The sequence below is a fragment of the Crotalus tigris genome, unplaced genomic scaffold (genome assembly GCF_016545835.1).
Source record: "Crotalus tigris isolate CLP2741 ecotype Arizona unplaced genomic scaffold, ASM1654583v1 scf7180000019189.1338056, whole genome shotgun sequence".
Classification (NCBI taxonomy): domain Eukaryota; kingdom Metazoa; phylum Chordata; class Lepidosauria; order Squamata; family Viperidae; genus Crotalus; species Crotalus tigris.
In genome coordinates this window covers 280,217-346,812 of record NW_024097425.1, presented here as the reverse complement: position 1 = coordinate 346,812, position 66,596 = coordinate 280,217, and the positions used below count along the sequence as shown (strand labels likewise).

General features: G+C 41.6%; 3 protein-coding genes and 1 long non-coding RNA gene across 4 annotated transcripts; 1 reads left to right on the top strand and 3 right to left on the bottom strand.

Annotated features, from left to right (window-relative positions):
- Nucleotides 1–6,293: 6,293 nt before the first annotated feature.
- Nucleotides 6,294–25,661, bottom strand: LOC120315923 (zinc finger protein 665-like). The gene is made up of 3 exons (XM_039360965.1): nt 23,651–25,661; nt 19,736–22,082; nt 6,294–8,103 (listed from the first exon to the last, which is right to left on the bottom strand). The coding sequence occupies exons 2-3, from the start codon at nt 20,688–20,690 to the stop codon at nt 7,064–7,066; spliced, it is 1,995 nt and encodes a 664-aa protein (XP_039216899.1). The 5' UTR covers nt 20,691–22,082; nt 23,651–25,661; the 3' UTR covers nt 6,294–7,063.
- A 492-nt stretch (nt 25,662–26,153) lies between these two features.
- LOC120315922 (zinc finger protein 135-like) lies at nt 26,154–66,157 on the bottom strand. Its single transcript, XM_039360964.1, has 12 exons — nt 65,938–66,157; nt 62,477–62,548; nt 60,237–60,357; nt 60,023–60,108; nt 56,982–57,102; nt 55,224–55,337; nt 54,289–54,915; nt 50,897–51,781; nt 42,598–42,688; nt 42,442–42,501; nt 27,148–28,026; nt 26,154–26,312 (listed from the first exon to the last, which is right to left on the bottom strand). Exons 2-12 carry the CDS (start codon nt 62,489–62,491, stop codon nt 26,282–26,284), a joined length of 3,030 nt encoding a protein of 1,009 aa, XP_039216898.1. The 5' UTR covers nt 62,492–62,548; nt 65,938–66,157; the 3' UTR covers nt 26,154–26,281.
- On the bottom strand, nt 32,658–36,545 carry LOC120315978. Its single transcript, XR_005558834.1, has 3 exons — nt 36,444–36,545; nt 34,148–34,272; nt 32,658–32,712 (listed from the first exon to the last, which is right to left on the bottom strand). It is a non-coding gene; the product is annotated as an uncharacterized LOC120315978 (long non-coding RNA).
- LOC120315958 (zinc finger protein 501-like) lies at nt 38,361–43,289 on the top strand. The gene is made up of 2 exons (XM_039361038.1): nt 38,361–38,766; nt 42,068–43,289. The coding sequence occupies exon 2, from the start codon at nt 42,076–42,078 to the stop codon at nt 43,228–43,230; it is 1,155 nt and encodes a 384-aa protein (XP_039216972.1). The 5' UTR covers nt 38,361–38,766; nt 42,068–42,075; the 3' UTR covers nt 43,231–43,289.
- Nucleotides 66,158–66,596: the final 439 nt, after the last annotated feature.

The following is a 66,596-nucleotide window of genomic DNA, read 5'->3' as shown; positions in this document are numbered from 1 at the left end:
TCCAAAGCTAGGTTAAAAAAAGAAGAAGCCACAATTGCTGTATTCACACAACTGGCTGTGCTCCAGTGAACCATATGCTGTTTTTAATGTGATGGCCCATTTCACAGAATATGGTCCACTTCCTCTGTGGTCGCTCTCAATTGGTGTTGATAGGAAGTGAGAAGTTTTGCCCTTGTCCCCTGCTTTGTGGGATCTTGTAAGGCTCAGAACTTTCTCTACTTCTGTTTAACACAGGGATCTTTAAATATGGCCCTTTTATGACTTACGGACTTCAACTCCCAGAATTCCTCAGCCAGGTATGCTGGCTGAGGAATTTTGGGAGTTGAAGTCCACAAGTCATAAAAGGGCCAAGTTTGAAGACTCCTGGTAACATCTATATGAAACCACTGGGTGAGATCATCTGCGCCCTGGGATGAGATAGCAATATGTTGATGACACCCAGCTATATGTCTCAGCCTATGGTGAATTAAGCAATTCTGTGACCTTCTTGCATTGCTTGGAGACTGTTAAGGGCTGGATGGGGAGCAACAAGTTAACCTGGAATGGTTCTTGGTTCATAGAGAATTGCCATTTTTGGTCTTGGATGAGGTACCACTGCCCCAGACAGACCTGGTGCATAATTTGGAGGTTCTCCTGAACTCATGATCCCTGCTCAAGGAGCAGGTGGTAGTTGTGGCCAGGAAGCCCTCTGTGCCACTATGGGTTGTGTGCCAGTTATGCCCTTACCTGAACCAACAATCCCTGCTCATATTCATCCATGTCCTGGTCGCCGTCTGTCTTGACTATTGCGATGTGTTCTTTGTAGGCTGCCCTTGAAAAGTATTTGGAAGCTTCAATTCGTTCAAAATGGGCTGGCCCACATGGTTCTGTACAGGCTTAGATGTGCATATGTGTCATTTCTCCTGCAGGAACTGCATTGGCTGTCAGTGCTTCAAGGTCCAAGTCAAGTTGTTACCTTTAAAGTCCTACATGGCTTGGGATCAGCTTATTTGAAGGACAGTCACATCTACACAACCAATCAGAGCGGGGGCCAAGGGAATGTTATAGGTCTCCTCTCCTAAGGAGATCCATCTCTAGTGAGACCAAAAAGCAGGGCCTTCTCTGTGGGGGCTCCTTCCCTGTGGAACATCATCCCACAGATGATAAGATCGCCCCCTCGCCCCCACTTTTAACACTCTTTCACAAGGCCCTGGTTTGCGAATGTGTTTATGCACCCCTGAGTGCAATGGAGCCCATCAAATGGCTCACGTGATTGTTGCTGATTGGGGGTGGGGGGGGGTGAGGATTATTGCTTTTTATTGTTTCTGTATTGGGCTTTAATCCTTGTGAGCTCTCCAGAGTCACTGAGAGTGAGCTGGGCAGCCATATAAATTTTCTTAAATAAACAAATATGGCTCAGTTTCCACACCATATTGGATCACACATATTTAACTTCATTTTAGCCTACTCTGGTGTGTCAGCTAGAGTCAGTTAATCTATTGGGGAGCATGTGTGTGCAGAAAAAAAATAGGTTATGATTTCTGAAGCCCCATCTAGCTGTTCTGAAAACTAGAGTACACCTAGTATTAAGCTGCCTCACCCAACCAGCATCACTCAGATTACATCTGCAGGGAAAAGCCTTTCTGCTTTTGATACAGTACAGTGCAGTACATTGAGCTTCATTAGCTTCTTCCAAGAAGACCATTCTTTTTTCAAAACCAAGTTCTTAGAGCGCTATTGGGTATGAGCTAATGGAGACAAAAGCCACAGAAATCCAACACTGTAAAAAGAAATTATATTTTTATTGAGCAAGATATCCAAGACATTGCATTTGACAAGACACAGTGAAAAGACCATTTAAATTAGTATTAATTTTCCAAGGATTTACATTTTTATAGTCAGAATAATATAGTCGCTAATATTTTAGTATCTTTCTAAGGTGAATGGTTGTACTTACAATCCATTCATTTAGGGATGGTTTCAATTTAAGACAACCTTGAAGAAAAAAGTGATTTTGCACTTATGACCATTGCATTACCCCCACAATTATGACAAGTTGCAGGAATCTGCAGTCATGGGATCCCAATTTGCGACCTTCCCAGCTGATTCCTGAGAAAAACATCAACTGGGAAAGCTGGATTCGCTTAACAACCGTGATAAAGGTCATAAAATTAGGTCCACTCGTGTCATGACTTGATTTACCACCACCCAATTTATGACAAAAATTCCAGTTCCAACAGTGGTGGTAAATTGAGAATATCTATCTATAAATGTCAAAGCATTTTGGACTCTTGCCTCATTGCTACACATGGTTGACTCCTAAAATTGATAAGCATGCACTGAAGAATTAAAAACAAACGCTAAAAAGAAACCACATTCTCTTCCCAGATGTTTATTTCTATTGGCATTCCTTTAATTCTTTTATAAGACAATTAGTATGGCCCGTAAAATGCTAGGTCATGAAATATTTACTAGGCTGCTGTCTCCTACCTGGTATTCTCCAGATGTGCTCAATTATAACGCCCATATTCCACCAGCCATTTAAATGACAGAGTAAAGCAGTGGTGGTGAACCTATGGCACATGTGCCAGAGGCGGCACTCGGAACCCTCTCTATGGGCACACGTGCCATTGCCTCAGCCTTGCCTCCCCCCATGACCCCCTCCTCACCAGTAGCCCCCCTGGAGGAGAGTCGCCCCTGAGCGTGGCCCACACAAAGCAGCGCAGCCAAGGACATGGCAGCCAGGCAGCGTAGACAAGACTCTGCCCTCACACCCCATCGCGCACAGTTGATGCTGTGGGGCGCAGGCAGAGGGCGTGGCCATCATGGCGCTGCTGGGCTGCCTGGGCGACCTGCGGCGGGCCCTGGAGGTGGTGAGTGGCCCTGTGGGCAGGCGAGGTGAGGGCGGAACAGGGGGTGGAGCAGGGGCGGGGCCAGTTTTTGGGCACTCGGTCTTTAAAAGGTTCGCCATCACTGGAGTAAAGAAAGACTGAGATAGATTATTAGCACTCAGTGGGCAACAATACACTTCTTGTTCTCAGCTTCATGCGCGCGCACACACAAATAGATTGAAAATAGATTTCAACACCAAACAATGACCTGTCACTAAGATCTTTACACAAAATTATTGGGGGAATTCATCCAGAGTCTTCAAATTAGGTGCCACCCATATGTTGAGGAAATCCTGCTCTACTGTACCCAGTTTTCAAGGAAAGAATTGGTAACCCCAAATGTTGCTTAACCCTGATCACAGGCTGGATGAGAGAAAACAAGTTGAAGTTAAATCCAGACAAAATCAAAGCTGCTGTTGGTATGGAAAAAGAAGGACTCTGGGATCGGAGAGAAGCTTGCTCTGCAGAGGGTTGCAGCCCCCTGAAGGAGCAGGTTGGGATTTGGAAGTGCCGCTCGATCTCCCATCTGTCATGGGACTTGCCAGATGGTGACTTTGCCAAGAAGAACATTTGCACAGTGACAAGCCACTGTATCAATTATAACTCTTCCTGAGCCAGCTGGACTGTGACAAAGTTGACCATCTGTCTTAACTGTGATGCGTGTGAGGCTATGCTTAAAAAGGGTCTAGAAATTGCAAATTCTACCAAGCAGGGCAGCTAGGCTGCTGGCCGCTATAGTGTCATAGAAATCATATGATTCTTGTAATAAAGATCATCAATTGCTGGTATTTTCTGGGAATAATTTAAGGTATTCTAATTTTTTTTATGCTGGAGAAGACTCCTGCAAGTCCCTTGGACTGCAAGGCGTTCAAACCGGTCAGTCCTAGAAGAGATCAACCCCGACTGCTCTTTAGAAGGCCAGATCCTGAAGTTGAAACTCAAGTACTTTGGCCACCTAATGAGAAGGAAGGATTCACTGGAGAAGAGCCTAATGCTGGGAAAGATTGAGGGCAATAGAAGAAGGGGACGACAGAGAATGAGATGGCTGGATGGAGTCACTGAAGCAGTAGGTGTGAATTTAAATGGACTCCAGAAGATGGTAGAGGACAGGAAGACCTGGAGGAATGTTGTCCATGGGGTCGCGATGGGTCGGACACGACTTCGCAATTAACAACAACAACAATTTTTTTAAAATAAAAATTATGTTTATAACAAAGGAATAATTCAAGGGGGGTACTTTCTCACAGCTTAGGGCTTGATAGTCTATGGCAGAGGTCCCAACCTTTTGGGCACCAGGGACCAGTTACATGGGGAGAGGTTTTTCTGCAGACTGGAGGGGGCGTGGTTTTGTGTGATGACTGCATCCCGCGGATGGGGCTTTGCTTGTTTGTGCGGCCCGGTTGCTGGCATGCCAAAGCCCAGTACTGGTCCACGGACTGGGGGTTGGAGACCCCTTGTCTATGGGATCACCTCTCTTGCTACAAACTTGACTATTCAGATTAGCAGGAAAAGCTGTTCTGAAGATGCACTGCTGTCAAAGTTTCAACCATCTGGTACATGAAAAGTATCTTCTCCTGCATGGTTCCAGATTTTTTTTTTAATTATAATTGTTTCTCTTGTGTAGTTAAAAAGTTAATTCAAACAGGTCAATTCTTTGTAAATTAGCGTTGTAAATGGCTACATTTGGTTTTGAGGAGAGAGTAAGGATAGCCACTCCGTAGGATCTCTGAGGGTACATCTGTTAAGGTGAGAGTAGTAACGGTTTAGTCTGGCAAGCTTCTGTCTGTTGCAGGGGTCCTCAAACTTGGCCACTTTAAGATTTGTGGACTTCAACTCCCAGAATTCTGGGAATTGAAGTCCACAAGTCTTAAAGTCGTCAAGTTTGAGGACTCCTGTCTATTGGGCGTAAGCAAATAAAGAACTGAACTCTGACTGAATTGTTCTATGTCAATCTTGGGCTTAGCCTAACAGGTGGGAGAGAAAATGGTAAAAATTAAAAATCCAAGCAAATGACCAGTATCAGAATATCTTTTAAAAATGCATTTTAGCATCGTACACTCTCCAACTTATTGCAAGGAAACATTTTCAGTACTTTAAAAACTACTATATACACCATTCTAATCAGCAATGTTACCGTTATGTATAGAAGAGTTGCTTCAATGAGTAATGCTTAAAAATGTAATACTGATGACTTCGGTTCTTTTATGACTTGTGGACTTCAACTCCCAGAATTCCTCAGTCCGGCACGCTGGCTGAGGACTTCTGGGAGTTGAAGTCCACAAGTCATGAAAGGGCCAAGTTTGAAGACCCCTGACTTAATATTTACAATTGGCTTAATATTTACATTTAATATTTTCAGTCCCTTGGTCTTAGGGCAGCAGACAGCATCCAATACTACAGTAGTCCAAGACTGGATAACCAATGACCTTCCAGATGTTGTTAAGCTGCAATTTTCACCATCTCTCACTGGTGGCCATAATGCCAAATGCTGTTGAACATGAGCTCAACAACAGTAAAGAAAACCAAACACTGTCATGGTTACACATAAGCACATTCAAATCAATGGTACAGGTTAGTTACAGTTACCTTAGGTTTCTCGATTTCAGTGGGGTTTTTTTTTTTTAAAGTATGACTAAGTCTGGATCCATTATAGTAATAATAACAATCTTAAAAACAACCTGGAACCTAGATCAAATATTCAAAAATTAAAATCACAAAAGGCATGGAAAGAGAGGTAGAACAAATGCTTCTTTTAAAATACCGGTTTTGCGCACTACTAAAGGAAGGGTCAACAGGTCACTTGGAGCAGGGAATTCCACAAATTGGTGTCACACAAGGGCAAATAACAAGGTTCCTGAGGAGCACAGCGGGGGATAGTCTTTTGAATAATGTAGCCAATAAGCAGTATTTTGGATAGTGCTTAGAAGCAAGTCTAACCAATTAAGTTGAACAAAACTGCAGCTATATATTAATTTAAACAAAGCATACTTCAACTTGCATTTGTAATCTTGATGCATTCTCTATCTACTGAAGTTTGCACAGGCAACCTCATATAGAAAGCATTAGAGAAAATCTAGGGATTGTACATTAACAAGGGTGAATTCTTGATTTACTGAACTCTGAAATTCCAAAGTTGCCTCCATACATACTCTAGGACAGTGGTTCTCAACCTTTTTATACGGCGACCCCGGTCATAAGGACGCGGCGCGCATGCGCGGCGGTGCTCCCATGCGCGGCGCGCATGCGCGGCGGCAGCCCCTGAGGGAAAAAATGGCGGATCGCGTTGTTTGGCGACCCCCGTAAAATGGTCGTTCGACCCCAAATGGGGCCGCGACCCACAGGTTGAGAACCGCTGCTCTAGGACGAGTAGGCAACCTTGGCTCTTTTATGACTCGTGGACTTCCAACTCCCAGAATTCCTGAGCCAGCCATGCTAAGGGGAAAGGGAGAGGTTTCCAAGGTGAGCCATGCTGGCTCAGGAATTCTGAGAGTTGAAGTCCATGAATAATAAAAGAGCTAAGGTTGCCTACCCCTGGTCTAGGATTTGTAAAGGAACAAGGATTGCCCTATGGCCCTACCTCTATATCACATCTTTATTCTAGCATTCCATGTGATATAACTTTTTTTGTTTGTAGAAATATAAGATTTCCCTTACAAATCTAAGCATAGCAAACTGTCAAGCCAAAAGGGAACAAAGCGTCAAGGACGTATTCTGCGATGGAGGTTCAACTTCCCTCTTTCTCTCTATGCCTTGGTGGGACTTTGGAAAGAGGGCTATATATTTCATTCAGGCTAAGAATCTTTATCAACACATTAAGAATTTTTAAGCATTTTCCTATAGTTACTATACCTCTTTTACATTTCAAACTACAGTATTATTTTCTCATAAAATTGAAAAATGAATATTAAAGTACATTAAGTCTTAGCTCTCTGGCATTTTTATAGTTACTGTAGCCTTATTAACTCCTAATTTCAGTCCTCTTGTTCTATCCACAGCTCTTAGCTGTCACTTCTCTTTTTGCTACACATCATGAAATATTGGACATATAAGTACAACTGGAACTTCAAAATACTAAAATAAGTCCACTGCTTCTGGACACAGAGATGACGACACACATTGTTCTTCAAAAGCTACTATTTAGAGAGCAAAGATGATGCTAATATTAATAGCCTATTCAGAATTGTCTTTAGAAATTAAGTTTTCTGCCCAATATGGATTCTCTGGTGAGAAATAAGGTGCGATTTCTGATTGAAATTCTTCCCACAGTTGGGACACTTATACGGTTTCTCTCCAGTATGAAGCCGTTGATGAATAACAAGCCCAGAATTGAAGCTAAAACTCTTTCCACAATCCTGGCATGTATATGGTTTCTGCCCTGTGTGAATGCCTTGATGCGAAATAAGATGTGATCTCTGATTGAAGCTCTTTCCACAGTCAGAACATTTATATGGTTTCTCCCCAGTGTGAATCCGTTGATGTATTACGAGGCCAGAGTTGTAACTGAAGCTCTTTCCACAGTCAGGGCATTTGAAGGATTTCTCTCCCATATGGGTCCTCTGATGCGAAAGGAGATGAGATTTTTGGCTGAAGCTTTTCTCACAGTTGGAACATTTATACGGTTTCTCCCCGGTGTGAATTCGCTGGTGTATTATGAGCCCAGAGTTGTAACTGAAGCTTTTCCCACAGTCAAAGCATTTAAATGGCTTCTCACCTGTGTGGGTCCCATGGTGAGAGGTGAGATGGGATCGCTGGTTGAAGCTCTTGTCACAATCAGGGCATTTATACGGCTTCTCTCCTGTGTGGATTCTCTGATGAACCATGAGTCCTGAGTGATTGCGGAAAGTTTTCTCACAAATGATGCAGAGATACGGCTTCTCTCCTAAATGGACAATTTGAGACCTATTGAGGCCTACATTCTGGCAGAAGCTGTTTTCCTGTTTGTTAGGGGCGATTTTACTTTCTCCAATGTGGATCAGTTGCTGGATTACTATTTGGTCAAGACGTTTTAAATTCCCCTCCTTGCACTGACCAGCTTTGCCTTGCGTTTTATCAGAAGTAGCTTTTTCTCTTCTCTCTGGCAGTAGATTGTAGTGAATTTCAGTCCCCCTTTCCTGTTTACATCTTTGAGAGCCAGTCTCTTTAGATCCTCCTCTAAACATCACCTGCATTTCTACATGCTCTGGTTCTTCTTTTATGGATGTCTGCTTCTCAGTCTTGGTTGCCATCCCATCACCTGTTGAAGTAAACCAGATTTTAAACAAAAAAGATGGTTTCCAATCTTTTCCACCCATAATGTTAAACAATAATAGCATAGGAATGAAAAAGAGAATCCATTAAAAGTTTCAAGTGACATTACTCCTTGAATGTAACCCAAGAATAACCTCCAAAATTATATTACAACAAAAACAATGTCAGTTAGTAGAAAGTCCAAATGCACAATTATAAGTTGAGGAAGCTGACGTATGGAAAGCCAACACCATCTTTCCGTTTTACTCCATTGATACATGCTGAAAGATGATTAGACAAAGAGTTGTATTTATCTATTAAAACAATAACCAAAATAAGCACTCTATTAGAGAATGTTTGCTTATCTAAGATTTCAGATTCAGAAACTGGCATTTCTGGTTAAGCAGGATCTTCTAAACAAATTACTGTACACATAAGTTCATACTCCAAATATCAGATTTAAAATAATCCATGGGGAATGGAAGTAAATTTTGCTAGGACTGCAATTCTGTGGTGTTGGAAAACATCGGTAATTTCCAGTTTATACCCAGAACATGCTCAATCAACCCCTGTATCCATATCAAAGCAAGAATATGTGCCATTCAGTTCAGCTAGAAAAAAATATAACTTGGAATTATTAAGCATCAGCAAATATCATATACAGTTAACTGGCAAAACCTGGATCAAAATTAGGCAAATGCAGGGAGGGACTCAAACAAGAATTTACATTACAGATATTTCTCAATTTATGACCACAATAGGGATTGGAAAATTTGTTACTCAGGAGCGTAGTCATTAAGCAAATCTTCATGTGACTGTATCCGGTTTTTTTGACACTTTTTGCCACAGTCATTAAGTGAATCATCAGCAGTCTTTAAGCAAGACATCACATGACCATGACTTGCGACTACCTACTGGTTCCCTCCCTCACTTTGCCTCGATGTTGCAAGTGTCATAGTTACATGACAGATGCCAAGTGCCTGAATCACAATCACATGACCATGGGAATACTGTGACAGTCTTCAGTGCCAGGATCAGTTGTAAGCTACTTTTTTCAGTACATTCGTCAACTTCAGTCACTAAAAGAATGGCCATTAAGCAAGGACTACCTGTATCTGTATGTTTTAGCTATATATCAAAAGGTCACAGTCACTGGAAATTATGCTGAGGGTAATTAGCATAAGTCCCCAAGGGACTGGCCTTTGCTTATTGCCGCTTTAATTCTTTTAAGTACTTAATAGGAACAGACTACACATGGAAAATAGGAACACAAGGTGATCCAGTTTCAATTCTGCACCACAAAGGAAACAACTTGATCAGGACAATGTATGTAGCATGTGGAAGGAGAGCTGAAATTCTCTCCCCATCTGCACTATTTTCCTTTGAAAATTCATTCTAGGAGGCAGTATGAAAAATGCCTCTGAAAAGCCCATAAGCAAATGCTTCAAAGCAGCAACTGTTTCTTGCCACAGTACTCTATAAATTAATATTCAATGGTACACTGTCACTGGACAAAACACATAGCCTTCTTGGCAAAATCAGGCATCACTAAAAGCTTGTGCCCCCATAGAACCATCAGACATGTGGACCATTCATATTTCCAGCAACATCACATATAAACTGGAGCTTTTCGCATTTATTTGTGATAAACATAACACAAGGAATCATATAAATCTCCAGCCATTTGGTGAAAGGTCAGCAGCAGTTTGCAAATGAGTGTCTCTAGCACAGTGATAGCGAACCTTTTAGAGACCGAATGCCCAAAAACCGCCTCTCCCCTGCCCCGTCCTCACATCTCCTGCCCGTAGGGCCATCCACCACCTCCATGGCCTGCCACAGCAGATTGCTCAGGCGGCTCAGCAGCGTCATGGTGGCCACGCCCTCTATCCGCGCCCCACAGTATCATCTGTACACAATGGGGCGTGAGAGCGGAGTCTTGTCCCTGCTGCCCAGCTGCCATGTCCTTGGCTGCACTGCTCTGCACAGGCTGCGCCCAGGGCGATTCTCCTCTGGGGAGGCTGCTGGTGAGGAGGGGGCCATGGGGAGTGGCGGGGCTGGGGCTACAGCATGCATGCTCACAGAGAGGACTCTGAGTGCCGCCTCTGGCACCTGTGCCATAGGTTCGCCACCACTGCTGTAGCACATATCTGCAATGCTGTTAGCGATAGACTGATACACATGCATATAGTAGCAGAGTAGTATTCCAAAAGAAAGATCATAATTAGTTAAGTTTATTGCCAAGGAACTAAGAAGTTAATAAGCCATTATAGAAACTCTAACACTCATTAATTAATGAATTCTTTAAGGTGAAGGAATCCAAAAAATTGTCTGAACCGCCTGTTTCTTGAATGGCAATCTGTCCAAGAAATTGACATTACTGTATACCTCAAATTTGAAAATAAAAGAGAAGATCTTATCAGGGATTGCTTGGATTACATAAAAAATTAATACTTTAAATCAGTTGATTATTAATGGTAGTTTTTACTATTTTGAGATTGACTTGTCTGCCTATGTGCAATATGACATATACGGCTGAAACATATATTAATCAATCAGCTTGGCTCAAATGCTTTAGCAATCTCTGAGGTACCTGTAATTTTAGCTTCATTATAGGGTTGAACCCAAAAAGTGAAATGAAAGTCAAAATTAATTAAATATTTGAAGCCTGGAATGAAAAATTGGAATTCCCAGTTTTAGAAAATCAATTGGTTCACGTATTAAAAATGTAAAATATACATCTTATGATTCATAAATAAAACATAATCATCCGAAAATGTTACTTGGGGTTTACTGGATTGCTCAATTAATGTTTTAAAAAGGATAGATGTTATGTTCCTTGATATTTGAAGGCTCTTTAACCCATATGATATGGTCTTGTTTTGTCACAGCCTTATTTGTGTTTAGAGTTACTAAAGTATGTTTATGAAATAGTGAGAAGAAGTATTAAGAATCTCAAAGTGATATTGAATTATATCCTTAAAATGGGATTTGTCATCTCACTAAGACTTTTGAGCTTGAGGTAAGGGAAAAAAAGATAACTTTAAGTAATTAATAATAGTAATAATAATAATAACGTTGGAAGGGACCTTGGAGGTCATCTAGTCCAACCTCCTGCTCAGGCAGGAAACCCTATACCATTTCAGACAAATGGCTGTCCAGTCTCTTCTTAAAAACTTCCAGTGTTGGAGCATTCACCACTTCTGGAGGCAGGTTGTTCCACTGATTAATTGTTCTAACTGTCAGGAAGTTTCTCCTTAGTTGTAGGTTGCTTCTCTCCTTGATTAGTTTCCATCCGTTGCCTCTTGTTCTGCCTTCAGGCGCTTTGGAAAATAGCTTGACTCCCTCTTCTTTGGGGCAGCCCTTGAGATAGTGGAACACTGCTATCATGTCCCCCCTCGTCCTTCTCTTCATTAAACTAGACATACCCAATTCCAGCAGCCATTCCTTATATGCTTTAGCCTCCAGTCCCCTGATCACCTTTGTTGCTCTTCTCTGTGCTCTTTCTAGAATCTCAATCTCTTTTTTACATATTGGATGCAGTGTGGCCTTCCTAAGGCATTATAAAGTGGTATTAATACTTCACATGATCTTGATTCTATCCCTCTGTTAATGCAGCCCAGCACTGTGTTGCCCTTTTTGGCAGCTGCAGCACACTGCTGGTTCATATTTAAGTGATTGTCCACTAGGACTCGAGGTCCCTCTTACAGTTACTACTATTGAGCAAGGTACCCCCTATACTATACTGTACATTTGGTTTTTCTTGCCTAAATGTGGAACCTTACTTTTTTCACCACTGAATTTCATTTTGTTAGACAGCGCCCAGTGTTCAAGTCTGTCCAGATCCTCCTGTATCCTAAGCCTGTCTTCTGGAGTGTTGGCTATTCCTGCCAGCTTGGTGTCGTCTGCAAATTTGTTGATTTCCCCATCTATCCCCTCGTTCAAATCGTTGATGAATATGTTGAAGAGCACTGGGCCCAGAACAGAGCCCCGGGGCACCCCACTACACACTTCCCTCCATGTAGATGCAGTTCCATTGAGGACCACTCGCTGAGTACAGCTGGTCAGCCAGCTACGGATCCATCCGGTGGTGATGCTGTCTAACCCACATTTTTCTATCTTATCAAATTGGGTAGAAGCATACTTTCCTAATTTTAAGGAAAGGATTCAGGATATGAATTACCTGTTTTTGAAAGCCTCTGTGTTCTAAAAGTAAGATGAGCATATGTTGTGATATGGTCTATATTTAATAGATTAATAGCTGGATTAATTTTTATGTTTATATTATATGGATTTTTCTGTTACTTTTTTCTTCTTTTTGTCACACTTAATTTATTTTAATCACTATAACAGATTTATCTTTTTTTCACTGAATAAACACTAAAGCTTCTGTTATGCAGTCTTTTTAAATATTTCACCATTTCAAATCAAATTAAAAAAGGCTGATCCTGGAATATCCATCAGCTCATTGTCAATAATGTTGAGATAATCCTATTTCTTTCCTCAACTCAGATCTCACCTCTGTTGCAGACTGATGATAGAGAATAAATTACAGTATTGTTTCATATTGTTTTGTCTCAAATTGTTTAAATATTGTATATCATAAATAAAGTTCAGCACCATCAATTAATTAAACAAATAAATAAAATGGTGATCCATGTGGAACTAGAGGCCACTATCCAAGCAATTCCATTTATCATTCTGAAGAGCTGAAAGCTTAATCAAAATAATTCTGGATTATTTATTCTAAGTTTATTTGCTCTATGAGTAAATTTACATAATCTACAGTTTCTTTTCTTTGGAAAAGGAAGTACGAGGAAATGCGATATATCTAAAACCATGCTTTGGTTTCATACAATATCAGAATTCATTATTATTCCATGAAACTAATTGATGGAAGAAATATTTTGCATGCTTAAAGTATTACTCTCTAGAATAGCACCCTCATGCCCATCAGCTGCAGTTGCTGATACTAACAAAGTAGAATATTTGTAGCTCAGGGTTGACATGAGGGGTTATTCGTGCTCTCTGAGCTTGCCTGTTTTCTTGCAGATAGCATAGAATATCTTTATTGTCATTATGTATCTCACAACGAAATTAAGTGCTGTCCACAGTGCACATTACACACGTTAAGAAATAAAAAACATACATATACACACATCCTTCACATTGTATTCACCATTGCGCTGCCTCTAATATTGCACTTCAGTGTTGCACTATACAGTAGTATTTAATATGGTTATAGCTCTGGAATAAAAACTAATTTTCAGCCTATTTGTCTTTGTTTTTATTATCTTGTACCGTCTGCCAGATGGTAATAGTTCAAAAAAAGAATGCCCGGGATGAAATGAGTCTTTAAGAATATTTTGAGCTTTCTTAAGACAGCAGGAACTGTACAGTTTGTCTAGGGCAGTGGTTCTCAAATAGTGGGGCGGGCCCCCCAGGGGGGGCACGAGGCTCCGTAAAGGGGGGCTCGTTTGACCTCGGCAAATACTGTCATATTGGACGCACGTGACACACGCAAAGGACCCGATTGGATAGACAGTCATGCGGGGGGGGCGCGAAATGTTTTCTTCTTCCTAGGGGGGGCATGACAGAAAATAATTGAGAACCACTGGTCTAGGGGAGGGGAGGAGAGGGCAGCCAATAATCCTCTGGCCGATGGCATTGACCCTCTGAAGCACTTTCCTATCTGCTACTGTACAGTTGGCAAACCACACAGAAGTGCAATAGATGTAGGTAACATCATCAGTGCCCTGATGGTGTTAGTTTGGGTAATGAAACATCTGCAAGAAAACAAGCAAGCTCAGAGAGCACCGAGGACCCTTCATGCAGTTGCTGAAAACACATTATACAAATTCAAGGAGATAAGCACACCAGCAAAACCAAAGCAAAAACCTCTTGACCTTAATTGCTTCAGTCTTGCAATTTGCTTATTTACACTAACCTAGAGAAAGTAAAATCTGTCAAATAAAGCTCTTGATTGAGTTTTCGTAGCAACAACATGGAGGTAATTTGACTGTGCCTTTCCAGGGATGCTTTTCAATTTTCCAGAGTATTTTCTGGAGTATTTCTCACACCTAACCCTGCTTAGCTTCCAAATCCAGACAAGGTCAGCCAAGATCTGCATGATGAAGTGTTAAGTGAACCACGACTGCCTATCCTTTGATAGCATCATCCATAGGGAAGCAGGAACAGTCAGCACCTGCTATTTCATTCTTCTGCTTGCAGGCTTCTCTCCAAGCCTACAATCAACTGGCTGCCCATTGTCTGGGCTGGAATGCCAGATGAAGCAGATTTTGCCCACAGGGCTCTTTCGAAACAATACTGTATTCCCAAGCAACCCCCAACCTGACAAATTAAAAGAAGGCTCATCCTTCAATTCATGCCATTAAATAGAACTCCGTGCTTCAGTTTAATTCATTAATGTCAATAAAAAATAATTTTATAGAGTGCAAGTTCCAATTGCAGATTGGCCTAAGCAGAACGGCAGGTTGAAAAATCCCGGATACAAGTCGACCCCGGTGGGGACCCTAGCATAAAAGGTTTTCTGCGATGAATATTTCTTCACTACATTCCACCTTAACAGTCTTTCTTTTACCTGACCCGCTGCCAGTTTATTCGGAGTTATCTCGGAATTGATGATAGTCTTCACTCTGGTCGAGTGATGCTGATTCGATGTCCGCCGGGCCACTTATCTTGGTCCTGTCTATCTCGCAGCCTTCGCGATGGCGGCAAATCTATTTACTACAGGAAGTTCATCCTCCTGGCTTAACGGAGCGAAATGGAAAAGCCCAGATACTTCCTAGGAAACAGTAAGCAGAGCCCTCTCCTGGCAAGATGGAAAAGAGGCTGTTTCTACGCCGAAAAACACTTATTTTAGGTGCCGCCCAGGAGGTTTTAAAGTTACCAACGCCTTTTTCTTCAAAGCTAGAAATATTAATAAAAAAAAACATCCTGGCAAGTACTGTAAAAAGCTAACACGACAAGAGAAATTATTTTGCCAGTTCCACGTTACAATGATTGCTTTTAATTTGCAGGGAGCTTTATTGCTATTTACTGGCAGGGTACTACTACATTCAAAACATAATTTCTGCCATGGCTTCTCTAAAATTATGCTGATTATTCAGAAATCCATATTATTTTTTCATTGGACTATAAGTTCTATGTACTTAGTACTATCCAGTCTGCTGAATATTACGTGTGTGTGAGCAACCAGGACAATCTGACAGTTCGGCTACTGGAATAAAACCATATATGGAGAAGACAAGAAAACCTGGAACTGATGGATGCTATTACAACAGTAGACCTAATGAGAGGGGAGAACAAAGTGGTCCCAGTGGTGGTAGGAGCACCTGTGGGAATGGCTCCTAAGTTGGGGGAGTGGATCCAACAGATTCCAGGAACAACCTCAGAACTCTCTGTCCAAAAGAGCGCAGTTAAAATTCTAAGCAGAACCTTCAAACTTCCATGCCTCTGGTAGACGATCCAAGTTTGAGGAAGACACAGACCACCCATAAGGGTGAGAAGGGATTATTTTATTATATTATATAATGATATTGTATTACTATATAGATATATTAATATTATAAACATAGTATATATAACATAAAATATATTTTATATATGTATTATCTAGGACAGGGGTAGGCAACCTCCACTCTTATATGAGTCGTGGATTTCAACTCCCAGAATTCCTGAGCCAGCCATGCTGAGGGAAAGGGAGAGGTTTCCAAGGTGAGCCATGCTGGCTCAGGAATTCTGGGAGTTGAAGTCCACGAGTCATAAAAGAGCCAAGGTTGCCTGCCCCTGATCTAGGATGTTAAAAAGTGACAGAATGATAAGGAAGTTTCCATCCACACTAGAAGGAGCTATTTTGGGAAGCATCCCTGTGGTAAAATAAAAATCTCAGCATATCAAAGATTGTTGGTGTCTGATGCCTTGCACTTATTATCCCTATATTATTATATTTTTATCCTGCCATTTTAATATATAACTCAAAACAGCAAGCATATATACTCCTACCTCCTATTTCCCTGCAGCAAAAACCCTGTGAGGCGGGCTGGACTGAGAGTGACTTTCCCAAAGTTACTGAGCCAATCTCCGATTTCTAGGTTAGCACCTTAACCACATAAAAAATATTAAAAAGGAGGGAAAGCAATTGTCAAATTACCATCCAGTCAGATAAATAAATGGAATTTGCAAATTTTATGCAGGTGGGTGAGCCAATTCATAGATGGCCAATGTTTCATTTTATATCATTTGGCTGAGTAATATGCTACATATCAGCATTTTTGCTGCTTTTGTTGATTTCCAAACACCTTTTGACCTTACAGTATTCCAAGGAAAAAATTATGATGGACATTGGAAGTTTCCATAATGAATCATATTTTTTCACTCATTTGTTCCTGTATGAAAATACCTGGCTAAGGATTTGTTGAACATCTTGAACTTTTGAAAAAAAAAAAAGAGGAGGGGAGAGACAGAGACATAACTCTCCAGTTTATTTTTTATATTGATTGTTTGTTTAGGCACTCTCTGATCCTATCTTTTATCTCCCAATAGTGGCTAGGAGACAGATTTCTACCTGTATTAAAATGCACTGGTATCCGAGTAATGTTTATTAATCTAAGGCTCCTGGATGGCTTGGACTTTGCATATTACACTATTTGCTGAGAGGTGTATAGCTGGGATTCTTAGGATTTTTTTTTTCCTGAAATCGGAGATTCTATATTCCCTCAGCAATCTGTGTTTTCCAGAGCAAGGCAGGTACAAAGGACTGTGTTTACAATGACTTCTCTATCTTGGAAGCAATGCAGTAAATTCTTGGAGGTTCCTTGGTGGGTTTCCCATCCCAATACTTCCTTATGTTTGGAGGCAAAGGCTAGTTCAGTAGCAGTCTGAGTCTGGTAAGTAAAATAACTTAAAAGTGAAAACTGATATTCTGTTCTGAGAACTTAGTCCCACTAATTCTGCTAAAAGAGTTGGCCTGTCTACATCAGCCTTGAAATATTTGAATTTTTCTGAAACTAAAATTCAAAATTGGAGGAAGGTGCATTAATAACCTGACTATGTTGATAACACTTCTCTGACAGCTGAAAGTGCAGATGATCTGCAAGTGTGTGGTCCTCAGTGGAACCGCATCTACATGGAGGGAAGTGTGCAGTGGGGTGCCCCAGGGCTCTGTTCTGGGCCCAGTGCTCTTCAACATCTTCATCAATGATTTGGACGAGGGATAGATGGGGAACTCATCAAATTTTCAGGCGACACCAAGCTGGCAGGAATAGCCAATACTCCAGAAGACAGGCTTAGGATACAGGAGGATCTAGACAGACTTGAACACTGGGTGCTATCTAACAAAATGAAATTCAATGGTGAAAAAAGTAAGGTTCTACATTTAGGCAAGCAAAACCAAATGTATAGTATAGTATAGTATAGTATAGTATAGTATAGTATAGTATAGTATAGTATAGTATAGTATAGTATAGTATAGTATAGTATAGTATAGGGGGTACCTTGCTCAATAGTAGTAACTGTGAGAGGGACCTTGGAGTCCTAGTGGACAATCACTTAAATATGAGCCAGCAGTGTGCTGCAGCTGCTAAAAAGGCCAACACAGTGCTGGGCTGCATTAACAGAGGGATAGATCAAGATCACATGAAATATTAATACCACTTTACAATGCCTTAGTAAGGCCACACTTGGAATACTGCATCCAGTTTTGGTCACCACAATGTAAAAAAGATGTTGAGATTCTAGAAAGAGTACAGAGAAGAGCAATAAAGATGATTAGGGGACTGGAGGCTAAAGCATATAAGGAAAGGCTGCTGGAATTGGGTATGTCTAGTTTAATGAAGAGAAGGACAAGGGGGGACATGATAGCAGTGTTCCAATATCTCAGGGGCTGCCCCAAAGAAGAGGGAGTCAAACTATTTTCCAAGGCGCCTGAAGGAAGGACAAGAAGCAACGGATGGAAACTAATCAAGGAGAGAAGCAAGCTAGAACTAAGGAGAAACTTCCTGACATTTAGAACAATTAACCAGTGGAACAAACTGCCTCCAGAAGTGGTGAATGCTCCAACACTGGAAATTTTTAAGAAGAGACTGGACAGGCATTTGTCTGAAATGGTATAGGGTTTCCTGCCTGAGCAGGGGGTTGGACTAGATGACCTCCAAGGTCCCTTCCAACTTTTTATTATTATTATTATTATTAAAAACTGGGACTGCAATCAAATTCAAAGACTAAATGAATGACAAGATACAGCAACCATTCTAGAATTAATTAAGATACTGAAGTGGTTGATAGCTTCTGCCTTTCAGGATTAACCATCAGCTTGCAAAGATAGGAAGCTATGAAGAAATATAATATACCTGATATAAATGAAGTTTAATTAGCTTTTCTTTTGTGTCCTTCTCATTTATTTTCCTTACTATTTCTTACACTTTATATTTTGCCCTCAAACAGAAAAGTGCAGATAAGGAAATTGCATAAATATGTATCAATATGTAACCAAATATTCAGTAAATTATCAAACACTCTAGGTAAATTGATAAATTGCCTAGTGCCTAGAGTTCATTAGATTTCAATCCAGTATGTCCATTTGAAATTATGAACACATTGTCAACACTGCAAATACTGTATATTCTTGCTTTGACAATATGCAGAACTGTCTGGTATTTTTAGAGTTAACGCAGAGCAGAAGAAGGTGGAGGGAAAAGCCCGGGAAAGAGAGAGGAAGGAAACCTTTGACCTTCACGCTAATTGGATAATGTGATATATGACAGCTAATTTAGAGAGGGAACATGCTGATAATTTAATTGCTCAGGGGAAGAGAATTTAGATCTTGGCATACCTTCTTTATGCCTGTGCCGACATTTTGTAACATAAATAAAGACTTTTAGGAAAATCAATGCCTGGAAGTTCTTTGAAATGTTTCATTAGCCAGAACCATAACACACATATTCATTCATGCACGATACCATAGTCTCTCAAAACTGAAGGATGACAATGATGATTCATTCATTCATTCAATTTCTGTAGCCACCTAACTCAATCAAATGACTCTGGGCGCTTACAATTCTAAATTCCCATGATAAATATGGACCTTCATGGAATACCCATTTCTAGAAAGATTACATTTTAACCCCCAAGATATTTTATGGGACATCACAATTTAGCATGTTTGACTCAGGGTGGAAGAGAAGCGATTGAGCCCATGTCCAGCCAAAACATTAGGTTACAACCTCTCACTATATTTATTTTCTAAGAATTCTCACAGTTTTTATAAGACCCACGGCATTCCATCAAATAAGAACATTACTAGCAGTTGGTGCTTTGAAAAATATCAGCTTCCCATTAGTTTCTTTTTAATTAAAATAAAAAATATCAGCTTCCCATTAGTTTCTTTGATCCCTATTAGTTTCTCTTTAATTAAAATAATCTTTAAAAAGTCGGGTTGAGCAGGGAAATGATATGCTTATTAACTTATTAACTTATAAAAGAATGTTCTTGTACATAGGTTGCTTATAATACATTAAAATAATGTATTTTATCTTGTTAGAGGAACAAAGAAGAATATAACATCCAAAAAGAGAGTGCATCTTAAATTGGAACTCATAGGTGAATTCCTAATGTTCACATTTATATAGACTTTTCTACAGTGTGGATCTTCTGATGCCTATTTAAATGTGATATCCACCTGAAGCTTTTCCCACACTCTGAGCATGAATAGTGTTTCTCTCCTGTATGTATTCTCTGGTGTGTAAGAAGGCTTGTGTTCACATGGAAACCTTCCCCACAGTCAGGGCATTTAAAAGGCTTCTCAGAGGTATGCACTCTTTGGTGCCTGATAAGGACTGAGCTGTAACTGAAGTTTCTCCCACATTCAAGGCACTTGTAGGGTTTCTCTTTTGTGTGTATCCGCTGATGGATAAGGAGGTTGGAGGTCCGATTGAAACATTTCCCACAGTCTGAACACCGGAAGGGTTTTTCGCCTGCATGTTCAATCTGGTGCCTGATGAGATCCGAACTGTATCGGAAGTTTTTCCCACATTCTAAACACTTGTAATGTTTCTCCCCTGTATGAGTTCTCTGGTGGATAATCACATGGGAAGAGTGATTGAAACTTTTTCCACAAGTCAAACAAGTGTAGGGTCTTTCTCCTGTGTGGATTCTCTGGTGAGCAATGAGGTGTGAACTCTTGCTGAAGTTCTTCTCACATTCAGTGCACTTGTAGGGCTTTTCGCCTGTGTGGACTCTCTGGTGGGCGCTGAGAGCAGAGGTTCTGTTGAAGATTTTCCCACAATCAGGACAGGGATGCTGTTTCTTGGACACTCGCTTTCTTTGCTGAATTGGCTGTTCCTTGGAGTTTCCTTGCGGCACAATGGACTTTATTCTTCTGGATCCAGAGTTTTGGGCATTTTGTTTCCCCATTCTCTTCTGGTTTTTAGAAGCTTCTTCTTCCTGGGAATTATTCCTTTGGGGTATCCCTCCCACTTTCCTGTGTAGTTGTATCTGTTCTGGATTCTTCTCCTTGGAAATGTTTTCCATTTTCTGTTCAGTGGCTGGAATGGAAGCAAAAATAAGTAGTTTTGACATCGTATCACAAACCTGGGGAAAAAAAGCAAATCATAAATGGTACCTAGAAAGCATCTTCTTGAACTTGGAGGACTATATGCAACATTCCAGAGGTGATTCTTTCAAGCAAACCTGTAAAATAGGTCAACTTTATTGCCTCCTCCACACCTTCCTGCTGAATCCAAAACACAGTACAAAATGAACTCATGAACTAAATTCAATTCTTGAGGACAACCTGTACATTGGAAATGATTTGTCTTTGCCACCTTCTGCAAAAAGCAAACAAATAAACAACACCCCCCACACACACACATACCCCAGTCTTTCTTATAGCTTTAAGATTCCCCAGAAGTCTCCCAGCCAAATACTAACAGGTCAGACTCAATTACCCAGAGTTAGATATGGTAACTGACAAGTTCATAGTTTAACTAAGAGACGAACTGAGTGGTTTGTAGCTTTCTATCTTTAAATACAGTACATTTCATTAAATCCACCATAATCAAGCCATTCTTGTAGGAAATGGAATGGGTAAAGACAAAGTGATCAATGACAATAAAAAATAATAATTTTAACAGATAGGTTTCCCCTATCCAACTCATTAAATAAAGTACTACAGGCAAGACACCTTTGATTTAAATAAACCAGATATTACGTAGGGGAATGGAACTGAAATGACATAGTTCTGAAAAAAAAGGTCAATTTAAAGATAAAAGTAAAAAGGCTCTTTTGTTGAATTATAACCTTGTGCAACCCCAACCAGCTCAGCCAATAAAGGTAGACTTTATACTTTGTGACTCAGCAAGACTCTCCACTCTGGATTAAATTAGCATATCTTATCATTTGAATACTCACCTTAAATGTTTTGCAGCCAAACAGTTGCTTATTGTTGTTATTGTTATACGACAAAAAGTCAGATTTTGTTTACCAACTCCCTCCTTCTATACTAAAGAATCAATGAGGGTTTTGTACCAGATGTCTTTCAAAAGGCTTGTACTGCAAACATCAGCTAACAACTGTAAAATAAAACTGGCTTCAAATCTAGGCAAAATGTGAGGGTGGATTTAGTGCCATCATTTTTTCCCTGTTTAAATGGGTTGAAGTGCTTTCTTTGCAGTGACTGTTGTGCTGTTAGATTCCTGTACAGTAGTGGGATTGTCTTTGGACTACAGATGCTCTTTTGGCTTGTGTCATACCCCCTGACCATACAAGGCCATGCTTTCTTAACTTTATCCTCTATTGATCCATTAAATGCATAACCAACATGGCCATATTGGCTGGGTGTGCTGGGAATTTTAATTTTATATACCTGGAAGCTACTAGATTTGGGCAAACCGGAATACTGTACTCCATCCATCATGATGTGCGGCCAGCTGGGATTTCCATGAAGAGTGATACAATTCCTCCAAAATCTTACTGCGGTAAGATGCATAGAATCAGCATACATAGAATGAGCTACAAGGGGCTGAAATGTGGCACTTAGAAAGACAAAGGACAATATCATAGAACAGTGGTGGCGAACTTATGGCACAGGTGCCAGAGGTGGCACTTGGAGCCCTCTCTGTGGGCACACATGCCGTTGCCCCAGCCTTGCCTCCCCCCTGTGACCCCCTCCTTTTCAGCAGCCCCCCTGAAAAAGTCACCCTGAGCATGGCCCACACGGAGCAGTGCAGCCAAGGACATGGCAGCCAGGCAGCATAGACAAGACTCTGCCCTCACACCCCATCATGCAGTTGACGCTGCAGGGCACGGGCAGAGGGTGTAGCCGCCATAGCGCTGCTGGACTGCCTGGGCGATCTGTGGCAGGCCCTGTAGGTGGTGAGTGGTCCTATGGGCAGGCAGGGTGGAAGATGGGGAGGCAGAGCGGGGGCGGGGCGGGGGGGTGGAGTGGGGGCGGGGCCAGTTTTTGGGCACTCGGTCTCTAAAAGATTTGCCATCACTGTCAGAGGATATATGATATCCTACAGTTATATGTAACCCCTGCAGTTGGATCAGCAGCAGACTAATAGAATGCATTTGACTTATCTTGACTTCTCTCTCTCTCTCTCTCTCTTAAAAAAGCCTATGCATGATCAAACTTGAACGATAGTTGGGTGGGAGACTGCCAGGAAATCTCAGGGCTGCAGACTGGACTGAGAAGTCTAAAAACATGCTGGAAGAAGGCGGTTGTAAATCACTTCAGTATTACTGTATTGCCAAGAAAATAAGATAGCCATGTTCATAAAATCATCAAGAGTTCAGCTTGACTCAAAGGAGATGCAATCTTATGTACATTAACATGAGGAGTAGCAAGTTTGGTATAGTAGTTAAAAGTACCAGGTCAGAGATCAGGAGACCAAGAGTTATAATCTTGTCTTGGGCAGGAAGCCCTCTGGGTTAGCTGGTACCCACAGACCCCTTTTAAGTGGAAATATGAGAAATTACACTCAGAACCTTCTACTGTACATGCAAAAATGTTCATGACTGATTATGATTTCAACCTTAACAATGCAAATAAATTACATGGACTACAGTTCACAAAATCATTTGTAATAAATTAGTCTTTAAGATGTTACAAGGTTTGCTATTATTTTGACAGGAGAGTAACAATCCTCACATGCTTCAGCATTCATGCAAAAAATTGCAAGAATAAACTAAGTGTGTTTCTATCAAGAAAGGACAATTGATTTATAACTCCTCCTCCCAATATAGATTTATTGAATCATAGCTGTTGCCCTCCCACTCTGACTAAGCTTCCAGTTCCTTAGAGATTTTGAACAAGTGTCTTTCCAGGTTTAATGTGTTTCCTCTGACACATCTACAAATTTAGCAAATCAAAAGAATCAGATTTGATTGTCTACTCGTCTGAGAATAGAATAGAATAGAATTAGAACAGAATAGAACAGAACAGAACAGAATAGAATAGAATAGAATCTATTCCTCTACGGGACCCTCCACTTGTCAAAAGAGTTCCCAATGTTCTTTCCTTTGCCCTTTATACACACCGATCCTCGTTAATTCTCCAGTTTAATTATCTTCCAAAAGCATTTCCTTCTCCACCACAGATCTGTGAGACCGTTCCCTTCAACCCTTTTTCATTTCCCCAAAGGCTGTTGTCCCTAAGTCACGGAGAACCTTCAAGCGTTTAACCGAGCCCAGCTTGCGAAAGACCTCGGTCCTCACTTCGGTCGGTCCAAGAAAAAGCTCAAGTACTCCCGGCCTCCGCCGAAGAGAAACAGACCTCCAAGGCGACGCTGACGCGGCTCGCTCTCTGGCCAAGTCAGGAGGTTCCTCAGCAGAGAGGAAGAGGGAGCGACTTCCTCTTGCTTTTTCTAGCTGAAATCGAGAGCCTCTGGCGGCCAACACAATTTTCAACATCAGAATATTTTATTTACGTATTTTTTGTTCGCTTTGGACACGGGGAGAGCAAGATTACGTTGACGAGGAAAACAAGCGAACAACCGAAAGCACCTTTGCCACGTTAAAGGCAGAGAGAGATTGCCGAAAGTCCCGCTGAAGCTGAGGTCCCGCAGATCGAAATCCCTCTCGTGGTAGATCTGCGACTAAAGAGATCGGCTAGGGCCCGATGGAGAGCCGGGAGTCGCGGACGAGCAAGAAGTGGAAGCATGTATTCATGCCCGTTTGCAGGACTTTGCCAGAATAGAATATTGTATTATTAAAATAAAAAACAAAAAACAACCCCCAAGCATACCAAGATATATTTTTTAATTTATTCGTGTATGTAAAAAAAATATCAAAAGACTCTTCGAGGCATTAACCTTTTCCTCAGGGCATCCTTTCAGGTTTAATAAAGGTCTAGTTTATTTATATTCTTTTGACTGCGAAGCATTTATCCGTTTGATGTTCTACTACTGCATCATAGTTAGAGCTGCCTTGATTTTGTTGTGATTTTTGTATACAGTCTTCAGATCCAACTGATCATTCTTTTTATTTTTTTTTTACATTTTTACTTAAATTGTTATGCCACCCATCCCCCTTATAAGATGACTGTACTTTTAATTTTGGATTTTTATATTCCACTGAAGTTTTAGTATGATAATATCCATTATCATCATACAAAGACTAAAATGAATTAATGGCGTTTCATAATCACTACAGTAATCATGTTAATACTAATTATATTATTTCCCCACCTCCCCAAAAAGAGTGAATTTAAATGACGAGGAAAAAAAATTAAAGTATTGGTGAGGAAACAGGATTAGAAATGTAAGAGACCAAATTTGGAGGGTGGAATAGTTATACGGAACCTCTATGATCACCCTATATTTTTCTGATAAGGAATTGTAATCTCCAGGAAACACACTGAGTATGGAAAAGAGGCTCTCTGATGTCCAACAATATCCAAGTTAGGACCATGAAGGGCGGCCTTATTTCACAACAGCCAACCTGTCCTTGATTGTGCTTCATGAGCAAAAACAAAAGAGACATCAATGGGGCTGAATGTTGCCCTTCCCCTCTTCCCTAACTTTTCCCATATTCAGCCCCCTCTACCCTCATCAAGTTTTCACAGGAACAACTGTTATAACTTTGAAACTGGATTATAAGTCCTCTTTTCTGGGCTGGTCATAACTTCAGTTGATAAGCAACCAGTCATAAGCTGAGGCCTATATGTGGCTGAAATAATTCACATGCTTTTGCCAAGACTAGACAGCTCAGTAAGGGCTGATAAATGCTTAACTGTATGATTGTATTTAACTATTTTCTCTTATTCCAGAGAATATCAGGGCATAGCAAGCGCACCGTCGTATTGACAAGCTGGAAATCAAATCCACATAAAGACAGATTAAAGACTGGAAGTGAAAGAAAACCAAAGTATTTGGATTCTACTGTTTACCTTTCTGTAATTATCCTACAAAGTGAATTGTATTCCACAGAAGCCTATGCTAGTTTTGATCTGTTGCTCTTTAAGGGCAATTGTATGCCATGTAATCCACTCTTTATAACAACACAATTGCCACTTTGGAATCTGAAAATTTTTTTACTAATTTTTATACTTGGGACATTTTCATTCTACATTCTTGAAAACTGTGATACTATCAGTTATAAATAAATCTGTTTAAAATGTGTTCTATCTCTGTGAATGCTTTTCCAAAGACTTTGTAAAGGACCAGTACTTATATATGTACATATATATTCACACATGCTTAATTGGCCACACCTGTTTGACGTAGAAATGATCTGTGAACCCATTTAAATTTAATTTTTTCCTTGCTTGATCTCTTTCAAATAAACTGTATTATGACTCCCATTCTGCCTTCCCAACCTTGCATGATGGGAGTTGTATCCTAAAATACTTGAGAGTACCAAGCTGGAAAATCTTAGAGTAGGATCCAACACAGTATGGCAAGAACTTCTTGCTGTTCGATGGAAGAGAATTAGGAAAGGAGGAGACAAAAGGAATGAGGAGAAGGAGAAAGGGATAGATCTTGCTGGACAAACTATCCAGTAAAGGCACTAATTAATTTCTGAGTTGGTCTAGAAGACAACTTTTTTTTAAAAAAAATGTTTATTAGTATCAGAATCTATGTACAGTGTATTTTTCCTACTTCCTATCCTACTCATCATGGGTTGTCATGGCATAATGGATTTGGATTTCTAACATCCCAAGGACTCAGTCAAGAACACAGCAGCTGGATCATAAATGTGCTTAAAAACAATAAGAAAGGATGCCATTTTTAGCCAAGCAACACTTCTCTGTAGGACGAAAAGAAAAGCAGATTACAATTTTCCATTTCCCAAACTATTATTACCACAATCAACCATTCCTTAGCTTGAAGTTCTGGAGTTCAATGAGAGAGGATTCCAGGGGGCCCAGTTGTAATTCTGACCACCTCCAAGAGCAGAAAAGTATGTTGACCTTCAGAGGAGGAAATCTAATGCCAGGAGATACTTTCCACCCTTTGGAGAAACCTTTGGGGCCTCTATAACTCTATACATGTCTGGAGATGGTGGAGGATCTTCCATTCTCAGAAACACTAGGGAGATGCACACTGGCTGCAGAGTTAACATCCATCCCCTGTCTCCCATGGGTCCGGCAAAGAGGCCATCACCAAAGGGAAAGTTAAGGAAATTTAAGAACCACAACTTCCTTTCTCTCCTTCTCCCTCTCCCCCCCCCCGCCCACAAAAGTTACAGCCCAGTAGGAGTTGGATGAGCAATTTTGTTGCCTTCAATCCTTCTCACTCTTGGCTTCAAGGATTAGTTTGGCCTGCAGGTTACTGGGTTGCAGGCAAAAAGTACAGCCATGGGCTACATCAGACCACGAGAACTATTTTTGTGATGAGATGGGGCCAATCCTACCCTCCTCTGCTCTGAATGCTCTGGGGGTTCGGGAGATGAAGAGGCAAAATGGAAACCTTACGGCCTACGGTGGCTTAAGATACCAATTTCATTCCATAAAACTGGTCAACTCTCCCAGCCTTCCTTTTCTGTAGCAGGGTCACTCAAAACTTGGTCCAGTCCTTGACCCACCCTCACCTACCGGGTTTTCTGACGACTGTGAAGCTTCTGGTAAGCAATAAGAGGCGATTTTTGACTGAAGCTCCTCCCACACTCGGAGCAAACATACGGCTTCTCTCCCGTGTGGGTCCTAATATGTTGAGTCAGGATGGAGCTCACCCGAAAACTCCGCTCACATTTGGGGCACTTATAAGGTTTCTCTCCTGTGTGGATTCTCTGGTGTTTACTGAGAGTGGAGAGAATGGTAAAGCCTTTCCCACAATCGGGGCACTGAAAAGGCCTTTCTCCTGTGTGAATCCTCTGGTGCACACTGAGATGGGAGCTGCGATTAAAACTTTTCCCACAATCCAGGCACAAGAATGGCTTTTCAGCTGTGTGGACCCGCTGGTGCTCGATAAGGCTGGAGCTCACAGTAAAACTTTTTCCACAGTCAGGACATTCATAAGGTTTCTCCCCCGTGTGGCTTCTCTGGTGAGTAACAAAATTGGAGCTTTGACTAAAACTTTTCCCACACTCGGCACACACATAAGGTTTCTCCCCCGTGTGAACACGGTGATGCTTGATGAGATCTGCTTTGTAACTGAAACTTTTGTTGCAGTCTGGGCATTTGTAAGGCTTTTCTTCCATGTGGATTTTCCGATGTCTACTCAGAGTTGAGCTGGCCCCGTACCTTTTGCCACATTCAGGGCATTTGTAAGGTTTTTCGCCGGTGTGGATCCTTTGATGGGTGCTGAAGTTCTTACTGTGAGTGAAACATTTCCCACATTCCAGGCATTTATACAGATTATCTCTCGTGCAGACTTGCTGAGGTTCAGAATGATCTGACTTGCCCAAAAGGTTTTCCCCAAGACTGGGGCACCTCAAGTGTTTTTCTCCCATTGGGGAAATCCCTTGTGAATTTCTTCACCAATCTTTAATGAATTCTAAGTACCAAAAATGGGTAACAAGCCACTCCCCTCTACATTGGATTTTTTTTTTTTTAAAAAAAAGTGGAACAAAAATTAAGTGTTTGCAGAAGAGTTGCGTGAAATTAAAAAAAAAAAAGAATCAGTAAAATATGGCTTTGTTTTCCAAAGAATAATAAGATGATGTTTTTGGCTAGTAATGACCAAAGTATTTCTTTCTTTGATTAGCTTTCATTCAAGGTCATTAAATCTTCTCTCGCTCCTTTAGACATTGCCAGAAAGGGAGAAGATGGAAACATGCCTTCCTCTGTGATCTCCTGCCAAGATAGAGAATTCAGATAAAGGAACTTTAGTGGCAAAGATTCAGAAAGTCAATTTAGTTTGAAATACATTGCCACATTCCCTTAGTTCCCATATTCAGGCAATCAGGTTTAGTCCTGTTAGTTTCATCCAGCAAGGTCAAGAGCAAGGGACTGAGGGAATTACATCCAAAATATATAGTTTGTATTAGGGTATGATTACCTCTGCTCTATCCAATTGTGAATAAGCCGGTATAGAGATATAGATTAATATTTTCTTTGAAGCAAACTTAACTTCTAATGACTATAGGGACATATTTCAGGAAATGTAATCTCCAGATACCAATCTTGGATTTTACCTGTTCAGCATCCAGGTCACATTTTAACATTACTCTCCATTTTTTTTCTATAAACCTATTACTAGCATAGTTCTGTCACCTTTCTCTCACTCAACTGCCTAGAATTAAGAGTAGATTTAAAGTGATCAAAAACAAAATCTTATACTAAATGAAAAGCAAACAACCAGAGGGAGAACTCCTGACCTACATCTCAACACTGTCCACCCTCCGTAGAGCTAAATTTGATTGGTGACAATCCCACAGAAACAAAGTTCCCAGATGTGCCACTATATATTTCCTAACATTTGTTTCTAGAACCATGAATCCTCCAGAGCAGAGACTTGATGCTAGAGTTACAGTGCAAAATGATCTGCTTCAACCCCAGCTGTAACACATATGAGTCTCCTCAGCCCCACCACTTGCGACCATACAAAAGTAGAATTGTTTTTCAAATGGACCTCTAAGGCTTTTGGCCACCTGAAAAAGATTTGAAGTGGAGAAAAAAGAAAGGGGGAATCACTGTCAGTTTTCGTCTCCCTCATTCTTGGGATCTTGCAAATCATCATCATCATCATCATACATCCTGAATATAAAATATGCTCATCATCCTATTTAGCAGGTGTTTCTCTCTGTAGAATCATCTAGAATGACAATTTTCTAGGGAAATTGGAAGAAATGTTTTTAATGCATCTGGGGGCATATCATGGCTGTAATAAAGAATACTGTATTTGTGGGACTAATTGCACAAATGTCCATGGGCATCTATCCATGGGCATCTCCCACAAGGGCCTGAGATAACTGTTTCAGACACAGGATACATTCATCAGCCTTTTGGACAGACTCTGATAAGAACACCTGCAGTAGCCTTGTATCTGGAGAGTGTCTGTTATTTGATACATTGTAACCACCCCTATATACGTCTTTTGATTATGCTGTGTGATGTAAAAACCTTAGTAACAATAAAAGAGGGTGCTGGAGTCAGCTCTGGGCTCTCATCCCGAGATACCTGTCTGCGTGTCTCATTCTCCATGGGAGACCACCACATCTGGTGACCCCGACGTGATCCACTGAAGGATACGTCCCTGCCAACCCTTTACTTATCGCCTGGAATAGGCTTGGTGCACCCGACGAAGTTGCTGGCAACTGACTCCTCTTCGTAAGTATGGGGGGTGGAATGTCTCACGCTCAAAAGCAGCATGTGGAAGAGCTGAGGCTACTTGGCAGGAAAAAATATCTTACTGATCAGGAACAGAAATTAACCCGTCACCTTTCTAAATCTGAGGCTGTCAAATTGCTTGCTTACGTTTGGGCTAACTGCTCATCCTATCCGGAGTCTGGATCTTTAAAAGTAGATACATGGAGGAAAGTTGGTACTATTCTCCACCAGTCTCCAAAAGCCCCTGTAGAGATTTTATGCCTTTGGAAAATTGCCTATACTTTGATTCAAACCTATGCTGACTCGCCTCATCAGCCTTTATTAGATCCTCCACCGTATAAAAATCCGTCTGTTATGTTGGCCACTCCCTTGCCCCCTGGAGCAGGTTTTAACCCTCCTTCTGCCACTGCAAATTTTATGGATTCTGATAAACAGCAAACAACCTCTCCTGTTCCTGCCACGTTGCCTCCTCTCTCCTCTCTCTCTCTCTCTCCTGGAATCATCCGTGGTGCATTTCAAAAGGCTTTAAACAATGGTGATTTAAGCGTTTCTGAACTATCCGAGACAGAGTTGTTCCCTGTTAATTACCAACAGACTGCTACAGGGTTAATAGTGGGTTGGGAGGCACTTCCCCTGGCTATGATCAGAGAATTGAAAAAGGCTACAAAAGATTATGGCATAACCAGTCCCTATACTAGAGGACTAATACATTCAATTGCTAGTGCATATCGAATGTTGCCTCAAGATTGGAAAGATCTGTTCCGCATGCTTCTTAACGGAACACAATACATAGTCTTTGAATCTGAATATAAAAGAGAGGCACAAAAGAGAGCTAATCACCCAGGTTCACAATACACAGCAGAACAACTCTTTGGAGAAGGCAATTTTACTACCCTTAATGCTCAAGCTCAAACTTTTACTCCCTTTGCATTTCCTATCATTAATGCTTGTGTTCTTTCTGCCATGGCTCGTGTTGATGAGTCTGGAACCCCGATTCAATCTTTTTCTGCCATTCACCAAACTGCAACTGAATCCTATGCAGACTTTGTGAATTGCCTGCAAGTTGCCATTGAGCATCAAATTTCAAACAGAGATGCAGCAAATGAAATCCTCATAAAATTGGCTTATGAATATGCAAATGCAGACTGCCAGTCCATTCTTAAACCAATTGTTTCCAGTCCCACGGCCACTCTGGCAGACTTTCTTAAAGCCTGTCGCATTGTGGGAACCAATGCTTTTCAAATGGACACTCTTGCAGCTGCAATCCAAAAGGGGAATCAACCCCAAGGCACTTGCTTCAATTATACTCTTCAGAGTATTGCAACTTTCTCTTGCTGACTGGGCAGGATCTGTTTCCTGTCATATTCCCTCTGACCCTCGCTTCCAACTCCTTAATAATGTTTCAATTTCTCTGCATTCTCCCATTTCCTCCTTTCCCATTCCTAATGCTGTCACCCTGTATGTTGATGGTAGCAAGACTTATGGTTCATGTGTATGGAAGGAGGGTGAACAATGGCACACAAAAATTACTCCTCCTCAAACTTCTGCTCAGCGTGCTGAACTTGCTGCTACAATATTGGCCTTACAAACTTTTTCTTCTGAACCTTTTAATCTTATTTTAGATAGTCTTTATGTATATAAAGTTCTCACCTCTTTATCTGATTCATATGTGTCACCCTCATTGGATGACTCTCTCCTCAGTCTATTTCTCACACTTCAATCCCTTCTTCATTCCCGCTCTACTTGTTTTTTTCCTGCTCATATTAGAAGTCACCAACCTTTCCCTGGTATTATCTCCGAAGGCAATGCCAAGGCGGATGCTGCCGCTTCGGCCGCCTCCACTCACCAGGACGTTTCCGTCCTTGTTTTATCTCCCATAACTCCATGGGACAGCCATTCATATTTTCATCAAAATAAGAAGGCTTTAATGAAACAATTTTCTTTAACAGCTACGGAGGCTGCGGCTATCATACAACAATGTCCCACCTGCAGCCTCCAAGCACACTCTGTTCCTCAAGGGGTCAACCCAAGAGGGACGCAGAGCTGTCAACTTTGGCAAATGGATGTTACGCAATATTTACCATTTGCCCCTTGGAAATATTTGCATGTTTCCATTGACACCTATTCAGGTTTTATTATGGCCACCCCTCAAAGGGGTGAGTCTGCTAAACATGTTATTAATCATTGTATTCGTACTTTTTCTACCCTGGGCAATCCAAAAGAACTTAAGACTGATAACTCTCCTGCTTATACCAGCACCTCCTTTGCGCAGTTTTGCTCTCGCTGGTCTATTATTCATAAATTTGGCATTCCATATAACTCCACTAGTCAAGCGATCGTGGAACGAGCCAATCAGACCGTAAAAAGGGCTCTAGATATGCATGCAAAAAAGAAAGGGGAAAATACCCCCGGCTTGCCTGGGATACAAAACACTCTTAATCTTGTACTTTTTACCTTAAACTTTTTGAATGTTTCTGGCACCCCTGGCTCAACTGCCGCAAGCAGGCATTTTTCTGCTTCTCCCACAGATTCTTCACGCCCCCAGGTATACTATCGACGTTTGCCTGATCCCACCTGGAAAGGGCCTGCCTCCCTCATTACTTGGGGTCGAGGCTATGCTCCAATAGACGACCATGGCGAGATCATTTGGACTCCAGCTCGTTGTGTTCGTCCTTATATGGCTCAACGTACACCACCTCAGCCAGGCATATGAGGATCAGGGACTGTGGGCTTTTAATGCTTTTGTACGGGATGCCAGGCGCACTGCTCTTACACTTAACGTCACGAACTGTTGGATCTGCATGCAAATTCCTGGTGACAGTCGTGGTGGCCTTATTTTCCATGCCATCCCGTTCAATGAAACAGGATGGAAGCAGCTGTGGAGCATAACTACAGAGACATTGAATATGACATATGCTGTGGGTGCTCGTATAATGGAACCTGCCAGATTTTGTTTTTATAGCACAGGACTATTCCGTACTGCCATTTATTTGGGAACTTATAGTAATTGTCAACAAGTTATTATATGGAATTCAGCAAAGAAATGTAAATCCATCAAAAGCAACCTTACTAAGGTAAATGACACTTATCAAAGCAATCAATGGACAAACATCAGTACCTACATGGCTTGCCTTGACATGGAATCCATAATAACATTTGCTAATGAGTCTCACCAGGGTTATTATGAGTTACCCGATATGTGGCTACTATGTGGCCGTAGAGCCTATCGCCAGGTGCCTAAGGATTGGAAAGGCACCTGTACATTGGGCCTTTTGACTCCTGCTGTATATGCTTTGCCTCATCTCCCTGATGGACGCCTGCGGAACAAACGTGATACTGGTTCCTCGGATCCACCCCTAACATTGAGTGGTAGTTTAGAGACTCAAATCAGCAGAGGGATTCTACCCAATCTAGGAGTTGCCATGAACTATAGAGACCTTCATTTGCTTAACAATTGGACTGTTCATATGTTTAATGAAACAATTAACAGCATTAAAATGATTAATCAAGAAATGGGGGAAATAAGGGAAGTAGTTTTGCAAAATCGGTATGCTTTAGATATTATTTTAGCAGCAAAAGGCGGTGTATGTGCTTTAATTCATTCTCATTGTTGTATGTATATACATGATTTTCAACCTAATATTTCTGCTACAGCAAAGAAAATGGAATCTATGCTCCAGAATAATCCCTTACGCAGTGATGGATCAGGCACCGTGGATATTTGGGGTGCCCTTTGGTCCTGGCTACCGGATGGATCCTGGCTACGATCTTTGATTTCTATTATAGTAACCATTTTGATATTATTTGTATTGCTATGTTGTTGCATTCAATGTATTCCCTCCCTCCTGCAAATGTGCAAAAATGTTACGCCCTCCACTAGGAAGGACGCCTTAATCAGTGAATCAAGATCCCTTCTGGAACTGGAAGTGAGTAACATTGAAAAAACAGAAAAGCAGGAGATGTGGGACTAATTGCACAAATGTCCATGGGCATCTATCCATGGGCATCTCCCACAAGGGCCTGAGATAACTGTTTCAGACACAGGATACATTCATCAGCCTTTTGGACAGACTCTGATAAGAACACCTGCAGTAGCCTTGTATCTGGAGAGTGTCTGTTATTTGATACATTGTAACCACCCCTATATACGTCTTTTGATTATGCTGTGTGATGTAAAAACCTTAGTAACAATAAAAGAGGGTGCTGGAGTCAGCTCTGGGCTCTCATCCCGAGATACCTGTCTGCGTGTCTCATTCTCCATGGGAGACCACCACATGTATTAACTAATGCATAATTATATTGGTAGTCCTAATTAGAGACTTACCTTACATGCTGGTTGTGAAAAGTATGTGGGACTGGTTTATAGAATTCTGTCCTGCAATTCTGAATGCAGAATAAATAATGGGAGAATCACAATTTCTGAAGACTCTTCAGAGTAAGATTTCTGTCCTAGTATAAGGCAAGCACAGTGGAGAAATGTGAGGATAATTTAGGGGTTTTTTTTAATCACGGGCAAGCATTCCAACAAAGAATTTAAAGGAAGTTAGAATCATTCTAACATCCATGTTATAACAAATTAATCAACCCCATATCTTTTGTGGGGCTTGTCATCTCTTTTATGTTTGTATAAGTGCAGCCCGTACATGTAAATATGCATATATTAACTTTTGTCTGTATGCTTTTTGGTGGATCAATCTTCTCTACCCCTAATTCTGTGTGGAGGGAAAAGCCTCTGCTAAGGGTACCCTTACAGTTGGCCTCTATTGATTATTAAAGTAGTCCTCAACTTACGATCACAATTGAGCTCAAAATTTATGTTGTTAAGTGAGAAATTTGTTAAGTGAGTTTTGCCCCATTTTATGACTTTTCTTGCCACATTTGTTAAGAGAATCACTGAAGTTGTTAAATTAGTAACACGGCTGTTAAGTGAATCTGGCTTCCTCATTGACTTTGCTTGCCAGAAGATCGCAAAAGGTGATCGCATGACCAGGGACACTGCAACCGTCATAAATATGAACCAGCTGTCAAACATCCAAATGTAAATCATGGGACTATGGCAGGGGTCTTCAAACTTGGCCCTTTTATGACTTGTGGACTTCAATTCCCAGAATTCCTCAGCCAGCAGTCTTCAAACTTGGCCCTTTTATGACTTGTGGACTTCAACTCCCAGAATTCCTCAGCCAGCGTGCCTGGGTGAGGAATTCTGGGAATTGAAGTCCACAAGTCATAAAAGGGCCAAGTTTGAAGACCCCTGAACTATGGGGATGCTGCCACGATCATAAGTGTGAAAAATAGTCATAAGTCGCTTTTTTCTGTGCCATTGTAACTTTGAACGTTCACTAAATGAACTGTTGTAAGTCAAGGACTATCTGTAATTGAAATCAGCATTTCTGTTGTTAGGCAAGGCAGTTGTTAAACGAGTCACACCTTATTTTATGACCTTTTTGCCACTGTTCAGTGAATTACGGCAGTTGTTAAGTGAATCATATCGTCATTCAGTGGCTCCAGCCTCCCACATTGATTTTGCTTGTTGGAAGCTGGCTGGGAGGGTCAAAAATGGCGGTCGCATGACCCCAGGGCACTACAACCTGTCATACATTGTGAGTGTGAGGACTGATTGTAAGTCACTTTTTTCGGTGCCATTGTAATTTCAAACTGTCATTAAATGAATAGTCATAAGTCGAGGACTCATTGAGGCTCTACCAACTTCAAAAGCGGGCTGCCTTATGAGCAGAGTTGTACATATTTAATCCCATTCCTAGGATAAAGCTTCCCAGTTGGGCTTAACCCCATTCTGCCAAGTCATACGAATGTGGCATCAACAGCATGCATGGGACTTAGTGGCTATGTTGACACAACCTACTAACTCGGTTATTGAATTAACCCATTTTCTGGATTTACAAAATACAAAATGAATTAAACAAATGGATTGGGTTGGTACAATAAATCTCCTCCAATCAAACTTGACCCCTGGTGATCTCTTCCACACAACTGTCTTGACAATGCTGTTGACAGTGAACTTCACTTTCTTCATTTTTTTTTTCAACTTTCACAACTAGCCAACTAATCTGGGAATTCCCTAAGAGTTCCCCACCCATTCAGACATCAGCCCCAGTCAGCTGGGTGCCACTAACACCTAACTGTGAAGTAACCTTGGTTAATACAATAAAGTTTAATAAATTGGGCAAATGCATTGGCCAGATCTTTTACTTCACCGCGTTACACATGCTGTATCACCTCGTCCCTAAAACACTTAACAGTATAATTTAGCTTTCAGGCGAAGCGCACTGACTGGAGGGCCCTATCTCCAGATCGCTAAAGGTTTTTTGTAACATCTAAGGCAGATTTTCCCAGCTGGGTGATTAAACAATATAAATCCAGTGCATTTTGACGGCATCAGTTTGGAGGAAACTGTTCCTCGGGATGCAGGATGGGTGGAAAGTTATTTCAAGCCGCTCTGTTTCTTTCAACCTCCCCATTTGTCCGCCAACGGGCTCGATTGCACTGACCCACACATTCCTTAGCGCCTTCTTGTTCTTAGAAAGCCTCGTGTTTGGGAACGCGGCTCCCTCGAGCGAATCTCCTTTCGCCCTATTCGATCTATTTCGATCTACTCTTACCAGCTGCAAGCAGTGAGACGTCAGAAGAAGGGCGGCGAGCCTCGCGCGAGAATTCCCTTCCCCGCGGAAGGCGCGCGAAGAAACGCCGCCCGTGCAAATTCTCCGGAAGCGGAATACGTTTTGCTCCTCTGTGCGACCTCACACTGCTCTCTGCTGGCTTCAACGCATCCTATCCCGATGGAAAGCAAGGGACGAGAGAGGCTTATTGCGAATCTCTATGATGGGCTAAAAGCTTGGTAAATTCCGTGCTAATGGGCATCTTGGCACCAGCACGGTTCCCCAAACAGCGCTATTTTTAGGATTGACAGCGGAAAAGTTTGCGGATAAAATCAGAAACTCTTTAAGAGTAGCTGAAAATTTGTTTGAGGGCCCATTTCTTAACTAAGTGTAACTAATAGGAATCGGGAAAAGGTTCAAACGAGTCTTACTAATCTATGATGGAAAGTAACTGGCAATTGCAGTTTATGGTGATTAAGGATATTAATATAGAGCAACCTATCCTTGTCCCCAAATCCCAAACTTCACTTAAACAGCGATAGCTCTAGGATGTCCATGATTGGGCAGGAAAAAGATTCTTTTGTTGTTAGTTGTGAAGTTTTGTCTGACCCATCGTGACCCCATGGACAACGTTCCTCCAGGTCTTCTTGTCCCCTACCATCTTCTGGAGTCCATTTAAGATGTAACTGCAATATTGATGGTGTGCAAAAGATGAATTCTGCTAAACATCCTTAGGAAAGGATTTGAAAAATGAAACTATGCCATCATATCCTTAACACAGTTATACAGACCCATAACACACTACTGCTAAATCTTGAAAGGGGTCCTTAGTGCAAAAGAAGGCAGGCAAAGTTTTCAGTTTGAAAAAAACAAAACAAATGTGAATGCATGCCCAATGATTCATGGGTTGGAGAAAGCAAACACATCATTTTTTCTTTTTCCCTGTACAAATGTATAACTTGCAGACATTTAACCTCGCATGATAATGCAGGCAAAGAGAAATATTTCTCACAAAACATAACAAAGGCATGTGGTGATACAGTCCCTCATTCATACAGCTTTAGCTGGGAATTAGACAAGTTTGTGGAAGAAAGGGCTATTTGAATATCAGTTGTAGAGGAGATGAGTGTGCAAAAGCACACTGAGCTTCACAGAAACATTTTTTTGGCTAGGATGGGAAAGAATATCCTTTGGATGTTAGTCTCTGGTCTGACAGGGCTCTTGCATTTTTCTGTATTGGTGTCTTTTAATTAATACAGATTTAATAATGCTCTATAGTTTTGAACCAAATTATAAAAGGCCTTGAAATTTTTTTGCTAGAAAGTTAGGATTTAAAAATAAAACTATGAAAAAGAAGCATTGCTTATTCTGTTGGAAAAGAAGAAATTTCTAGTTTAAAACTCTTTTGGAGATAGGTAACTGGTGCAGTATGGTATACAGGGTCAAAAGTACACCTGGTCTCATGGAAACTTTCTGGGAGGCTAAGGATTTTATCCCTACAAGCTGAAACGCTTGTTAGCCTCTGGTCAATTTTGGCTGCTCTTGATAAGGTTTAATTATGGTCAAATCTGATTAGTACTTGGATGATCAAAAGTCTGCAGGTACGATTGAGAAGTGTAAAACAATTCCCGAAAAATAAAAATAAATCAAACTTCGGGCATCAAAAGACCTTGCGATTTTAGATGGTGGGAATGAGGTTGGGCATTTGAAGCTTTGTCGCTGCAGATCGTACAAGCGTCGAGCTGCGCTTCACACGCTCCGTGCCGCATTAGAGCAGGCGTCTTTCTGCATCCGTCCGACAATTAAACGGGCCTGTCTTTCCATTAGCGCAGGGGTAGGCCACCTCGGCTCTTTTATGACTCATGGACTTCAACTCCCAAAATTCTGGGAGTTGAAGTCCATGAGTCATAAAAGAGCCGAGGTTGCCTACCCCCTGCATTAGCGGAACGGACTCGCCCCCTGGATCTGGAAGCTCAGCCATGAGTGTCAAATTGTGCAGACGGGCAGCGGCCAGCAGAGGGCTCGGGTTCTACCGAGAAAGAGGCGAAGGGAGGCCAGGCGCCCCTTCCTTCGCTGTGTTCCCAAAGGATCGGCGGCTGAGCTTTTCGGGCAAGAATTTTGGAACGCTGTACGGAAACCTCGGAGGGAGGTACGCGGCAACTGCTGCAGTCCTACGCCCCAGCCGAGCAGGCCGGTTCGGAGTCCCGCGGCGTCGCCTCCCCCGACCGGAGTGAAAACCTGGCCGCGGGCCGCGGCAGCCATTACATTCTTCCTGCGCCGTTGTGTAGACGGACTGCGGCTGTCGAACACCCAAAGCGATTAAAAGGTAAGGAATCAGCTGGGCAGGAAATGGGGTTTTATCAGGAAATGGGGAGAAAGCCGAGGGAGAATTATAAATAAACTTATACCCCTTTCCCAATCTGATCTGGGCTGGATAGAGAGAGAGGCAATCAACATTCTGGGATTGCGCGTTTCCGAGAATCATTGAATGTAAGGATTGGGAGGGATTTTAAAGATAGCAATAGCACTTAGACTTATATATATCCCTTCATAGTGCTTTACAGCCCTGTCTAAAGCGAGTCTGACCCTCTGCCCTCTTCAGGAGGTTGATCTCCCTAAGCCGTGATTTGTTGGACAGTGTTTGAGTTTGAGACCAGAACCACTTTGGTCTAGAGGTTAAGGCACCAGGCTAGGAATTGTGAGCTTGATTTTAGGCATGAAAGCCTGGCTGACCTTGGATCGGTCACATTCCCAGCCCAACTCACCTCACAGGATTGTTGTTGTGGGGAAAATATAAGGAGGAGGAAGGAATATTAAGTATGCTGAAAATAATAAAAGTGGAATATAAATTAAATAAAATATAAATCATGATTGAAAAAGTGCAGTGGTTGGATTGCCACAGTGTACTATGTCACAAAGAAGTCAATGGTAGAATACCTCAGGCTGCATGCCTGGAGCTCATCCACATTTCATAAATCATTTAGACAAGGGTTTAGAAGCGATGCTCATTCCATTTGCAATGACACAAAGCTGCAAAGGATAGTTAATACCGCAAAAGACAGACTGAGTGCTCAATAGCATCTGAGAAACATGAACAGTTTAAGTGGGAAGAAATGTAGAGTTTTGCATTAGGTAGGAAAACCAGATCCCCAAGTACAAGATAAGTGGCACCTGGCTTGGCAGTAGTACTTAAGAGAAGGATCTGGGCATTGATCACAGATTAGACATAGCCAGCAAGGTGATGAAGCTGCCAAAAGAGCTGATGCAGTCTTAGACTGCAGCAAGCGAGATACAGTGTTGAGATCAAGGGAAAGGTTAGCTCTGATCTATTCTACATTGGTTAGACTAGAATACTGTATCTAATTCTGGTTACTACAATCACAAAGAAATTGAGGAATTGGAAAGAGCGCAGAAAAGAGTGTCAGAGATTATGAAAGGTTTGGGTACAAGATATCTTCCAACCCCATTTTGGTTTAGTGTGATTAGATGAAAATAGGTCCAGTTGACTAACATGTTTAAGTAACATACTGCCCAGTGTTGAGGCCAGAGTTTCATAAAAAGCCCCAGTGCTAAATTAATTTATTATAATGACCCACCAGTTTCTTATTTGGAAGAAAGTGATATAAAATTTCTAAACTATTTCATTGGGCCTGGTCCACAGCCTAGATATGTTTCAATTAAGCAGGTATCATTAGCAAGATAATGTCAGCTGTTTCATGTGTAGGTTGGAAACCTGGAGATAGGCTCAGTCCAGCCATCAATTAAGCCACATGAATGCAATAGTGACAAAAGTTCTACAGCATTATGCCAGAGTTGATATCAACTGTGGATGAAAGCCTGTTGCACATTTGTCCTTTCAAAAACCAATTGTTACAGTAACTTGCAGATTGGAATAAAGCAGTGGTTCTCAACCTTTTTAATGCCGCGACCCCCAACTGGTCGTAAGTCGAGGACTACTCAACTGGTGCAGCACCATTTGCAGAATGGGACTTTTGGTGGGCTCAGCAGGGCAGAGACAGCCTGGACAATTCCTATTGGCTTTTGAAAGCCAATAGAATTAGACTCTATTCAAGAGAGTCTATTCTATTGGCTTTCAAAAGCCAGTAGAATAAAAGGGAGTAGCACAGCTAAGGAAAAGAGGGAAAAAAATGGCAGACTGCGTTGTTTGGTGACCCCCATGAAATGGTCGTTCGACCCCAAATGGGGTCCCGACCCACAGGTTGAGAACCACTGGAATAAAGGGAGCAATACTGTAGCCTTTCATGACAACAACAGGAGCATCAAAACACTACAAATAGACAAGACCAACGGGCAGTAAATTAAATTGGCCAACAGGCAGTAAAGTGTCAACAAAAGTGTCAACAAGTTATTTAAATAAAACATTTTGGGTTACTGGTAACATGCAAGCAGAGAATAAATCATGTGATGTCTTGAGATAGAGAATTCTGCAGATTGATTGCTGTCACAGAGAAAGCCCCTTTTGACATTAGGACACAATGGACGGTCTTAAAGACAGTCAGATTCATGTGGGTATTAATACCACTTCTGTAATTCAGGGGTGTCAAACTGCTGGCCTCTAGGTCGGATGTGTCATGCCGAAACCGAGCCCACCCCATTGCTGGCAATGGAACAAAAGTTGTGATACATCACGACACGTCATGTGACGTTGTGAGTTTGACACCCCTGCTGTAGCTTGACAACACTCACAAACAAACTGGCAGTCATTAAAACTGTTACAGTAAAACAGTTATATGAAACCAGTACTTTATCCTATTCAAGAGTTTAATAAAACTTTCTAAGTGTTTTCCAGGGTGGCACAAAACAATAATTACAATAATCTAGCCAAGATATATGCAATTACAGCACTATCTATAGGTTGAATAGAAGCATTCCTGTCATAGCTGATACCTTAGTACAGGTAGTTCTCAAGTTATGACCAGTCACATAGCAACCCTTCAAAATGATTACCTATCTGGAAAAGGGGACTTAATGACATGGGTACGAAGTTCAAATGGTTGCCTCCCTGGCACAGTCACAACTGCATCTTGGGTGCTTGGCAACCTGGCTCTATCTATGGATGTTTGCAGCATCCTGTGGTCTTGTGACCATGTTTTATGATGGTTTTGCTGAAAATTGATGCTTACTTCAATTTTGGCAAAAGTGAGCCCTAGTGAACAATGAGTTTGCTTAAAAAGTGCCACAAAAAACAGTATAAAATTTGGTCAGTAACATGACCGTTCCATTTTACAACTGATATGATTTACAACTGTAATGGATAGACTCCATTATGGTTATAATGCGAAGACTACCTATATTCCCAATCTATAAACCAGTTCCTATGGGCCCCTTCTTCTAAGTCTTACAGATTTCTGCTCTCTTGCATTTCCAACAGCTGAAATCCACCTTGACTTTCATGTATGTTAAATTAGAGAATAATTGTCATTTGCTACTATGGCCACATTCCATGTCACCTAAACAACGTATGTGTCTGATAAGAACGAGTCTCCAGAGTTGTAAAAGCATAAATATGCTCGAGATCTTTTGAAATCAGAAAATGTGGGATTGGAAAGATCACACTGTGGTGGTTCCTAGCACAGAATAACATCTTTCATCTATTTTATCTTCAGCTGTTAAAATGTTGACCCAGGAGATCAAGAAGACCTTTAAACAGGAAGAAGAGGAGAAGATACCGCAGCACAATCCCCACTTGAATGACTTTAGAGAAATGCAGAACACATCTGAGGAACATGTGGTCCAGAAGAAGCACAACTGTTCCATCTGTGGAAAGAATTTTTGCCGCCGCTCAGATCTTGTCCGACACCAGAAACTCCACTCGGGAGACAGGCCCTTCACCTGCACCAAGTGTGGGAAAGGATTCGTCCAGAGCACCCACCTCATTGCCCATCAGAAGAGCCACACCAGAGAAAAGCCCTACTATTGTCCTCACTGTGGGAGGAGCTTTAATCAGATCTTGAACTTCAACAGGCACCAGAGGACTCACTCCCAGGAACCCCCTTTCAAGTGTTCCGACTGTGGGAAAACCTTCAGCCGCAGCTCCAACCTGATCATGCACCAGAGGACTCACACAGGAGAACGACCCTACAAATGCTTTGACTGTGGGAACAGCTTCAGTCGGAGTTCAACCCTGGTGACTCACCAGAGGACCCACACCGGCGAGAAACCTTTCAAGTGCCAGGACTGCTGGAAGAGCTTTGGAAGACGCTCCACCCTGGTCATGCACCTCCGGACTCACACCGGGGAAAAACCCTACAAGTGCTCCGACTGCCCTGAAACTTTTAGCGTGAAGTCTGGTCTTCTGAGTCATCAGAGAATCCATATGACCGAGAAGCCCTACCTGTGTCTGGAGTGTGGCAAAAACTTCTGCCGCAGTGCAGACCTCATCATACACCAGAGAATTCACACTGGGGAAAAACCCTATCAGTGCAACACCTGCGGCAAGAAATTCAATACAAACTCCCACCTGGTGACGCATCAGAGGATCCACACAGGAGAAAAACCCTACACATGCCCCGAATGTGGGAAGAGCTTTTCTTACAGTTCAGTCCTGGTGGGTCATCAGAGACTTCACACAGGAGAGAAACCTTACACGTGTCTTGAGTGCGGGAAGACTTTCCGTAACAATTCACATCTGATCACTCATCACAGAGTACACTCGGGAGAGAAACCTTACACGTGCCCAGAGTGTGGTAGAAATTTTAGTGTAAGTTCAAATCTTACCAAGCATCGGAAAATCCACGAAAGAGAGACAGCCTTAAACTATTCTCAGTAGGAAATGTAGTGGGTGGGATTCTGAGTAGCTACTCAAGATGCTTAAAAAAAAAAAAAAAAGATAAATATAGGGCTTATTCTGGAAATCTTGCTAGAAAGTCCAAATGTTTGCAGTAAGGAAAGCCAAGGTAAAAACAGACATAGCAAAGAATGTAGAAGTAGTCCTCGGCTTACGACCACCATTGAGCCCAAATTTTCCATTGCTAAGCAAGACAGTTGTTAAGTGAATTTTGTCCCATTTTATGACCTCTCATGCCACAATTCTTAGTAAATCACTGCAGTTGTGAAGTTGGTAACCTGGTTGTTAAGTGAATCTGGCTTCCCCATTGTCTTTGCTTGTCAGAAGATCACCAAAGGTGATCCCTGGGATATTGCGACCGTCATAAATACAAGCATCCAATTTTGATCATGTGACCGCGAAAAAGTTGCAACAGTTGATAGTATAAAAAGTAGTCATAAGTCACTTTTTTCAGTGCTGTTGAACTTTGGGCAATAAATGAATGGTTTTAAGTCAAGGACTACCTGTATTCCATGTCTTGTATGAAAGGATTTCATTATTAAAAGGACCCTGATTTTTAAAATTTTTCTCTTTTAAGAGTGGGGTGAAGAAAATGTATTAAGTTCAAATTCTGCAACAAGGAAACTTGCATCTTTTCTTGCATCTCCCCAGAATAATGTAACACAAAATATATTTGCATACTTTTACTTGCTTACTTGCTATTGCAAAATCCTAATTTTTAACGTATTGTGGCAGCCGAACGTACGAAAAGATACGGTAACAGTGGGAAAGGGGCTTTTTCAAAGTCACACATCTGGGGGATTCCAGTTGTTTAGGATAGTCATCAAGAAATGCCAGTCATGAGGCATAGTTCAAAATATTGTTGAAACTTAAAATGTCTGATTCAGTTCTGCTATAGTTCCTATGCTGTAAGCCGCTTGAATATTGAATAAACAGAAAGCAGAATATGATAAATAAAGTTGGTGCTTTACTTGGCTGCCAAAAGTGTAGGCCAATGTGTGAACCTTAACAGTTTTTATTTAATCCCCAAGGAAGATGAAGATGTGCAAAATAAAAAGAATTGACCTCCAACTAAATCCCTAATAAGGCCTAGCTTTCTTTAATTTTAGTGACTTTATGGGCCGCTGAAGTTGGAAGCTGGTTCAAATGGTGATCACATGATCCTGGAACGGTGAACTTGCCACTTGCCAAGTGTCTGAATTTTGATCATGTGACCATGGGGATGTGGCAACGGTTTAAGTGTGAAAACTGGCCATAAGTCAGTTTTTTTCAGTGCTGTTATAACTTTGATCACTAAACAAATGATTGTAAGTCAACCATTATCTGTAATGTGGTTCATACATTATACCAAGTCTTCACATTTGTTTGCTTTTGGCCTAGGGTGGTGTGTGAACCCAGACAATGGTGGCTTGTTTACTAGCAATAACAATAGCAATTAGACTTACATACTGCCCCACAGTGCTTTTCAGTATTCTCTGATTGGTTTACAGAATCAGCCTATTGCCCCCAATAATTTGAATCCTTGTTTTGCTGACCTCGGAAGAATGGAAGGCTGAGTCAACCTTAAGCCAGTCAGGATTGAACTTCTGACTGGGCAGAGTGAGCCTGCAATATTGCATTCTAACCACCGTGCCACCACAACTTTTATACATTATGGTTAAATGAATTGTGTGAACCTAGGGTGAATGAATATGGAAAAGTGCTGTTTTTGGAGGGGAGACAGTGTTTAACTATCTCACTCAGCAGCAGAAATTTTGGGCTCATTGTTGTAAGTCGAGGACTACCTGTATTTGAATGTTTTTCTAGTATAACTTACTTTTTGTAGCCCTTACACAACTTTACTGAGAAGTTCAGGTTCAGATTTATGTATTAAAAAATTTATATGGACCGCCCAGCTCATTGTTGGAGACTCTGGGCAGATGTTTCACATTACTGAGATTCTTCTTCTTCTTCTTGTTTCACATTACTGAGATTCTTCTTCTTCTCCTCCTCCTCCTCCTCTTCTTCTTGTTCTTCTTCTTCTTCCTCCTCCTCCTCCTCCTCCTTCTTCCCTCCCTCCCTTCCTCCTTCTTCTCCCATTCTCTTATAAACATGATTTTAAGTTTAGGGTGACCATCTAGCTGCATGCAAATTGCCAGCTTTTTTATATTTTCTAGTATAAAGCAGAATTCTTTATATTATTATATCCTTCAATGATAGTAGCTTATCTTGGTCTTTTTTTATATGTGTTTTATTGATTTTCTATTATTACAAATCATAAATGGTTAGTAAACAAATGTGATGTCTGGGTACATTTGTGACTCAATGTTGCATCTTAACTTCGGTATAAATGTATTCAGTGTTACACAATCCAGTGGGGTTTTTTTGATCCCATTGTCTCCCCCTGATATTTTCATTTTCTCAACCTTAAACAAATACAGTACTTACTACTATTAATAGATACAAAATTAGATATACACACATCCTCTTCATATTTATCTAGTGTTATACAAATAATAATAGTATCAATTTATAACCTCTTTTCTAATCACTTTATATTTAAATTGTATTTGCAAACAAAGTGTCCTTATTAAATCAGTGTCCTGTTTTTCGAGCTCTTGTTTAATTTCTCATTAGTATTCAAAATAACTTTGTCAGTTATGATTTTCTCAGTTAGTTATATTTGTGTAGCCGAAGGTTTCATTTATATAAGCCATCCTAGTGTTTTTATAATTCCCATATCAAAAAAGTACTATTCTAATTATAAATCATATCTTTACTATTCTAAAAATCTATATCTATGTATTATCTATTCTTTTGCCCATATTCAAGCAAATATTGGTTTATATAATACCCCATCTGATATGTCAGATCTTCTGTTTTTTGAGTCTAACTCTAGCTTTCTTTCTTTGCCAATTAACTTTCCAGGCCAAAGTAATTAAATCACCAACAAATTCTTCCTTCGTTTTTGTAAATACTGCTTGGAATGGGAAAAACAATTTAAGTAGGGTATTTTTGAAGAGGAATTCTGCCCAGTTGTATTAATTAAGCTCCCACTTTCCTTTTCCCTCAATTTCTCTTTTTATTTTTTGTCTTCCAATTTCTGACATTTCCCCTAACAGGTTTATGATCTGTTTTTTAAATTCGTCTTCCTTATACACAGGTATATTTTGAAAACCTAAAGAATAAGATGCCTTTTCCATTTCCATTGTAGTGGTTAAATCTTGCAAATTTTTATTTGTCTGTGCCAAATTATGTTTCCCTTCTTTTATATCTTGTGTCTTTAGATCAATTTCCTCTGGTTCATCTTCTGTTTTCTGACTTGTTTGTTTATTCTTTGTAGTCATTTTCTGGGAACTTTCTAGTTGTGAGTTTAAGTTAGAGATTTGCTCATTTATATTATCAAAGTTGTTTTTAATCTCATCATGATTTCTTCTTGCATCTTCTTTATGTGAAATAATTGTAACAGAATATATTTCATTCTGAAAAATGTTTACTTCTTCTTGAGGCGTGACTTCTACAAATCCCTGGTAAACCTGGTTGGGGGCTTTAGATGGGAGTATGCTTTCCTACCATTTTTGTCTAGATATAAAGGATCCATTTTATTTCCCCCCCTCCAGATATTCTATCAGAACTGTTGTGATTCCCGCATACTAATCTTGTCTTATACCACCAGTCTTAATGTCCATAAGACAAAGTCTCATCTGGTTCTTCTGGTCTTTATATACAGCCTTTATAATCCAATAAGTTCCAATATATAAGTTCCAATATATAAGTCCACCACTGAAAACAATATTTTGTAGTATTCCTTCTGCTCAAGCATCCAAAAACTGTCAATCAGCCGAAATTTACAATCCAAAATATTCAAAGTTTTTAAAACATTCAACCACCCTAAGAGTAATCCAAAAACCTCCCCCAGACAAACGTAGCCAGAAGTCAATTTTTTCTTTCTCTCCAAATAGTTCTTAAGATTAAAAGTCAGAGCTCAGTATATGTTTATAATCCAAGAAGGTCAACAGGTTTCAAAACAATTAGGTTATCACAGTGTAGTAAGTATGCTAAAATATTTTTCTCTTGTTGCCAGCTTTCTCTGTCAAGTTAAAAGTCACCAAGCAATAAAGAAAGTAGGTTGTTATCTATTTCTAGGCTTCTTGCCAGGTCTGTATCAGTCATTGCAGCTGTGGTGTTATACTCTAGTCCACCCCTAGATGTCATTCAATATCCATTTTCCGACTCTTAAAATAGAAGGTTGATTTCTTATATTTCACCCCTGTATTTTTTCAAAGAGAAAATCTTAACAATTTTCTCAGTTCTCAAATTTGTTAAAACTATAGCTTTATATTACTTCCACTTGAGCATTAAATGTTTCTGTCCCCTATAAAATAAAATAAAACGCCACTTCTGTTCCTCTGGAAGGGTGGGGCTGCAATCCCCTTCCTTCTCACATTTGGAGGTTTTTAGCTTCTTGGGAGCCTTTTCCAGGAAATCCAGTTGTAAAATAGTAAAGAAAGGATCAATACTCTCACTTAGTTCCAAACACACTGTTTACGATCTGCTAATTAGTGCTTCTTTTTTTGGTTGTCAGTAGCTGGAGGCTGGCTACAGGAGTACAGCCAATCTTTCCCCTGCCAGTTTGGAGGGCTTCCTCAGATCAAACGGATCAACCACTGTCTCTCCTCCTTCATTGCCTCTCTGGGGCAATTTTAGGTCCTTATAGGGCGCCCTGCAGGGCGCATTTCTGCGCCAGTGTCACTACGACATCAAACTGGAAGTTCCTCACAGCTTATTTTGGTTTTGAGGCATCATAACACCTTCAGGCCTTGGGGCTACAATCGCAATGCTTGAAAATGGATGTGAGATTTTCAACAAAATAATTGGTTTGGTTTCTGCCAGAGGTGAAGGCACCCATGAGCCTTAAGCAATCCCATTTTTATTAATCTATCCATGAAACAATTCTCCTAAGATCTAGAAGGTCACCCAAGTGCGTTTTGGCAATGTTAAGTACCAGTATTGTTCTTGGCAAATAATGCTAATAAAATGCCTTTCTATTTTCCCATGAATACAATTATTTTTTTAATAATGGACTCATTTGAACAAGGTAAGAGGCCTACAGATCACTGGATATTGTTCTTTTTTCTTTTGTGAGTTCCTGCTCTTGTAATGATGTTGGCAGAACAGTCGTTCTCGATAAGAGTGACTATTGTCTCAGATAAGTCATTTCGTCAGCTCTGATTGTGGATTGGTGAAGGGCTAGGGGAATTTGGAAATAGTTTTATAAATTTTTCCAGGCTGATCGTCATCAAAGATCTTTTTTTATAGAAGTCTTCATGTTTTCTTTCTAGCAGGGCATGGTTTGTGGGGCCCTTGGTGCTCTCTGAGCTTGGTTATTTTCTTGCAGGGCACTGATGATGTTACCGAATTTGGTAATGAAACGTCAACAAGAAAACAATGAAGCTCAGAGAGTACCAAGGACCCCACAGTTCAAGCTTGAGCTATCGGTAGGGCATGGTATGCTTGTAGAATCTCTGAAGTGAGAACTTTACAAGGAAGAGGAGATCAAACGTTTGAGAGTATCCTATACAGCAGAGATGGCCCAAGTCAATCCTGATTGTTTAATAAATTATTCACACCACTGGCCCTTTTTAATTTCATTGGCTGGACTGCCCAAAGTTGTACACTGCGTTATATATGGCTACAAAATCACCGAAATAAGCACCCAACACTGATGTTATTTGTCCACTCAGATTCCCTTTATATATCAACAAGACCCACATGAAGCTCTGACGACATAGTGAAAGATATGCAAAAATTGAAAAAAAAATCTGAAAAGGATCATTTTCACAAAACTGCATTCACAAAATTCTATACTCTAAGCAATTTCCTGAATGGCCAAAAAAATCTCCATCCCCTCTACAACACTAAAATACAGTAATAGTTCAAAAATAACATTTTGGATTTGGGAATAGAGACTCCAGTCAAGTTAAATGTTAGCCAAATTAGCTTCATTTTATCACATGTATAGAAGCTACTTTTCTTTTCTTGGTGATAGTAAAGACAAAATATAAAGTCATGCTAATGAAAGAGGCAGAATTTGGAGGGTTTTTTCCTCCCCTCCCCCGAGACACACTTCTGAATCCAATTCATGGGACAGAAATTACTTCATTTAATGTCATTAATTACATTAAAATAGGATCTGCACTATTCTCAGGCACAGCAGACACACACACACACACACACACACACACACACACACACACACACACACACACACACACACACACCCTTTCTCAGGCTAATGTTTGTGCTTGACTTCTTGATTGCAGTTCAGAGTCCACACCCAAAACACAACGGTTAGGCAAGGACAGTAGTTAAATACGATTGAATGCAGTTTATATGTAATTAAAATCACATTAAATTAGTTACATATCATTACTTCCCTTTTCTGTTACACTAACAGTTGCAATCTGCTGTCAAATTTTAGAGGTGGAAGGCATATGCTAGGCTTTGGGGAGCCACATACAGCCCTGGTACCTCTGGCTGTGCGCCTGCAAAGTTGAGGCTAGGCCAGGGGTAGGCAACCTTGGCTCTTTTATGACTCGTGGACTTCAACTCCCAGAATTCCTGAGCCAGCTGGCTCAGGAATTCTGGGAGTTGAAGTCCACGAGTCATAAAAGAGCCAAGGTTGCCTACCCCTGGGCTAGGCGGACTTTCTCAGGAGACACATTCTACAGACTGTGGAGTCCTTGGTGCTCTCTGAGCTTGGTTGTTTTCTTGCAGATGTTTCATTACCCAAATTAGGAAACATCATCAATGCACAGATTCTACAGATTCTGGCAGCAAGCAGCCCTCCTCCCCACAATCTCCTCTACCCCCTAAGCTGGACTGCCACCTATTGGCCTAGCACAAAAAGATGTCTAATTGCCACAGTTGAAATAAAATCCCAGCTATGAAAATAGCTGGGGTGGTGTAAACAGAATGAGGGCCAGACACCTTGTTCTTCACTTCAAATAATAAAATACCTTGGCCAGCCTTAGTGGTATTTCACAAATTCACCCTCCTTCAATTCAGTGCAAAGGCCCACTTGGTGGATGCCATGAGCAGTGCCCGTTCTGTTCGCCAAAGCTGGCAGTCAGTGCAATCATAAGAAGTGTCCTCTCTAGGAAACCAAGCTGTTCCTAGTTCCTCCGTCCTTTCCTTGCTACCCTGGATGCTGTTCAGAAGCGGTGGAGATGCCTGACGATTCCACTGGATGGTTCTCTTCTTGGACTAGTACAGCATCTTATTTGTGGCACTCCGTTCTTGATCTAAAAAAAATTCAAAGAGAGTAGACCCAAGCTTTTTTCTCTGCTTCATCTATTCTCAGTTTTCTGAATAAGATTAGTTTGTGTAATGGCTGAAATCAGGTCTTTCCATGCCCAAGCCCACCATGGTATTGTCTGTCTTTGGCTCTCAACTCTGTCCCAACAGTTTTAAAAGTTGAGAAAAATCTCCTGTCCAAACTGCCTTGATTCCAGCTCAGTGCGCAGAAAAAGACTCATCATTGGCCATTAGAAGAGACAGCTGGGAGACGTTTTGCCTCCTTTGATTCCTTCACACAGAAATGCCCTCTTCAACTTCAAGGGCTGATTGAACCAGAAATTCACTCCTAATAAGGAAATTCAGAGCTCACTCTTAATAGTTAGCCCTGAATTTGGCAGGGGACTTTTTTCACCAGTGGCGTGACACCTCTTATGCTGAACGAACTGCTTGCTCCCGTTAAAACTTTTCCCACAGTCAGGACATATGAAAGAAGTCTTTGCCATGTGGATTTTCTGATGTGTAACCAAGTGTGAGCTCACACGGAAGGCTCTCCCACAATCTGGACATTCGTAAGGCTTCTCTCCCGTGTGAATTCTCCGGTGGATAATGAAGTGAGCCCTTTGGCTAAAGCTTTTCCCACATTCCAAGCACGTGTACGGTTTCTCTCCTGTGTGAATTCGCTGGTGAATCACGAGGTTCATCTTCACACTGAATTTCTTCCCACAGTCCAGACACTCGTAAGGTTTTAACCCAGTGTGAATCCCTTGGTGTTTGGCCAAATGGGCATTCCGACTAAAGCTTTTCCCACAATCTGAACATCGATAGGGCCTGTCACCTCGGTGACTCCTCTGGTGCCTTTTAAGCGCTGAGTTCTGAATGAAATTTTTCCCACAGTCTGTGCAGTGATAGGGTTTCTCTCCCGTGTGGATCCGCTGGTGGTTGACCAGATGGGAGCTGTATCTGAAGTTCTTCCCACAGACGTGACAGATAAGTGGCCGTTTCACCCTAGGAATGCCTACTTTTCTTACGGTGTCCTTCTGAGATATCAAACTTCCTATGCTAAGCACAGGTGCTGCCTGGGCCTGATCTGAAGGGTTTCTCTTGGAAAGTTTCCAGTCCAAAAGGCATTTTTCCAGGGGAGAACTCTGAGGACAAGCTTGCTGGAGTGTCCTATAAGTGTTGCTATGCGGTTCTAACTGCACACCATTTTCAAGCTCAGAATTATTTTTGTCATTCCTGTAGGTTGTTCCATTACCTTCAGGATAAACAGACAAAAAAACAAAACAGAAAAACAGAATGTCAGGTAGAAACTACAAATACAGCAAAAAAACAGCTCGCTATGGGAATCACTTCTCTGTGACAAAGGACACATTTTGCATGCTGGTCTGGGTTCAAGCTCAAGAAACTGGTAAGAAATGCCAGTTTATTAGACCCTGAAGAGCAGACCAAAAAAGGGGCAAATTCTTATGTCCTTCTAGTGTATTGGAAGATATTGCTAATGCCACAAAGCAGAGATGATTCATGTATGAAATCTCACAGAACTACTCCTTTTGGAAGTAGAGATTTGGGCCAGGAAATCCCTTTCTTCATAGATTTTTTTATTTTACCACAAAATGAAGCCCTTCATACGTAATGCTAAACAAACCCCCTCCATCAAATGCTCAACAATGGCTGTCCTGGCTGGGAATTCAGTAAATATCCAGTTTGGCAAAAATTACACTTCAGCCACCATGTAGTTTGTTTGCAGGCCTAGCAGGCACCAGGCTGGAAAGTGGGAAATGGGTGAAGTCCCACTTTAGCCATGAAAACCAGCTGGGTGACTTAGGGCTAGTCCAGGGGTAGGCAACCTTGGCTCTTTTATGACTCGTGGACTTCAACTCCCAGAATTCCTGAGCCAGCAGGGCTTAGCTTGGAAACCTTTTCCTTTCCCCTCAGCATGGCTGGCTCAGGAATTCTGGGAGTTGAAGTCCACGAGTCATAAAAGAGGCAAGGTTGCCTACTCCTGGTAGTCACTTTCTCTCTCTAAGTCCAATCCATCTTACAGGGTTGTGGTGGGAAAAATAAGAGGAGAAAGGCATATTAGATATGTTTTCTGCCTTGAGTTATTTGTAAAAATAACAAATGAGAGATCTGAATAAAAAAATTAAATAAATAAATAGCTAGATCTAAAGTTTTGGATAGCTGCCCTGCCCTTAGACTGTTACATTATCCTTTATTGATGTAATTTTTCTGAAAATCTTTCATACAACCAAGAAGTCTAGTTTATTTCTGTTGTGTTGGTTACAGGATTTCATTTCTTTTGACTCTGAGTGTAAGGTTTCTTATTTGCAATCTCTGTTTTTCTGTTCAGATTTGTATTGGGTGTACATCGCTTGGAATCATAACTACACAACTTGGTCACATGTAAATCTTCTAAATAAATAAAAATTTTAACTGAAAAAATTGTTTCTGCAAAAGTCAAACATATTAAATGTATATTATCATTAGATGGCGCAAAGTAAGGAGCAAATCAGTGGAAAAATGGCATATACATAGCATTGATCTGATTAGATCAGCCAGTCTTCAATATCAGAGGGAAGGCTGAGAATCACTTAATCAAACAAGAGCAAAGAAAAAAGAGCAATAACATGTGTCACTGCATGTTGGGCAGCATATAGATTTAAAAAATTATGGTTGGTCACATAGCCAGCCAGATATTTAGACTGGATTTAGCATTTTTATCCAACTATCAAGTCTTTCCCAAGGACCTGGGATAGGCGGATGCTATTATTATGGTTATACAACATACTGGTCAAGCGTATGAGGTAAGAATCTTCAATGTTTTGGGGGAATTAGCTCACTCAGCCTTTCCTAAAATGGCAGCCACCAGATGTGTTGGACTGCAACTCCCAGAATTCCCAATTTGGATGAAGAGAGTTGGATTCCCCATTCATCTGAAGGGCACCTGGCCAGGTAGAAGGCCAGTGATTGTTAAGTGAATCTGGATTTCTCCATTCACTTTGCTTGTCAGAAGATCACAAAAGCTGATCACATAACCGCGGGACATTGCAACCATCATGAATATGAGCCAGTTGCCAACCATCCGAATTTTGATCATGTGATCAAGGGGATGCTGCCACGGCTGTGTGAAAAGTGGTCATTAAGTCACTTTTTTTCAGTGCTGTGGTAATTTTGAACCTTCACTAAATGAACTTTTTTATGTTGAGGACTACTTGTACAGGAATTACAGAATGGAGTTGGAAGGGACCTTGAAGATCTTTTAGTCCAACCCCCTGCTCAAGCAGGAGACCCTATAACAGGGGTCCCCAAACTATGGGTTGCGGCCCACCGCTGGGCTACGGCTTCTTGGCCAGCAGGCTGCGGAAATGGCTGGCCGGTGCATGCACGCACTCCCAGCCACTTGCACTAGTGCCTGCAGCCCCATTCACACATGCGTACATGCATGAATGGGGCCGCTAGCGCCGGGTGAGTGTGCGCAGCTCATTTGCGCATGCACAAACAGGGCCGCCAGTATGCCAGCGCACACAGCACCGTTTGCGGGCGTGCATGCGCACGCACCAATTTGGAACCTGCTCTCTTTCCCTCCGGGCCTAACCCTATACCATTTTAGACAAATGGCTGTCCAATTTCTTCTTTAAAATCTCCAGTGAACCCACAATTTCTGAAGGCAAGCTGTTCCACAGTTGGAACAACCGACTGGTGGAACGGTTTGCTTTCAGAAGAACGATGCTCTCAAGGAGGCCGTCCACCAACCTTCCATACCTTTGTGGATTTTCCGATGTGTAATCAGGTTAGAGCTTTGGTTGAAACCTTTTCCACAATCAGGACACATGTAGCACTTCTCTCCCGTGTGGATTCGCCGATGCCGAATCAGAGCTGACTGGTAAATGAAGCTCTTCCCACAGTCGAGGCAGGCGTAGGCCCTTTCCCCAGTATGGATCCTCTGGTGCTGGGTCAGAGCGGAGCTTTGACTGAATCTTTTGCCACAACTTACACAGCCGTAGGGCTTCTCTCCAGTGTGAATCCTCTGATGTTGAGTGAGGGCCGAGCTCTGGTTAAAGCTTTTCCCACACTCCTGGCAGTGATACGGCTTTTCTCCGGTGTGGATTCTCAAGTGAGCAGTGAGTGCCGATTTGTGACAGAAAGTTTTCCCACATTTAGGACAAGAATCCTTCCTTTCTCCTACATCAGCCAGAGGACATTCTGCAGCCTGGATGCTTTTTCTTAAGGGAACAGTTTCAGCAAAGCTGCCCTGGACAATCTGCTTCTCCTCTTGGAGTTCTCTGTTGTAATGAAGGTCAGAATCCAGGGAGTCCGTCACTTGTGAATGACCCAGCAATCTTCCGAAAGGTGGTGTGGTGGTGAGGCTTCCCGGTTGAGAAATATCTCCTGCAAAGGAAGTGTCTGGACTTTAGACCATGTACGAAGTACAACAGGAAGGCAGAGAATCAAGGTCAGCTTTATGAATCAAAAGCATTCCTAACCCAGGGTGAGATATCAAACGTTCAGCAGATTTGCAAACCAAACACCAGCAAAAAGTCAAAGTTTTTATACTACTATAAGAGATAGTTAGACATATTGTTCCTATATGCATGTTTCCTTTTTTTCCCCTATAAACAAATTATTATATGTATAAGGACCAAACACGTAGAGTAGAAATGTAATTATTACTTCAGATTATTTTAGCCGCACTTCACCTGGGATGAATTTTGTCAAGGACTGGTTCTTCCAAAATTCCTGAAATTTCAACCTCCACAGCCCGTCCCTTTGCTCCGTGCGGGTGGCCATGCCAGCCTGAGCCATTGGGAAGCCTGCTCAGAGAGAGGCAGAAACAGCCAGTCTACTTTTGCAGTGTAATATAATACCCAGCTCTTCTCCTCTTTTTCAGGTCAGTGGACATTAGCTGCCTAAAGCAGGGGTAGACAACTTTGGCTCTTTTCTGTCTCGTGGACTTCAACTCCCAGAATTCCTGAGCCAGCATGGCTCAGCTTGGAAACCTCTCCCTTTCCCCTCAGCATGGCTGGCTCAGGAAGTCTGGGAGTTGAAGTCCACGAGTCATAAAAGAGCCACGGTTGCCCACCCCTGACCTAGGGGAAGGATTTCCCCCCTCTTTTTCCTGTCAGCAAAACAAATCTCATCCTAATGAACAAACTCCGAAAGCATGCATGGCAGCCATATTGCTGAATGAAGCAGGACTGAGACCAATCACCCCCTAAGTGGGAAACCACCAGGAACTCACTGGACATGTCCTGGACATAGAGTATAAAATATATCAAGGAAGTCGGAACATTAGAGGTGGTTGAGCCCAACTGGGCCCAGAACTTCCAGTGCTAAGCAAGGCAGTTGTTAAGTGAGTCATGCCCCATTTTATGACATTTTTTGTCATGGCTGTTAAGCAAATCGTAACAGTTGCTAAGTGAATCATGTTGTCGTTAAGCAAATCTGGCCTCCCCCATCGATTTTGCTTGCCCAAAGCTCTCTAGGAAAGTGGCAAATGACAAGTGCAGGATACTGACATGTTGAAACCATCGTAAATGTGTGCTGGTTGCCCAGCACACGAAATTTGACCCCATGGCTATGAGGGTGCTGCAGTGGTCGTAAATGTGAGAATTGGTCTTAAGTCACTTTTTTCAGTGTCATTTTAACTCTGAACAGTCATTCAACAAATGGTTGTAAGTCGAGGACTACCTGTAAACAGGACACACCAATTTTAGCTGGCTTTATAAACAGCATGCTGCATTAGGAACTGCGGAGGAATGTGAATATACTACGCGGTTGTCGTATAAAAGATCAGGGAGAACATACGTGGTATGTTTTCTTCAGTAACATTGATTAGATGACATCAAAGCAGGCTTGACTCCTTGTGATTCTAAGACCAAGTGCTCAGCATCTTAGCTTGCCTTTGGCAATATCTGAAAGTTACCCAGAAATCTTATTGGTCCTGGTCATCTATTTTATTTTATTCCTTTTCTGCTTCTCTCTTCATCCTTGTCAAGCATAATAACTCTATCGTTTCATCCCTCACATCATCTGTCAACATAGGTGAGCATTTTCTTGTTGATCTTTGCTTCAAGGGATCAACTGGCCTCTGTTTGGTTAAGGGTTGATCAACAGTTGTGGATCAATCCATGTGCTTTTAGTAATCGCCTCCAAAAATCCATAATTCAAAGGCATTAATCTTCTTTCTCCCATTCCTTCCCTGAGTCCTACTTTCACAGGCACTCCCAAACAGGAAGATGGACGGTTCCAAAATATAATAAATAAAAAATAAATTACTGCTGGAAAAAAACAATGTCTTACATGTTCTTCGTTAAAATGGAAATGCCCTGGCCCTTCATAATCTTGTTCATGTGTCTCATTGCCTGATTGGTTGTTTAGGTAAACCATGTCACATGGAATCTTAAAAAAATCCATGTTTTAATAATAGAGGAGACAACAGGAGGCATAATACTTACCCAGGGACAATATATGCTTATAGTTTTCCTGCATGACATCCTTGTAGAGGGCTCTTTCATTCATATTCAGCAATGCCCACTCTTGCTCAGAGAAATGCATGGCCACCTCCTCAAATGAGATCTACATTGGGAACAGGCACATCTTTAATTCCTGATAGACCCTCTCCAGCAACCCCACAAGTCATCCATTGCCCAGCCTGAAAAATACATGGTAGTTTGGAATGGGGCCAAGAGGCTAAAACATATAAGGAACGGTTGCTAGAATTGGGTATGTCTAGTTCAGGGGTAGGCAACCCAAAACACTCAAAGAGCCACTTGGACCCGTTTCCCACCAAAAACAAAACACTGGGAGCCGCAAAACCCTTTTGATATCTAAAATGAAGATAACACTGCATATATCCTTTTTTACCTTTATTATAGGTATGTGTGTGTGTGTGTGTGTGTATGTATGTGTGTGTGCATACACACACACACACACACACACACACACATATACAAATTAAAAATAAAAGTAAAAATATGACTCTTGGGAATACCCATAGTATTAAAACAATGATCACCAAGAGAATGCTTTAAGAGAATAAAATTACATACACACAAAGATAAAAAAAGGATATATGCAGTGTTATCTTCATTTTAGACGTCAAAAGGGTCTCTCTCTCCCTCCCTCTCTATCTGCCCTTGGTCTGCCACTCCTCTTCCCCCACTCTCTCTCTCTCCCCCCCTCTCTCTTTCTCTCTCTCTCTTTCTCCCCCCCCCTCCTATCTGCTGATCACCTGGCAAGCTTCAAGCTGTTGTCCAACAACCTCCGGGGTAGGCAACCTCGTCTCTTTTATGACTCATGGACTTCAACTCCCAGAATTCCTGAGTCAGCCTAGCTGGGCTAGCTAGCTCTCTCCTGCCCTTCCTGCTTCCTGCTTCCTTCAGAGACGCAGCAAAGGGAGGAGCTCCGCCCAGAAAGCTTTTCAGCTCCTCGGAGAACACTGTGAGTACACTCTCTTTTACACATACACACAAACACACACACACACACACACACAGAGAGAGAGAGAAGCAGGGAAGTGCAATTGCCTCTCTCTATCTCTGTCTCTCTCTGCAAAGGCAGAGGAGGCTGGGAGCCACAGGGGAAGGCTCAAAGAGCCGCATGCGGCTCCGGAGCCGCAGGTTGCCGACCTGTGGTCTAGTTTAACAAAGAGAAGGACAAGGGGGACATGATAGCAGTGTTCCAATATCTCAGGGGCTGCCACAAAGAAGAGGGAATCAAGCTATTTTCCAAAGCACCTGAAGGCAGGACAAGAAGCAACGGGTGGAAACTAATCAAGGAGAGAAGCAACCTAGAACTAAGGAGAAACTTCCTGACAGTGAGAACAATTAATCAGTGGAACAGCCTGCCTCCAGAAGCAGTAAATGCTCCAACACTGGAAGTTTTTAAGAAGAGACTGGACAGCCATTTGTCCGAAATGGTGTAGGGTTTCCTGCCTGAGCAGGGGGTTGGACTAGATGACCTCCAAGGTCCCTTCCAACTTTACTACTACTACTACTACTACTACTACTACTACTACTACTATTATTATTATTATTATTAATAATAATAATAATTGAAGGAAGAATCCACCAAACAAACAATCTGGGTAGGGTGATAAGAGCAGCAGTGCCTTTCTCCTGCTCATAGTGACTAACTGCAGGTTATGATCCAATTTTTCTAGGCTAGAGGCTATGCTTTCAGTGATTTTTGGGGCCACAAAAAACAAAAACCAGTGTGGCACATCAAGGACTAACATTCTGTTTGACTGCATTTCATCTACATATGATCTAAATTTAATACAGATAAGATCAATTCCAAATCGTGTGTTTAATATTTTATTCTTTCATATTAAAAATTAAAATTTGACTAGCGGAATAGTTGTGGTCTTCCAGTCTCAGGCTATGCACCTCTAATATTAGATTATTACTAGATAAAGGAAAATAAATGAATAATCTCTGAGCAGACAAAAAACTGAAGATGAATTATAACTGCTCTTAACACTACTGAATAATACAGTTTGGCTGTAATATCTTTTCTTTCCTTCATTTTTTTCCCCCTCTCCTGCCCCACAAACTCAACAGCACCCAGAATCGAGGTTATGGTTTTAGTTGAAAACATAGCCCTGATTACAGTATATGTAGATAACTATAATTTATTTGATTTATTTTTATTCTGCCACAATCTTGGCAATCACAATGCCACAATAAAAATAACCACAGGATTTAAACAACCTACCATCCAAACTGCAAACATAAAATCAAAACTGGGGAAAAAATAAGAAGAAGAACAAGAGGTATGGGTGATTTTACTGAAAGGCTCCGCAAAAAAGCTGTTTTTAATCACCTTAAGTCAGTGTTTCCCAAACTTGACAATTTTAAGGCATGAGGACTTCAACTCCCAGAATTCCACAGCCAGCAATGCTGCCTTAAGTTACTGAGGAGATAGTTTAAATGTCAGGGGGGAGCCCATTATGTAGTCTTAGTGCAGCTACATAGAAACAGCACCTTTAAACTTTGTCTCTTCTGACATTCCAGAAATGTGGCTCAACAAGCAACTCCTGGGACATAGTTCACGCAGGCAGAGTGAGTAAAAACATAAACGGTGCTTACCTAAAAAGGGTCTGACCTCAGCCAAAATCACCAGTTTTTTTTAAAAAAAAACAGCAATTAATGTAAAGGAAGGAAAATATACATGTTTCCCTTTCAGATTGTTGAGCCTTGTTAACAATACAGTATATTGTTACACAACGAGCACATTTCCACTTTTTTCACGCGAGTAAAGCACGTTACAGAGACACATGTTTCCTTCTACATCTTGTTCTCCCAAGTATAGCTTGACGTATATATGCTCCAATACTGGAAATCTTTAAGAAGAGACTGGACAGCCATTTGTCTGAAATGGTATAGGGTTTCCTGCCTGAGCAGGGGGTTAGACTAGATGACCTCCAAGGTCCCTTCCAACTGTATTATTATTATTATTATCATCATCATCATCATCATTATTATTATTAACTTACCTGGCGAAAAGCCATGGTGCTAGAACATGGTGGCACCAAAAGTAGACAAGGCGTGATTTTGCTTTCTTTCAGAGCAAGAAGGATGCCTGGAAATTACAGAAAACATTAACATGAGACAGTAACTAGCTTGTCTATGCCTCTCTAAAAGAGAGTCTGCATGCATCTAAAACCCCCGGTGTTTAATAATATAGAAAACAAGAGTTCTGATGCTCACCCAGGGATATCAGATGTTCAAAATTCTCCTGCATGACATCCGTGTAGAGGGCTCTTTCACCCATATCTAACAAGGCCCATTCCTGCTCTGTGAAATACACAGCAACCTCTTCAAATGCCACCTACACCACAAAGAAATGACATCTTTATTTCATAATAAAGAGTTGTTTGAGCAGGGTCTGTAAGAGCAACAAAGATGATCAGGGGACTGGAGGCTAAAACATACAAGGAACGGTTGCTGGAATTGGGTATGTCTAGTTCAGTGGTTCTCAACCTTTCTAATGCCGTGACCCCATAATACAGTTCCCCATGTTGTGGTGACCCCCAAGTGGGTGTGGCCACCAATAAGAGGGAGTAGGACAGCTAGGGAAAAGGGAAGAAAATGGTGGCCAGCCTGGTTTGGCGACCCCCATGAAATGGTCATTCGATCCCAAATGGGGTCCCGACCCACAGGTTGAGAACCACTGGTCTAGTTTAATGAAGAGAAGGACGAGGGGGTACATGATAGCAGTGATCCAATATCTCAGGGGCTGCCACAAAGAAGAGGGAGTCAAGCTATTTTCCAAAGCCCCTGAGGGCAGGACAAGAAGCAACGGATGGAAACTAACCAAAGAGAGAAGCAACCTAGAACTAAGGAGAAACTTCCTGACAGTTAGAACAATTAACCAATGGAACAACCTGCCTCCAGAAGCGGTGAATGCGCCAACACTGGAGGTTTTTAAGAAGAAACTGGACAGCCATTTGTCTGAAATGGTATAGGGTTTCCTGCCTGAGCAGGGGGTTGGACTAGATGACCTCCAAGTTCCCTTCCAACTTTATCATTATTATTATTATTATTAATTGGGACACTACACATCCTCTTCACAACCTGTTTTTCTTGTTACCTTCTGGGAGAAGGCTTCGTGATATCCGTAGCAGAACATCCAGATTCAGCCACAGTTTCATTCCATACAGCATTAACCTTGTGAACTCTCAAGCTTCCTCCTTCCGTTATATATTCAAGATGGACAGTATGTAATATTTATTTGCTATGTATATGTAGGGGTGTGCGTCTATATACATATGTTGTACATAGTATGTTTAGGTGTGTATCATGTATATGTTTCACTTTGAGAGCGGGCAACTAAATTTCATTTTTAATGTGTGCCCTTGTGCCCACAGTAAAAAAATGACAATAAAGGTTATCATCTTATCTTATCTTATCTTATCTTATCTTATCATCTTTTCTTTTCTTTTCTTACCTTATCATACAGAAGAACTACCATTCCTACCTTAGCCCAATCATAGCTCACCAAGGAAGTTTGCAAAATTATGAAAACTGTAAGCAAGGCTAAGCATTACGGTTTATATAGTTCAGGCCAAACAGTTGATTGTCTTGCTCTGTCCTGATATAGGCAGGACATAGGTTTCTACTTTGCAACTGAATGAAGAAGCTACAAAGAAGAACTGTTGAAGCAAGTGGACTTAAATATATATATATAATCAAACCACTGCCCAGGTAATCCTTGACTTATGACCACAATGGAGCCTGCCTATCATGGTCATAAGTTGTGATGGTTGCAAAATGGGTCACTGACATGAAGGGAACATGGCAATCATAAACATTCATATTTATATTTATGAATGTTTATAGGAATCATATTAAAATCATCTCAGATGGATGGCTGTCTAGCCCAGGGGCAGGCAACCTTGGCTCTTTTATGACTCATGGACTTCAACTCCCAGAATTCCTGAGCCAGCATGGCTCAGCTTGGAAACCTCTCCCTTTCCCCTCAGCATGGCTGGCTCAGGAATTCTGGGAGTTGAAGTCCACGAGTCATAAAAGAGCCAAGGTTGCCTACCCCTGGTCTCGCCTCTAATGAATGTTAAGTCTATTATCCTTTGGTATAATTCCCACGGTTAAACTTTACTGGAATACATCTGCAGGATACATGTAGCTGAATAAAAAAAAATTATATAGCCTCCATATTGTCATACTCTAACCACAGGATTTATTGTTCTATTAAAGCAATAAGGCAACACATTATTTTCTTCACATGGAGATAAAATCCCAAGTTGTCATTGGAGGAAGAGTCATGAGATTTAATACCTGGGATCAATTTACACATCAATTTTTAGCCAAAGTGCTTATGGACCTCAGTTCTGCCCACGTAGGCAAAAAGGACAAAAGGAGGGCAGCTCTCTTAGGCATTTTTGCTCTCCAAAAGAAAACCAAATACAGATCTATAGAAAACTACCTACCTGGGTAAGTTCCATCTTGCTAGACAGAAGAATAGGAAGTTTTCCAGGGAAGCAAAGCCTGAAACTTTTTATCTGCCCAGAAATTAGAAAAGAGATTGTTTATCACAACTGTTAAATCCTATTAGTCCTATAACAGTACTACAATTCCAACAGTCAAACTCAGATGCAAAGGAGGATTTTTAAACAAAGAGAAATTCCCCCCAAGGAATGCAAACTGCACATGTGTGTACTATATAAGCCAATGGGTTTAAGATTTATTTACAAATAAGAACAGCTGATTTGTTTGCTTTTCTTCAAAAGAAGCAAAATTAAAAAGGTATTCATGTCCAATAAAGTTCAGCAATTGGTATCGGATGCTTGCTCTAGATCAGAAGTCCCCAACTTTTTGGGCACCAGGTTATGTGGAGAAGGGTTTTTCCGTGGACCAGAGGGGACGTGGTTTTGTGTGCTGCCTGCATCCCATGGATGGGGCTTTGCTTGTTTGTGTGGCCCGGTTGCTGGCATGCCGCAGCCCAGTATCGGTCCACGGACTGGGGGTTGGGGACCCCTGCTCTAGATTACAGTATTTCTCAACCTTGGCGGCTTGAAGATGTGTGACTTCAGTTCAGCTATGCTGACTGGGGAATTCTGGGAGCTGAAGTACACACATCTTCAAGCCACAAAGGTTGAGAAACACTACTCCAGAGGATAATCTATAACAGTGGTGGCGAACCTATGGCTTGGGTGCCAGAGGCGGCACTCGGAGCCCTCTCTGTGGGCACACATACCGTTGCCCCAGCCTTGCCTCCCCCCGTGACCCTCTCCTCTCCAGCAGCCCCTCTGAAGGAGTCGCCCCCGAGCGTGGCTCACACGGAGCACGCAGCTAAGCACATGGCAGCCAGGCAGTGTAGACAAGACTCTGCCCTCATGCCCCAATGCACACAGTTGATGCTGTGGGTCACGGGCAGAGGGCATGGCTGCCATGGCGCTGCTGGGCTGCCTGGGCGATCTGCGGCAGGCCCTGGGGACAGTGAATAGTCCTGTGGGCACGTGGGGCAGGGCAGGGGAGTGAAGAAGGGGCGGGGCCAGTTTTTGGGCACTCGGTCTCTAAAAGGTTCGCCATCACTGATCTACAGTCTGTAATCAAGTCTTATCAATCCCAAGTTTATGAATAGGGCAGAAGATGCTTGGGCCCTGGTGAACTGAAAAATCCTGTGTGGAAGAAAAAGTGTATTCTGGTGATAGCTAATTCTGTGATGAGAGGAGCAAAGCTGTAGTGCAGATTTGATATAACCCTATAGCCGGGGTATTGTCTTCCAAGATGTGACAGACAAGATGCCAAGCCTCTTCAATCCCATCAACTTCCAAATAATTCATATGGAGATGAGCAACAAAAATCTCTGACAAAAGAGGTCCTAAACAGATCTCCAGGGACTACACAGCCCCAGTCAGGAAGGTGAAAGAACTGGGAGCACAAAGTACAGGTAATCCTTGCCTTAATGGCCACAAATGGGACTAGAATTTCTGTTCTAACACACTACTAAAATGGGGAAAAAGATAAGAGACATCTAAAGAGATCTGTATGGACATCTTTTTAAAAACAAGAAGGCTTATTTGTAGGAAATGGAAGGAAGGACATAAAACCAAAGGATACCAGGCAGTCAGCAAATATTGCAGGGAATACTTCAGTACAGCTAAATTCAGAATGTGCTGAAGTTTGAGAGAAAGGCCAAGAGGCTGTCAAGCCTGTTGCCAGGAGAAAGGAATAAACTGACAACAGGTGATGGTAAGAAGGTAGAATCTGTTAACTCAGAGGTCTTCAAGCATGGCCCTTTTATGACTTGTGGACTTCAACTCCCGGAATTCCTCAGCCAGCTTGCCTGGCTGAGGAATTCTGGGACTTGAGTCCACAAGTCATAAAAGGGCCAAGTTTGAAGACCTCTGTGTTAACTCATCTTTTACTTTTCACATCTCTCCCAGAAGAAAAACAAAGGCCTAACTGACCATTGTATGGCCCCAAATGGAAAGAGGAAGTTGCAGTTCAAGGTACACAAGAGGAGGGTAGAAAAACCCTGAGCTAATTTAACAAATTAAGCTTTCCAGAACCAGGTAATAAATCATTCTCTAAGAATGCAGAAATTCCCAGAATTGTGGTTCTTGTGACCTCCTGTAAAACTGGTATTCCAGGAAACTGGGAAGATAGCAAATACCTCCGTCCTCAAAAAAGGGAAGAGAATCTGGGAAATTACAGATCTGTAAGCCTGATTTCTATATTGGGCAAGGTTCTGAAGCAGATGATTAAACAGTGCCTTTGAGTACTTGGATAGGAATGCAATAATTAACTAGAGCCAGCATGGTTTGCCAAACCTCTCTCTCCTTCTGACAGAGAACTTAGCTTTATTTATTATCCTGCCTTGTTTTTATAAATAACATCTTTCATTACATCCTCATTAATAAAATAGTCAAATATGAGCTAGGTAATATCACGATAGATGACTTCATTCATTGGCTGAATGACTGCATCTGGAGAGTACATCCAATGGAAAGTGATATCAAGTGGACTGCCAGAGGACTGTGCCCTGGGCCATCAGCTCTTCAACCTTTTTAATTAATAACCTGGATGAATAGGTTCAGGGGATAAGGATTACATCTGCAGATGACCCTAAAAGCAACTGGAGTTTCTTAGGGTTTTTTTTTTTCTTTGAAAACATTTCACTTCAATTCTTCAAAACTGAAGAAGCTTCTTGAATGAGAAGTGAAATGTTTTCAAAGGAAAAAAAAAAGCAGGAAAGTCCAACTGACTTTTGGAAAAAGTACCTTTGGGACTTGGATGATTGAGAATCTCACCTGACATCTGTAGATGACATAAAACAAGGAAGAATTCCTAACACTCTAGAAGAGAATAAGATGGGGGGAAACCTGATTTGGTGATAGTGCATATTAACAGAATAACAGAGTTGAAAGGGACTTTTAAAAGGATCATCTAGAATACATTTAATATGTGCTGCTACTCCCAGCTACTCTGGGCAGCTTACAAATGGTTAAATACCTTTAAAAACAAGCAATGACACAAGTCGGACAAAGCCCTAGACAGCCAGCTGTAACTTAAGACAGCGCAGCCAGGGAGCGCGGAGCAATTAAAGTGCTGGATCAGATCCAGAAAGACCCAGATTCAAGTCCACTTTGTGCAGTGACACCCTCTTTCTACCATCCGATCTACCTCACTGGGCTGTTGTATGCAAAAGGCGAAAGAGAAGCAGCACCTTGTGCATCGCCTGGAGGAAAGTCCAGATTTAAATCTAACCAATGCACAAAATAAGCAACCGTAGCTCGGACCCCTTTTGCTTCGACCGACCTCCACTACGCTGCACAACCCGCAATCAGCCTGGCCTGCGATCACAACCAACCGGCTCGTGACCACAAAGAGTCCTAAAACCAGCCGGCAAATCTAATTCCCCGGAATTCCCCATCCAACTCCTTGCCTGCCGGCCTTTGCTAATCCCGGTACCTCGACCTCTCCTCTTTTCCAGCAGATATCAACGATCCAGACCGGGACGCCGAAGCGCCTCCAGCTCGGGACAACCAGGCGGCGCTGCGCCTAAAATGGTCGGTAATTGACAGACGGAGCGGTGGGGGCGGCTGGACCAGCGCAAGCGCTACGCCCACCGAACGGAGAAAAGGCGGCGTCTCCTTTCGTTGGCCATGAGAGCGCGGCGCCCTCTGCTGGCCGGCTGCCTCAGTGCCCTTGACTCACCCGGGGTTCTGCCTTTGTGCAGGCGTCCGAGGCAACTGGGGATCGGGCGGGTGGCAGATTCGAGCTTACAGACAAAAGTGTGTATTTTCCTGAGCATTTCCCTTAGGCGGGTTAATAGCTGCAGTCCTTTATTTCAGAAAGCTGCCTTTACATTTATTTGATTTCATTATTTCGTTTCTAGGGTTTGCCCTTGAATTTTCTTTTATAAAGCAAATATTTTTTATCCTTACTAAGCTCTTTCAGATTTGTCCCTTTTCCAGGTTTGACCTTTATTTTTTCCAAGAAGATATAATCACTGTAGTTATAGCAACAGTGGAATGCTTGCTTAAAGCCTTGCCTGAAGTAATTCTTGACTGGAGGGCTTTATAAATGCAAATATTAAATATA

Excerpts from the sequence above, each read along its gene's own strand:
- LOC120315922 (XM_039360964.1), bottom strand. Across the intron at positions 42,502-42,597 it reads TCGCCGGTGTGGGTCCTCTG|GTTGGAGCTGCGGCTGAAGG; the intron begins GTGAGTCACCAG and ends GTGCATGATCAG. Across the intron at positions 28,027-42,441 it reads TTGAAAGGGGGTTCCTGGGA|AAATTCACAAGGGATTTCCC; the intron begins GTGAGTCCTCTG and ends AGATTGGTGAAG.
- LOC120315958 (XM_039361038.1), top strand. The coding sequence starts at position 42,076 with ATGTTGACCCAGGAGATCAAGAAGACCTTTAAACAGGAAGAAGAGGAG.
- LOC120315923 (XM_039360965.1), bottom strand. The coding sequence starts at position 20,690 with ATGTCAAAACTACTTATTTTTGCTTCCATTCCAGCCACTGAACAGAAA. Across the intron at positions 8,104-19,735 it reads CACTGTAGAAAAGTCTATAT|GTGATGGGATGGCAACCAAG; the intron begins AAATGTGAACAT and ends TTACTTCAACAG.